Raw genomic sequence first — 72,089 nt, 5'->3', positions numbered from 1 at the left:
TTGAATATTAACTTCTTATCAGATTTATCATTTGCAATATCTTCTCCCATTCAGTAGGTTACCGTTTTGTTTTGTTGATGATTTCCTTCACTGTACAAAAGCTTTTTATTTTGATGTAATCCCAATAGTTTATTTTTGCTTTTGTTTCCACTTGCTGAGAAAACGTATCTAAAATAATGTTGCTAAGGCTGATGATGTCAAAGAAATTATTGCCTATGTTTTCTTCTAAGATTTTATAGTCTCAGGCCTCACATTTAGGTCTTGGATGTGCTTCTCTTATACCATTAAATAAAGTTTAATTTTTCAAAGGTAGCCTTAAAGCCCTGACTCCTACTTCTTTTCTAACTATGACAACTATAGTTTTTTAAAAAGAAGTGATGAGCACACGGGAATCACAAAAGCAGCTGTCATTTTGGGAAAGACTCTCTCAAGATAATACTTACTCCCCAAAATAGTTGTTAATAGGTTGGGGAAGCCTTAGCTACCTAGATCATCAGAACAAATTTTAGAAACATTTAATATATATAGAGTGTGTGTATATATATATACACATATATATATATATACACATATATATATATGTGTGTATATATATAATATATATAATAAACATTTTTATATTATATTTAGAACATATTTCAGAAACGTTTTATATATTTTTTATTTCCAGTTTTACCAAATCAAGTATCCTTGGATGAGAATGCTCCTTTACTAAGATCTGAAGCTGTGATTTGGTCTCCAGAACACCCAACATCTTTGTACAATAGGACTGGACAGCATTCCTCAGGCATCCACACATACATACACCCAAGAATACATAATCCCACCAAACACCCCAATATTTAAAGCCAGTGAAACTCTTATATGGTGACCTCCAATACTACTCAAGTCTGGATGGAAAAACACCAAGCTTTTCTCAAATAACTGCACAATTGTCTTGGGTCCAAAATGGAAAATGCTTTCTCCCTCTTCCTGCCTTTGCCTCCCACCAAGGCTGCTGCATGGATCTCTGCTGATGCAGACTTTCCCCTCCTTTGGGTGGGATGCTTCCTCACACATTCAGTAAGAGGAAGAGGTGGACAGAAAGTGGAGGCGGCCACTGAGCAGTGGGGCCCCTCCAGGCGGGAGACTCTGTGAGCTGAAGCCAGAAGTCCCTGGAGGGAGGAGTGAGCAGGGGGAAAAGAATGGAGGGGGGCCTGTGAGGCCTGCGCAGATAAGAATCTTGCATTCTCCCTCCTTTTCCTTGTTCCTCAGTGCTGGCCGCTGGGCTCGCCCACCCTGTGCCTTTTAACTGTCAGGGAGCCAATGCCAAGCGCTGGGCCAAGTCATCGTCGATGACATGTGAGTTGTGTGTGTTCCAAATTGGCCTTCCTGCCTTTCTGCAAGAAAAACAAACTTGAGCTGGACCCCAACAAACATGACAGGAAAAATAACAACTCTTGTCGAGGGCTGATACTGAAAACGGCTGGTCTCTCCACCCCCAAGCCCGCCCTTGCTGCTTGAGGGGCGGACAGCAGTGGGTCCCCATCTCTGGCTATGAGGGAGGGGTCGGGAATTCTGAAGCTCAGGAGCCTCCATGGCTAGTGTGTGGAGGCCACCAAGTTGTTCCTTTTAAGGTGGCCTGGGCAGGGCACTGTGAGAAGCCCTCTCCAGATCCCACAGGGACATAACAAAGCATAAACACTAGCATTGACCCCTTCTACGGAGAGGTCAGTAAATTGCTCCAGGTAGCACAGCGATTAAATAACACAACCACATTCATTCTCAACAGTATCAACTCTATATAGTTTCTATTTTTATTTTTGACTACTTTAAAAAAATGAGAATTCAGAATGTATTCTATTGTTGGGCCCTTTCCCTAGGTCATATGCTATATATGCACATGTGTATATACACATACATATATGTATATGTACATACATGTATATGCACATATATGTACATATGTATATATGGTCAGTAGTTTTCATTAATGACTTGCATATATATACACACACACATATATATGAAATGGTATTTTATTTTAAATATAGATATACATATATATAAAATAGTATAGATATACATATCTATGAAATAGTATTTTTATTTTGAATAATGCTCCTTCATCCAAGTTGTAAGCTCTCTACAGCCAGAATTTGTGCCATTTTTCATTGGTATTTTCCACATGACTGGACATGGTACACTTACAAAAGTGTTCAATTAAATAGTGAGTTGAACTAAACTGAAAACAACTTTTTCTAAACTCAAACAACAATACTTATATATACCCAAAAGAATTGAAAGCAGGGACTCAATCAGATATTCATACACCTATGTTCACAGCAGTATTATTCACCATAACCAAAGGTGGAAGCAATCCAAACATCTGTGGATGGATGAATGGATAAACAAAATGTGCACACACATAATGGAATATTATTCAGCCTTTAAGAGGAAGGAAATTCTGACACAGGCTGCAACATGGCTGAACCTTGAGGACTTTGTGCTAAGTGAAAGATTTTTTTATTTATTTTTATTTTTATCTTCGTAACAATGTGGATGGAGCTAGAGTGTACTACAGCAAATGAAATAAGTCAATCAGAGAAAGACAAATACCTACCATATGATTTCATTCATGTGGAATTTAAGAAAGAAAACAAGTCAACATATGGGAAAAAGTAAAAGAAAAAAAGGAGAGAGGGAAACAAACCATAAGAGACTCTATTTTTTTTTTAAGATTTTATTTGTTTATTTGACAGACAGAGATCACAAGTAGGCAGAGAGGCAGGCAGAGAGAGAGAGAGGGAAGCAGGCTCCCTGCTGAGCAGAGAGCCCGATGCAGGACTCGATCCCAGGACCCTGAGATCATGACCTGAGCCGAAGGCAGCGGCTTAACCCACTGAGCCACCCAGGCGCCCTTTAATGAGACTCTTAATGATAAACAAACTGAGGGTTGGCGGAGGGACAAGGATGGGGGATGGGCTAGAAGGGTGATGGGTATTAAGGAGGGCACTTCTTTGCTGAGCACTGGGGAATGTATGGAAGTGATGAATCATTGAATTCTACTCCTGAAACCAATATTGACTGTATGTTAATTAACTAGAATTTAAATAAAATTTTGAAGAAAAAATAAAAGTAAAAAATAAGAATTTCAGGGCGCCTGGGTGGCTCAGTTGTTAATTGTCGCCTTCAGCTCAGGTCATGATCCCAGAGTCCTGGGATCGAGCCCCACATCAGGCTCCATGCTCAGCAGGAAGCCTGCTTCTCCCTCTCCCACTCCCCCTGCTTGTGTTCCCTCTTGTTGTGTCTCTCTCTGTCAAATAAATAAATAAGATCTTAAAAAAAAAAAAAAAGAAGAATTTATACTTATCAAAAGACACCAACTAGTGAATGAAAATGTAAGCCAGAGAGTAGAAAAAGATACTTACCACATAAATAAACAATAGAATGTAAGAATTCCAAATCAGTAAGAAAAATAAAGATAACTTGATAGGAAAATAGGCAACGTATGCCATAGGCACTTGCGAATCAGATGGCCAATTAGATGAAAATGTACTTAATCTCAAAGTAATTAAGGAAGTATAAATTAAAATGATAATGGTTTAAATTAAAAAGACTGACGATATCAATTTTTTTGTTCAAGATTTAGACAATGGGAATATTTGAATACTATTGGTGGGAGTGTAAATTGGCACAACATTTTAGAGAACAACTTAGCAGTCTGTCACAGTGGTTCTCAAATATTTTGCTCTTGGGACCCCTTCACACTGTTAAGAATCTTTAACAACTCAAAAGAATATGTTTTATGTGGTGTATTAGTTCACTAGAGCTGCTGTAACAAAATACCACAGACTGGTGAGCTTAAACAACAGAAATTTGTTTTCTCACAGTTCTGGAGGCTGGAAGTCTGAGATCAAGGTGTCAGCAGGGTTGGTTTCTTTGACGTTTGACTTGCAGATGATCACCTGTCACTGTGTCCTCACATGTCTTTCTTTTTTTCACATGTGCCCCTGGTGGCTTGGATCCAAATTTCTTCTGAGAAGGACACCAGTCATGTAGGATTAGGATTTAGTCTAATGGATTCATTTTATTTTCATCACCTCTTTAAAGGTTCTGTCTCCAAATACAGTCAGATCCTGATATAGTGGGTGTTAGGGCTTCAACATAATCATTTTGAGGGGACACAATTCAGCCCATAACATGTGGGTTAGACCAATTCCTATTTGCCATATTAGAAATTAAAACAGAGATGTCTCTAAGTATTAATTAATTAAGGATCTCTTCTAAGCTCATGTGGCTGTTGTCAACATTCAGTTTCTTGTGGGGCTACAGGATGCAGCTTCAGTTTTACCGGCTGTTGGTCAGAGACCATCCTCAGCTCCTGGAAGATGCCTACAATTCCTAGCCTTGTGGGATTCCCCAACATGGCTGCTTATTCTGCATGGGAATAACACTTGGGGAGAGAGATTGCAGCAAGACAGCACTACAGTTTTGGTCATTCAATGTAATCATGTATATAGTCATGTAATCTGGTATATAATCATGTGCATTCCTTCACCTTGCCACATTCTGTTGGTTAAAAGCAAGCCATGGGTCCTGCCCACACTTGAGATGAGGGATTATACAAGGGCTTGAATACCGGGAGAGGAAGATCTCGGGGCCAACTTCAGCATCTGTCCTCCACATATAACAGGAAACTGTTTTGGTTTTTGTTTTTGAAGATTTATTTGACAGGAAGAGACAGGGGGAGAAGGAATACAAGCAGGCGGAGTGGGAGAGGGAGAAGTAGGGTTCCTGCTGAGCAGGGAGTCTGATGTGGGACTCCATTCCAGGACCCTAGGATCACGACCTGAGCTGAAGGCAGATGCTTAACAACTGACCCACCCAAGTACCTCAACAGCAAGCTGTTTTGATTGAAGTTAATGAAGAAAAATCCAACCATGGACATGCAGTTAAACAAGTTAAGATTATTTTCTTAGTTCTTTCTGATAACTGGGGTATTCTTCTTTGATACTACACCACGACTCAGGAAGTGGTAGTTTCTTAAAGGTTATTAATGTTACCCTTCAAAATAAAACTGTCAGTTATTTTACCAGCAAATATGGCTTTATTCAGGAATAGCAGGGAAGAAGATGTCAGGACAAGCAAGCTATGACAAAAACCACAAGCAAGTCCAGAAAATAAAGGAGGGGAAAGCTCTTTTACAGAGTAAAAGTGGGAGTGGGAGTGATTATAAACAAAAAGTCCACTGTAAACTGGGAGTTGGAATTGTAGTTTCTCATTGGCTGGGTCCTGCAGTCTCTCATTGGCTGAGCTGTTGGTGGAGGAGGAGAGATTCTTCTTTCTCTTGCCTGTGTAGGGTGGGTGGGGGTAAACCATAGCCTTCTTCCTTTTGGGAAGGTAGGGGAGTGTCTTCCTGTTGGGGTCTGCAATGGTCTATTTGTGGTAGGGCATGATATCTCCCCCTTCTGACTTCCCAGTTCTATTCTAAATGAAGTTTCCTTTATTCAGCTTTACAGTTGCAGTGTGGAATCTGAAATCATATCAATGAAAACATTTTTACTGTTCCATTAAAATCCACTCCTCTGGTTTGCATTTTGATGAATTGTTTAACTGTACATGATTGCGTAATACCATACATTGGTCATTAGAAAATTTTTGGCTGACTTAATACAGATCTTCCGAATATTAACACATCCTATGTTGTGTTATAAAAAAATCACATTTGTGGGTGCCTGGGTGGCTCAGTGGGCTAAGCCGCTGCCTTCGGCTCAGGTCATGATCTCAGGGTCCTGGGATCGAGTCCCGCATCGGGCTCTCTGCTCAGCAGGGAGTCTGCTTCCTCCTCTCTCTCTCTCTGCCTGCCTCTCCAACTACTTGTGATCTCTCTCTGTCAAATAAATAAATAAAATCTTTAAAAAAAAAAATCACATTTGTTATAGTCATTGCAGGATCTCACCTAAATAAAGTCTTTAATCACTGGAAACTGACTAAACTCACAGTGATGGACACAAGTTTCCAAAATTTTAACAAACTCTTCTTCAAAAGAACCACCATACTTTGGTATATAGCTTTCTGTATAATGCTCATTTCATCACACAGAATGTAAAAAAAATATGTACTCAAGGATTGAGATTTTTAAATTTTTTTAAAGATATTTTTTATTTATTTGACAGAGAGAGAGAGAGAGAGATCACAAGTAGTCAGAGAGGCAGGCAGAGAGAGAGGAGGAAGCAGGCTCCCTGCTGAGCAGAGAGCCCCATGCGGGGCTCGATTCCAGGACCCTGGGATTATAACCTGAGCTGAAGGCAGAGGCCTTAACCCACTGAGACACCCAGGCACCCCCAAGGATTGAGATTTAATCAAATTTATAGTTTTTACTGCTTCCTCACAAACTTTTTTTTTTTTTTTTTTTTAAATTTGAGAGAGAGAGAGAGAGAACATGTGAGCAGGAATGGGGGACAGAGGGAGAGGGAGAAGCAGGCTCCCTGCTCAGCAGTGAGCCCCACACAGGGTTCAATCCCAGGACCCTAATAAGAACATGACCCCAGCTAAAGGCAGACACTTAACCAACTGAGCCACCCAGGTGTCCCCTCACAGACATTCTTAAGTGAAACTGACGGGGTTTTTTCTGCTAGTGTATAGCAGTAAAGTGGTGGTCAGTGACTGCCACTAAAATTTGGTGTTATTGCCTTGAGCCAGGCTAAGTAACTAGTACTTTTACCAACCATGACTTTTGTAACATTAGTGCAAATGTCACCACCATGAAAAACAGCAAATAGTATTATTATGAAAATAATAATAGTTTTTAAATCACAGACTCCCTGAAAGTGCTTCAGGGGCCCCCAGGATCTATGGGCCACTCTTTGAGAACCACCAATCAACCCAATTTGAGCAAAACCTTTGACCCACCTAGTATATTCCTAGGTATTCACTCAGCAATACACCTTGATACAAGAAAAGTGCATCAAAAAATATGCAAAATGTTTATAGAAGCACCATTCACAATAGTCAAAACTGGAAATAATTTAAATGTAAATTTAATAGCATAGATAAATAAACTGTGGAATATCTATACAAAGGAATACTGTAAAACAATGAAAATGAATCAGTGTTCCAGGGCTATATACAAAAATGTGGATAAACTCAAAAGCATAATATTGAAAGAAAAAAATTCAGTCACACAAGAATAGGTAATGTGTGATTCCATGAACATAAAGTTTTCAAAATAACAAAATTAACCTAAAAGGCAATGCAAACATAAAAATGAAATTTCAAAATCTTAGTAGAATATACAAGAGAAAAATAAAAAGAATATATAGGAGAATTCTTTTGGCCCTTGAGATTGTTACAGATTTCTTAACACACAAAAAAAGCTAACTTTATGAGGAAATATTAATAAATTTAACTATATTACAATTAAAATTTTTATCAAAATATATCTTAGAATAAAAAGATACATGCACCAGAAAGAATTAATATCAGTAGTACATTAATAATTCCTACCAATGAAAAAAAAACAGATATAACTGATAGGCAAGAGACAGAAATGAGTATTTCACAGAAGAGTGAAAAGAGTGAAATTGTATGTTTATTTGACCAATAAATAATTGGTCCAATTATTTATTGGTCAAATAAACATACAAAAAGATGCTCACTGTCATGGAGATAAGGGAAATACAAATCAAGACCAGGATACAACATCATTATAAATCCATTTGATTAGCAAAAAAATTAAATAGGTAATTAAACTAAGATTTATTTATTTATTTTAGAGAGAGAGAAAGAGAGAGAGTGCATGAATCTGAAGCAGACTCTCTGCTGAGTGTGGCACAGGGCTCTGTGCCACAACCCTGAGATCTTGACCTGAGCCAAAACCAAGAGCCAGACAGTTAACTGACTGAGCCACATCGGTGCCTCTATTTAGCAAAAATTGTAAAGGTGTAGCAATAACAAGTGTTGGAGAGTGAATCCACGGATTTTTTATCTATTGCTCAAGAGAGTGCATCTTGGAGTAGGCACACTGGAAAATGGTTTAATATTGTCTTTAGAAGCAGACATTCACATATGTGGATGTATGTTGGAAGACAGATTCACCCAGGTCTATCAGAGCAGAAATGTTCACAGTAGCATTGTTCACAATAGCAGAAATTTGGAAATAACCCAGATGTCCACCAGAGAGAGAATGCATGAAAAATAATGTAGCATAGTCCCATACAGGAATACTACACTGAAGCCCAAACAAATGAACTACAACAGGATACCCCAACAGGAGAAAATCTCAGCAATCTAATAATACATAGAGAAAATAAGCTTCTAGGACTTACATAAAGCTTGATACCCTTTTTCAAAAGTTAATGAAAAATAAGATTAAAAGATACATTTTTAGGAATTATGTGAATACAATGAAAAAGTAAGGAATGATGAGCACGGAATTCAGGATTCTTATGGCAGAGGGAAAAGAGGCCCAAGAAGGTGGCACCCACTGTCAGATGTCAGCTGTTTTCGAAATCCCAGCTCCTGCGTGGGTGGGTTCATAGAGGCTTGACATATCGTTGTCCATAAATAAATAGGTGATGCTTAGGCAAAATTTGAGGCTGTACAATGAACAAGAATTATGAATAATCCAAATCTGTGCCCCTGGTGTCAATCCTTCATTAGAAATAATTTAAGAGGTGCCTGGATGGTTCAATTGCTTAAGCATCTCACTCTTGGTTTCAGCTCAGGTCATGATCTCAGAGTCATGAGATTGAGTCTTGAGTTGGGCTCTGTGCTAGCCGTGCAGCCCTGCTTAAGATTCTCTCCCTCTCTGTCTACCCACTCCCTCACTCACACTCTCTCTCTGTCTCTCAACAAGACATTTTAGGTATAAGAAATGTAATACTTGTGTATACACACACAAACATAAAATTGATTGATGAAAAGTAAAATGGATGCAAATGAGGATCAAACTGGATTTGAAGATAAAATTGGGGAACTTCTTCAGGAGGAAAAAAAAAAAAAAAGGATCCAGAAAGAGAAGATACATTTAAAATTAAGAATTACTGGGGCCCCTGGGTTGCTCAGTCACTGAAGCCTCTGCCTTCAGCTCAGATCATGATCCCAGGGTCCTGGGATTGAGCCCCACATCAGGCTCCTTGCTCAGCAGGAAGCCCGCTTCTCTCTCTTCCACTCCCCCTCCTTGAATTCCCTCTCTTGCTGTTTCTTTCTGTGACAAATAAATAAATTAAATCTTAAAAATAAATTAATTAATTAATTAAGAATTATCATAAATAATTAGTGCCAAAATCTAGATAAGAACCACCAAAAAAAAAAAAAAAAGTATGTAAATGGGGAGGTAAAAATAATGATTAAAGAATCCAGTTAAGAACCCATTATTTAGGGCACCTGGGTGGCTCAGTGAGTTAAAGCCTCTGCCTTCCGCTCAGGTCATGATCCAAGGGTCCTGGGATCAAGCCCCGCATCAGGCTCTCTGCTCATCGGGGGGCCTGCTTCCCTTCCTCTCTCTCTGCCTGCCTCTTTGCCTCCTTGTGATTTCTTGTCTGTCAAATAAATAAATAAATCTTTAAAAAAAAAAAAAAGAACCCATTATTTGTCAAAGAGGAAATGTAAAATAGCACAGATCTAGAAACACTATAATAATATTTAAGAACACCAGAGGAAATTTTCTAAATTTTCTAAAATTCATATGGAAAGATTATCAAAGAGCCAAAAACATACTTTAAAAAATACAGACGTGGACATGTGGTCGTCCTACTTGATGTTAAAGCACATCATAACACAGCTGTACCCGAGACAGTTACCTGTGTCTGAAGAGACAATGGCACAGACTAGAATTTACAGAAGTCAAACTGTATGCATACAGGAAATTTAGAATATTGCAAAAGTGTATTTATAAATCAATGCCCTCTGATGGTTGTTGACGTTGGGATAACCGAATTACCGAGTGGGAAGAAATTCATATGTATTCCATATTGGTTTGTTAAGGCTGCTATAATAAAATAACACAAACTGAGTGGCTTAAACAACAAAAATTTATTTTTCATGTTTCAGAGGCCAGAAGTCCAAAATCAAAGCATTGGCAGGGCAGTGCTCCTTCTCAAGGTACTAGGGAAGGATCTGTTCCAGCCCTCTCTCTTGGTTTCTGGTAGTTCCTTGGCTTGTGGCTGCATAGTTCCAATCTTCACATGACATTCTCCCTGTGTGTATCTGTGTCTATATTTTCCCTCGTTGTAAGGACAGTATCATATTGGATTAGGAGTCCACTTTACCCCAGTATGGCCTCATCTTATCTCCTTACATCTGCAACAACCTTATTTCCAAATAAGGTCAGATTCTGATGTTCTGGGGTTAGGATGTCAGTATGAATTTTAGGGGGACACAATTCCACCCTTACCATGTCTCTACCTTAGTTTGTACACAAAAATAAGTTCCAAAAAGATTACAATTCTAAAGAAAGAGAAAGGAAGCTATAAAATACAAGAAGAGCACATGGAATAATTGTTTTAAAAAATCCAAGAATGAGGGCTCCTGGGTGGCTCAGTGGGTTAAAGCCTCTGCCTTTGGCTCAGGTCATGGTCTCAGGGTCTGGTATCGAGCCCCGCCTTGGGCTCTCTGCTCCATGGGGAGCCTGCTTCCTCCTCTCTCTCTGCCTGCCTCCCTGCCTACTTGTGATCTCTGTCAGATAAATAAATGAAATCTTAAAAAAAAAAAAAATCCCAGAATGAGGATGATCATTTTAAATACAACAAATCAATTAAATTTAATTATCACAAAGCCAGAGCCATTAAAACAAGAAGAAGCTTATTAAAATGATCATTTGACACTACTAATGAAGAAGCAGAAAGAGAAATTAAGAAAACAACCCCATTTACAATTGTATAAAAAATAATAAAATACAAAGGAATAAACTTAACCAAGAGGTAAAAAGCCTGTGCTCACTCTGAACATTATAAAACATTGATGAAAGAAATTGAAGATAACACAAATGAAAAGACATTCCATGTTCATGAGTTAAAAGAACAAATATTATTAAAATGTTCATACTCCCAAAGCAATCTACATATTTATGCAATCCCTATCAAAATACCAACAGCATTTTTTTTCACAGAACTAGAACAAACAATCCTGAAATTAGTATGGAACCACAAAAAACCCTGAATAACCAAAACAATCTTTAAAAAGGAAAAAAAAAACTGGAGGTATCACATTTTCAGATTTCAAGTTATATTACATAGCTGTAGTAATCAAAATAATATGGTACTGACACAAAAATAGAAACACAAGTCAATGAAAAGAATAGAAAACACAGAAATAAACCCACAATTAAATAGTTAATTAATCTCTCACAAAAAAGACAAGAATATGCAATGGGAAAAAGTCGTGTCAACAAATAGGGCTGGGAAAACTGGACAGCAACATGCAAAAGAAAGAAATAACCCACTTTCTTACACCATACACAAAAATAAACTCAAAAGAGATTAAAGACCTAAATGTGAGACCTGAAACCATAAACATTCTAGAAGAGAGCCTAGACAGTAATCTCTGTGACATTAGTCATAATAACATCTTTCTAGGTATGTCTTCTCAGGCAAGAAAACAGAAGTAAAAATAAACTACTGGTACTACATTAAAATAAAAAGCTTCCTGGGACACCTGGGTGGCTGGTATGAATGCAAAATGGTACAGTTACTGTGGAAAACAGTATAGAGGCACCTCAAAAAACTAAAAATAGAAATACTCTATGATCCAGTAATCACATTACTGGGTGTTTAACCAAAGAATACAAAAACACTAATTTCAAAGGATATATGCAACCCTATGTTTATTGCAACATTATTTACAAGAGCCAATATATGGAAGCAGTGCAAATGTCAATTGATTGATGAATAGATGAAGAAGATGTGGCTGGCGTGCACACACACACACACAGACACACATACACAATGGAATATTATTCATCCATAAAAAAGAATGAAATCTTCCCATTTGCATTAACATGAATGGATCTAGAGAGTATGATGCTAAGTGAAATAAGTCAGAAAGAAACAAATATCATATGACTTTACTCATATGTAGAATTTAAGAAACAAAACAAATGAACAACAACAAAAAAAAACCCAGAGAGACAAACCAAAAAACAGACTCTTCACTATAGAGAACAGATGGTCACCAGAGGGAAGGTGGGTGGGGATGGATAAAAGAGGTGGAGAGGATTAACAGTACACTTATCTTGATGAGCAACGAGTGATATATGGACTTGTTGAATCACTCTATTGTGCACCTGAAACTAATATAACACTGTATGTTAACTCTACTGGAATTAAAATAAAACCATTTTTAAAATAAAAAATAAAATTTAGGGCGCCTGGGTGGCTCAGTGGGTTAAGCCGCTGCCTTCGGCTCAGGTCATGATCTCAGGGTCCTGGGATCGAGTCCCGCATCGGGCTCTCTGCTCAGCAGGGAGCCTGCTTCCCTTCCTCTCTCTCTGCCTGCCTCTCTGCCTACTTGTGATCTCTCTCTGTTAAATAAATAAATAAAATCTTTAAAAAAAAAAAAATAAAATAAAATAAAATTTAAATTAATAAAAAGAGTTCTGGGGTGCCCGGGTGGCTCAATTGCTTAAGCGTCTGCCTTCAGCTCGGTTCATGATCTTGAGATCATGAGTCTTCAGATCAGGTCTTCAGATCGAGTCCCACATTGGGCTCCCTGCTCAGCAGGGAGTCTGCTTCTCTCTCTACACTTCCCCCTGCTCATGCTATCTCTCTCACTCTCTCTCTCTCTCTCTCAAATAAATAAATAAATAATCTTTTAAAAATCAAAAAGAGAGTTGGAGATGGGTGGTGGTGATGGTTGTACAGCATCAAGAGTGCATTTAATATCACTAAACTGTACACTTACAAATGGTTAAAATGGTAAATTTTATGCTATATGTATTTAGCCACAATTTTTTAAATGGGTGGGAAAAAAGTTCACCCAATTTTTTTAAATTCTGCATGGCAAAAAACTTGAGAATAAGATAAATTTTTAAAAAGTGATAAACATAGAAAAAGACATTTTTGAATTTATATAATAGAAAGAAAGCATATTCCTTCTAATGCAAAGAGGAAAAGGAATAGCTGTAAAATGGAAAAATGACCAAAGATACAAATAACAACAAAACTGTCAATAGCACAAAGAAACTTATTTTTCTATGATCAACTGACTCCTAAGACAAATCTCAAATATTAAATTACCAAAATGTTTTGAGCTAAGGACCCACAGAACAATGACCAAGGGGACCAAACCAAAGAAGACAATGGTCTTGCTGAAATAGAAACATTGAAAATGAAGCTCAAAAGAAAAACACTCTAAGTGTTTGGTACATAGAGATATTTAACCTCCAGAGAATTACTTAAATTCTCTAAATGAGCTAAATGTCTTAACACATGAGATACAGATTTCAATGCCTGCTTTGCTGGACCTTTTTTTTCTCATCAAAGGTGATAACACAAAGATCCAGGCTAAGAAATCACACACACAGTAATTTTACAGTAAGTGCTCTTTTTCTATTTTCTCTTTTAATTTCCAAAGTAAGGATGAACTTTTCAAGTCTAAACCTCAGTCATATCACATTTTAATAGTCTTTTATGGTATGGTCACTCTCAGATTAGGGTTACTCTTGACTCACAGATGATATTTATGCCAAAACTTTCTGCACTTCTTTCTGGTATTGTGATGCTTTGTCACCACTGCTCTATAATGCTCCCAAAAAATGACTCTTGGCAGCAAGTGGCTGATGGCAACAGAGAGGGAGGTGAGAACCTTTGTAGCTCTTTCTCGGTAGATTTAATCGGCGTAGGTGAAGAGCAAACGCATGCCTGTGTTCTGAACAAGATGAAACAAACTGAACCAGCTGACCAACCAAGGGCATGGGCCACCGCAAGTGGTAAAGAAAGGATAAAAATGAAAATCCTCCTGCTTAACTCTTACTGGCCCAACTTAAGGCACTACTCCATGTTTTTCACCTTCTTCCTTGAAAAAGAAAAAGGTTGCTGATATGAAAAAGAATTTTACATTGCAGAATGATTTAAAATAACTCATAATAGAGCTCGCCATCTTCAAATAGATTAAATACCATAGCTAAAGTAAAATGAGAAGTCTGACAATTATAGAATGTCCAGGTGAGCAAATGTTACTAAAACAGAGTCTCTCTGCTGATGAAGTCCCACCGCTGCCTTCTCTTGACTACGGAATCCATGAGTAATTCAAATTAATGTAGTCTGTATGGCTATTTTATTTAGGTCAACTGACTTGTAAGAGTTATTTGATGTCCAGAAAGCCTTTTGGATCTTTTTTCAAACCTTTTAATGTCTTTTTTAAATTTTTCATTTTGTAAAACTATGTTCAGCTCTGACTTCAAAACAGTTAGTTTTTCACATGAATGAGATCATCTTCCTGCCTGAGGTGATAAAGCTCTCTTCAGCCCTATGCAGGAGTAATAATTAAAATTAAGCCATATCTTTTTTTTTTTAAGATTTTATTTATTTACTTGACAGAGACAGAGAGATCACAAGTAGTCAGAGAAGCAGCAGAGAGAGAGGGGGAAGCAGGCTCCCCGCTGAGCAGAGAGCCCCTTGTGGGGCTCGATCCCAGGACCCTGAGATCATGACCTGAGCCAAAGGCAGAGGCCTAAACCACTGAGCCACCCAGGCGCCCCAAAATTAAGCCATTTCTAACACAAAACCACATGCATTTTTCCCAAGCATACTGAAGGCCTTTTTTTAACTAATTAAAAACAATGTTCATAGCAATAGTCAAATTCTTTTTTTTTCTTTTTTTTTTTTAAGATTTTATTTATTTATTTGACAGACAGAGATCACAAGTAGGCAGAGAGGCAGGCAGAGAGAGAGGAGGAAGCAGGCTCCCTGCTGAGCAGAGAGCCCGATGTGGGGCTCGATCTCAGGACCCTGGGATCATGACCCAAGCTGAAGGCAGAGGCTTTAACCCACTGAGCCACCCAGGCACCCCGCAATAGTCAAATTCTTAAAGAAATTAAAAATTTTCATAAGAATTGGCAATAAAAGCTATGCATTGCCAATGTACAATACTCTAAGGATTTTTATTTGTGAATATCATAAATCATTCAATTCTGTTCCATTTCTATCAAGCTTTAAGTCATTTATCAAGAATTACCAACCTAAGGACTCCTAGGTGCCTCAGTCAGTTAAGCATCTGCCTTTGGCTCAGGTCATGATCCCAGGGTCCTGGATTGAGCCCTACATTGGGCTCCCTGCTCAGTAGGAAACCTGCTTCTCCCTTTCCCTTTGCCTCCACGCTTTTGCCCATTCTCTCTCTCTCAAATAAAGAAATAAAATCTTTAAAAACAAAAAACAAAAAAAGAATTACCAGCCTAGAAGATAAGAAGTATTAATAAGGATGTGGAGACATTGGAACCCTGTGTGTTGCCAACAGGAATGTAAAATGGAATGCAGCTAATATGGAAAACAGAACAGTGATTCCTCAAAAAGTTAAACATAGCATTACCATATAACAAAAATTCCACTCCTGAGATTATATCCAAGAGAAATGAAAACAAGAACTCAAAGAGATATTTGTACACCCTTGTCTATAACAGCATCATACACAAAGCCAGAAAGTAAAAAACAAAACAAAAAACAACCCAAGTGTCTAGACAGATAAATAAAATGTGGATGCAGCAAAGTTATTAAGCTTAGAAAGGAATAAAGTTCTGTCACAGGCTACAGAACACAGATGAACCTTGAGGACATTATCCTGGGTAAAACAAGCCAGACACAAAAGAACAAATACTGTAAGAGTCCTCTTACATGAGGTGCCTAGACTAGTCAGATTCATAGAGATGGAGGATAGAGTGGTGGCTGTCAGGGGCTGTGGGAGGGGAAATGAGGAGTCAGTGTTCAGTGGGGACAGAGTTTCAGTTTGGGGATATAAAACAGTTTGGGCCATCGATGGTGATGATGGTGGCACAACACTGTAAATGTGCTTAATGCGACTGAACTGTACACTTAAAAATGGTTAAAATGGGGCGCTTGGGTGGCTCAGTAGGTTAGGCATCTGCCTTTAGCTCAGGTCATGATCTTGTCCTGGGATCGAGTCCCACAAAGGGTCCCTGCTCAGCAGGGAGCCTGCTTCTCCCTCTCCCTCTGCCTGCCACTCCCCCTACTTGTGCTCTCTCTGTCAAATAAATAAGTCAAATGTTCTTTTAATAACGGTTAAAATGGCAAACTTTGTATTATGCATATTTTACCACAATAAAAAAGAAGCATAAGCCAAGATGACTAGAATAGTGTTGTTTTAATGAAGCCAGTGTAAGAATTAAGAATTAAATGTATATAAAGTCCTTGGAACAGTGTCTGATAACAAAGTTAGCATACACACAAAAATAGTCATTACCATCACAGTCTTTGTTATTAATATTATTCTCTCCTACCAACATGTTTTATCCTACAGTTTTGTTATCGTTTTTTAAGACTTTATTAATTTATTTTAAATATTTTGTTTATTTATTTATTTGACAGAGAGAGGTCACAAGTAGGCAGAGAGGTAGGCAGAGAGAGAGGGGGAAGCAGGCTTCCCACTGAGCAGAGAGCCGGATTCAGGGCTTGATCCCAGGACCCTGAGATCATGACCTGAGCTGAAGATAGAGGCTTAACCCACTGAGCCAGCCAGGTGCCCCTTATTTATTTATTTTTAAAGATTTTATTTATTTATTTGTCAAAGAGGGAGAAAGAGAAGGAGGGAGAGAGAGTACAAGTAGGGGGAGTGGCAGGCAGAAGGGAAGCAGGCTCCAGGCTGAGCAGAGAGCCCTTGTGGAACTCCATCCCAGGACCCTGGGATCATGACCTGAGCCGAAGGCAGACTCTTAACTGTCTGAGCCCCAAGGCATCCCTAAGATTTTATTTTTAAACAATCTCTACCCCCAGTGTGGGGCTCAAACTCATGACCCCAAGACCAAAAGTCACAGGCTCCACTGGCTAAGCCAGTCAGGCATCCCTAGTATTGTTGTTTTAAATACAAAATTTTCCTGGTGTAATGAAAAGCAATCTCAGTAGATGGCTCTCTCTGGCACTTTTACCTTTCTCAACAGAAAATTGATTGCTTTGTCAGAGGGCAGACTCCAGGATTTATTCCAAGCCCTGAACCTTGAACAAAAGGGCCTGAACTAAAGCAAGTTCTACATGAACCTTCATCTCCCGGACATCTGGAGCCACGCCAACTTTCTTGGGATCATTTATAACAACTCACTTTAAAAGATAACAGAAAATGCAAGTGAAAATAATACTTCATTTTCAGGCCATGCAGCATTTATTCAATGCCTATAGATAAATGCTTTCAAGTAGTTCTGTTTTTTAATCTTAGGAATAATTTCTTCATTTTCACAGTGTTATCGCCATTTTACAGTGAGGAAACTAAACTTCAGAGCAGGTAAACACTTTGTCCAGTGGGATACAGCATGTCCCACAAGGAAATAGAGAACACCCAATACCCCTGACTCACCAGTCTATTATTTGCAACATGTACCTCAAAAATTAGAAATAAATTACTTTTTTTAACTTCAAAGCTAAGTAGAGCACCTGGGTGGCTCAGTCAGTTAAGCATTTGCCTTCAACTCAGATTATGATCTCAGGGTCCTGGGATCGAGTCCCACATTGGGTTTCCTGCTCAGTGGGGAGTCTGCTTCTCCCTCTCCCTCTGCTGCTCCCCCGTTCATGCTCACTTGCTCTTTCTCTGTCAAATAAATAAATAAATAAAATCTTTAAAAAAACAAAAAAAACTTCAAAGCTCAATAACATTTCATCAAACTAAAATGCAGTGCTTGTAAGACAAATTTGAGACCCTAGAGTTTGATGAATTATACATCATACATGGCCCAGCCAAAGAAGCCTTGTGAATTCTACTCATTGCAGTGGATGAGTCAAAACTCCAGTTATTTGTCTAAGAAATCTGGGCAAACCTACAGACTGGGGAAATAAACAAACTTCAGAAGAATTGTTCCTAAGACAACTCTGTCCGACCTCAAAGAAACACAGAAGCAAACAGATTTAGAATCTCCAGACTGCAAGTGTGATAAAATAGACCACTAGAAACATGCATCCCTGGGGGAGGAGCCAACAAGTAAGCCAGCGTCAGGTGAGTCCTGGAATGGGGAAGCCAGCACATGGTCTGAGCCCTCCTCTTCAGGTCAAGTCTCCCAACAGTCCAACTTAATATACCTTTGTGGTGATCAACTCATCATGCCTAATATTTTAATACTGCCATCAACAGCTTACTAGGTAATCTCTTACTATTGCGGGTTTCAACAAATAAAGCAAAGACCCCAAGAGATCAAGGAAAATGAGAACATAAAGTCATTATTCCCTGACCAGGAAAGAAACACACACCAATAAAAAAATTCACTGAGTAGTTCACTCAGGGGGAGATGATGGGACTAAAAATGGTGGGGTATGGGTGTGGTGGAAGGAATGAAAACTAGCACTCTGATTTAGGGCAGAGTCCTGGTTAAAACAAATTCCATTGCTGCTCAAGAAAATTCTTCAGTGAGGCCTAAGCAGGGTCTGACATACAAGGATCCCTCAAAATCCGCCATGTTTTATCAATTATCAGTCGGTTGGAATCAGTTCTGATGAAACACAGTCTTCAGTTTTGGTGCCTTTTAGAAATAGAAATTTTTCCTTATAATTAACAACCACACATATAATGTATGACATCTGCTTGGATACTTACTTGCAAAACCAGCAGTAAAGATATTTGGGGAAAATCTGAACATAATCATGGCTTAGATAGTACGTGAGAAGAAAATTTATTAAAATGGAGAGGGTTGGCTGACAAAACAGGTCACAAAACTATACAGTATGATATCATTTTTATAATAATGGACATATATGTACATATAGAAACATAACTAGAAGGGTATGCACAAGTGTGACCACAGTGAGTTTAGGCAGAAGGAATGTGATAGGATTTCATTTTCATTTTTGCTCTACTTTCTAATTTTCTACAATGATCACGAGCTGTTTCTGTATTATTGTGGATTGATGCAGCGTAAATGAGCTCACGTGTCTCTCTCCCGAATACTTAAAGCTAAACATGCTCTGAGGTTATGTTGGCTTCCAGACAGACAGAAATGACAACCTGACTTCTGAAAAATGATAAATATTTGCCTCAAATCCACAGCTCAAACCTCACTGCGTGGCAGCCCTGCCTAAGTCAGATCCCAAAGTAGGCATGGAACACAAAGAAAATTTGGGGAAAGTGCCCAGTGCTTCACCCGCATGAACGCCTGGAAGCACAGCATTACTGTGGTGATGTTCTGGGCCAAGGCTACTGGTCACTCAAACGGACTGATGGTGCCCTGACACAAAACCAGGAATTAAAGACCAAGTACAAACCAGTATGTGACCGTCAGGCTTTCTAACTCTCCGTGCCAAAGACTAGACTTCATGACGGGGAGACACAATCCCCACTGATTTATCCTTCCTTTATCCTGTAACTGAACTGGTGATTTCAAGTCTGTTCTGTGATTATATCAGGAACTACTTGGGTGGAGGTTTTAAAATGCACAGGAATGTCTTTTCTAAACCAAATCAGATCTGTAATTTGCAAATCCCAAGAGCCCAAGCAGGATGGTAAGGGCAGATCCCAGGTTATCAAGAATAAAGAGAGGGCAAAGTTCAAAGTTTCGGGAAAATCAAAATAGGCAACTACCGGATAGTATTAACTTAAATAAACCAAATGTAGGGTTAAATAGGCCCTCTGATGTTAAAGGTTACATCATTACTCAACTTCAGCCTTGTAAAACAATGAAGAAATGTGAATAAAATTACCTACTAGCATAAATCATTCTTACCCAACCCAAATCCCAGGGAGGACTAAGGAATTACCTACTTGTACAAAGATAGATGAGTTCTCTGGGCTCTTTGCAGGAGCAGCAAAAGATTAACCTGGCCTCACCACAGAAATTCAAGCAATGATAAAGGCCAAAGACCACAGGAGTTCATAGCCATCCAGAATGTCCCACAGAAAGACTTTTTTTTTTTTTTAAGATTTTATTTATTTATTTGACAGAGAGAAATCACAAGTAGATGGAGAGGCAGGCAGAGAGAGAGAGAGAGAAAGGGAAGCAGGCTCCCTGCTGAGCAGAGAGCCCGATGTGGGACTCGATCCCAGGACCCTGAGATCATGACCTGAGCCGAAGGCAGTGGCTTAACCCACTGAGCCACCCAGGCGCCCCAGAAAGACGGTTTTTGGTGAATTTAATATTCTGTTATATTAAGGCTGCAAAACGGAATATAAAAAATAATCTTCTTTTAAGCCAATTACATTTTTGAAAAGGTAATACATGGTTAAATTTTAAAAAGCAACCACATGGTTCAATAAGACCTAAATTTCTAACAAGAACAAATCTTCTCAATCAGCTTTACCTAAAATCATTATTTTGAGGTTCTTTCCACTTACAGTGAAAATGATATGTACACCTATTAAATTACAAACTTGGATGACGAGAGTTTGTGTAGTATTACTTTCTATCCATTGCCACAGAAAGTGTCCAGTAAATAGGAATTCCATCACTGCGATTGCATCTTGAATTCTTTAGAATTTTCGGATCATAAAGAAACTATACACCAACTAAAAAAACTTATAGTATAAACATTTGAGGGTGCCTGGGTGGCTCAGTTTGTTAAGCAACTGCCTTCCAGTTCAGGTCACGATCCTGGAGTCCCTGGATCGAGTCCCACATCAGGCTCCCTGCTCAGCAAGGAGTCTGCTTCTCCCGTGGCCTCTCTCTTCTCATGCTCTCTCTCTCATTCTCTCTCTCTCTCTCAAATAAATAAAGTCTTAAAAAAGATGATTTAAACATTTGACTCACCAAAGCATATATGCTGACATAACAGTTAAATTCTTATTTTAGGGGTGCCTGGGTGGTTCAGTGGGTTAAAGCCTCTGCCTTCGGCTCAGATCATGATCCCAGGGTCCTGGGTATGAGCCCTGTATCGGGCTCTCTGCTCACCGGGGAGCCTGTTTCCTCCTCTCTCTCTACCTGCCTCTCTGCCTACTTGTGATCTCTGTCTGTCAAATAAAAAATAAAAAATCTTTAAAAAAAATTCTTATTTTAGAACACAACCAACATAACTCTTCAAAAACTCTAACAAAAGGGCAGATATATATCAGCATTCAACTCACTCCATGAAGTAATTTAGTTATCCACTCAAGGAGAAATTAAAGTAGAAGATCCACGATAATGAGTGACACGACATAGTTATGAGAATGGCTAAAAGCCCCCAACATGACAACACCAATTGCTGGCCAGGGCGGGAAGCAAACCACTTACTGACTGCTGGGGGAAATGCAAAATACTATAGCAATTGAGAAGACAAAATTTTATCGTATGACTCTATAATCATGTTCCTAATTACTTATCCAACTTATTTGAAAATTTATGTCTACATTAAACACTTGCATGTGAAAGTTTGCAACATCTTTATCCATAAATGCCAGATACTGGAAGCATCCCAAAATATGCTTCAATAGGTGAATGAGTAAACAAACTGGTACACCCACACAATGGAATATTATTCAGAGATAAAAAAGAAATGAGCTCTTAAGTCACAAAAAGACATGGATGAATCTTAACCCACATTACTAACTGAAAGAATACAATCTGAAAATGTTACTTACTGTATGCTTCCAGGTATATGACCTCCTGGAAAAGGCAAAACTGTATCAATGATAAGAATGAGCGCTTACCGAGGTGGGGGTGAGGTTTTGAATGGTTGAGGCACAGGGCATTTTCTTTAGGGTGCTGAAACTACTCTATATGATACCATGGTTGTGTGTATACAACACTGTGCATCTGTTGAAACCCACAGACCTTCACAGCATAGAGTGATCCTTAAGACATGCAAAATTTTTAAAAATCACTTAGGAGGCAGGGTATCCCAGAGTGGAATTCAGACTGTGACAAGACTGTAGTACAGACTCTAACTGTACTACAAATGTATGAAATACCCTTACCGAAGGTTCAGGGATGGGGCGAGGTGCTGACCTAAGTAACCTTGGAAATGACTGAAGTCTGTAAGATTAAAGGCAAATAAAACTGTACCTGAGCCACTGTCCTCTGATTGGTAAGGTGTTCCCCGTGGGGTTAATGTTAACAATTTTGGTCCCACACTGCGTGTGCACTGGAATGGAAGAACTAAGCAAATGGATGGCTGATGACGGGAGTCCTATTTCTCCCTGCGGGAAGAGAAGCTGAAAGAGAAGTGGAAGGATGATGCGTGTGATCCATGGGGTAATGTGTGCAGTTGGAAGCTTCAGCACGGACCCATGTTTAGTTTAGTTTAGTTTTGTTTTTAAAGATTTTATTTATTTATTAGACAGCTAGAGATCACAAGTGGGCAGAGAGGCAGGCAGAGAGAGAGGAGGAAGCAGGCTCCCCACTGAGCAGAGAGACCGATGTGGGGATCAATCCCAGGTCGAGCGAAGGCAGAGGCTTTAACCCTCTGAGCCACCCAGGCACCCCTCATGTTTAGTTTAATTACAGGTACGGATGGCTACATATGGAAATGCTTATAGATATGTGTATATACATAGGCGAGATATATATATATCTACATATATATATAGATATATATAAATATAGATATAGATATAGATATAGATATCTATCTATCTATCTATATATATATATTCCTTGCCTGTCTGCTAAAAGGGCCTAGAAACAATGACACCCCAGCAGCAACAAGTGCACCTAGTTCCCAGATCTTGGTTTCTTTTTCTTCTTTTATAAAGATTTATTTATGGGGGCACCTGGGTGGCTCAGTGGGTTAAAGCCTCTGCCTTGGGCTCAGGTCATGATCTCAGGTCCTAGGATGGAGCCTCACATAGGGCCCTCTGCTCATCAGAGCCTGCTACCCACCCCCACGCCTGCTTCTCTGCCTACTTGTGACCTCTGTCTGACAAACAAATAAATAAATCTTTTTTTTTTTAGTTTTTTTATGTATTTGACAAAGAAAGAGAAAGCACATGCACATCTATGCCTTGTGTATGAGTAGGGGGATGGGGAGGGGGAGAGAATCCTCAAGAAGATTCTCTGCTGAACGCAGAGCTGGAACCAGTCCCTACCTTATAACCAAAGAGATCATGATCTGAGCCCCAACTAAGAGTCAGCCACTTAACAGGCTGAGCCACCCAGGTGCCCCACGACCTTGGTTTCTAATATCTTCCACCAATAAAAGGAACCAGAGCTTTTTGGAGAAATGGCTGATTCTAGGACTGGGGCAGGGAATATACAAGATAAGCCTGGAGCATTTTGTAGTACCAGGAAATAAGGAAATGATCAAAACAAAACAAAAACTTACATTGATGAGAATATGCCAAGGGAGCTGATGAAAGAGCTCTTCATAGCAAAAGCTAGAACAATTTGAGCTACAAAGTAAATAAATTAGTATTAGGCTATAACTCCGGATATAAAATAAATATCCATGAGTCCATACTGATACAAACAAATGATTGAATAAATAAGTGAATGGGGGAGAAAAGCCAATTTCCTGTGCAGAAGAATTCCAAATAATTTATGTCGATACTCTACCTTTAGGGAGGTAATGCATGGTAATGCACTTTCCATTCCTGAAGTGTTCACTGCACACAGTAACTTAATTCCAAAGACGACCATGTGGAAAGTGGGGGAAAGTAATCTTGCAGTGGAGAAATCTGACCAGCAGTACCTGAGTCAGGTGGTGAAGGTCAGTACTCAGAGTGATGTCATGTTGACATCATATAGCCTTGATACAATGTGATGAAAATAGCACTTTCCCTCTGTGGTCTTCCTGTAAACCCATAACCCCATGCTAAACTAATCATGAGAAAAGCAGCAAGAAAAAAAAAAAAAACCAACTGAGGAGTATTTTACAAAATACCTGACTAGTATTCCTCAAAACTATGGAGGTCATCAAAAACAGGAAAAGTCTGAGAAACTGTTTTAGCCAAGAGGAGTCTAAGGAGACAGGATCACCAAATGTACCGTGGTGTCCTGAATGGGATCCTGGAACTGAAAAAAGACATTGCGGAAAAACTAAGGAAATTTGTATAAAGTACAAGCTTTAGTTAATACTAATATATTGGTTCATTAATTGTAGCAAATGTGCCATGCCAGCATGAGATGTCCATCACAGGGCAACCTGGATGCAGGGTATGTGGGAACTCTACTATTGCCACAATTCTTCTGGAAATCGAAAACAGTTAAAAAAAAAAAAAAAAAGAAAATTTATTTTTAAAAAGTCAAGCCATGTTAGACAATACAAAACAAAAACCAAGTGAATTAACATCTCTATTATCCAAAAGAAAAAAAAATAGAAGACTTGAGGGCAAGTTGTCACTCCCATCAGAATCTAACCCCAGGCTAACTTAAATACCTCTGCCTCTCCTTTAAAGTGAAGAGACAGAAAGAATATTCAAATTTTCAATGAGAGTTATTAGTTATTATTGTAATCTAATACTAACTCTAACAAAAATTAAAAATCAAGAGATAATAGGAGATGTTGTTTGTTTACTGAAATAACTAATATGTCTTTTTTTTTTTCACAAACTTTGTTACTGGCCAAACACAAAACAAAATAAATCATTTATTTATAAATGATTTTTAATTTATAAATGATTTATAAATTCATAAATGATTTATAAATTTATAAACATTTAAAATACAACTTCGTTAGCTGTATTTTAAAATACTGACCCAGTGTCCAGGCGAGGATGACATGATAGATATAGGGACATAACTCTCTGAAGAAGGTCTCCCCTCCAGGAGAGGGTGTTTTAATGAACCTCCCAAAGGAGACTCCGAAAGTGGTGTGAAACTGTTTGCATATATTTAAAAAAAAATACAAACTAAAAGGAATCTTGGAGGAACATTTTAATTCACTTAAGGGGAACAGCCTAGAGACACTACAGAGAAAGGGGCTATAGAAGTGGGCAGCAGACCCAGGTGACCAGGGTCTGTCATCTAAGCACAGAGACATCCAGTTCTCTCACTCTGCCTTACCCTTCCCATATTTACATCTCTTCTGTGTGTGTGTGAATCCAGAATGACAGTATTTTAAAGATTTTATTTATTTATTTGTTTGCTTATTTGTTGATCTGAGAGAGAGGAAAAGAGAGAGCATGAGCAGGTGGAGGGGCAGAGGGAAAGGGAGAAGCAGACTCCCCCTCACTCACCAGGGAGCCCCATGTGGGGCTCAATCCCAGGACCCTGAGATCATGACCTAAGGCAATGGCAGATGCTTCAACAACTGAGCCACCCAGATGCCCTTATCACTACATTTTTAAAAACATACTAATTTCATAATTTGTGGCTCCATTTACATGAAAGTTTTCTAAGAGTCTTAATTTTGCTTTTTAAATTTTTTTAAGGATTTTATTTTTTAAGTAATGTCTACACCCAATCAATGTGGGGCCCAAACTCACAACCCCAAGATCAAAAATTGCACACTCCACTCACAGAGCCAGCCGGGTGCCCCTTAACTTTGATTTCTTTTTTTTTTTTTTTTTAAAGACAGTTACCTAGCATCCTATCAGAGTTCCCTGACTGTTTTCCAACAAGAGAGAAGAATCTCCCAAGAGAAAAACTCAAACATGAGAATAATTTATTCAAAAGTGGGTGGGATATTTCAAAAATTTGCTGTCTATAAAAATTTTCTTTCTCTTCTTACTAAATAATAGAAAAAAGAAAGTTCTATCATGCAGCATTCAGTAATTCCCCAGATCTTACTTGCCAGACTAAAACTTGCATTTCTTGTCCACTTAACACAGACCTATCTACATTTGTGGTAAATAGGAAAAACGTGTTTGAGAGCAATTTCAGGGCTTACCCAGTTTCAGAATATGAAGTTTTGCTTTACAGTTGAGCTTGGGAGGTTGATCAGTTCGGGGGTAATGGACTGGACCTTAAATTAGCAAAACAACAGCAAACAAACCGCAGCTGTGAGTGAGGACAAGAGGCAGTTGGTGAGGACTCCACGTGTTGTGGAAACTAAAACTTGTTCACCCAACGTGACAGCAGTTCTGTTATCACAATTGTCCAAATCCCTACCCGGCTAAGAAACATCTCAGTAAGGCAAAGTCAAGTCTGGTCGTAAGTCAACAAGCTACTCCCAAGATCCTGGACGTGTGCTCTGTGTGCCAGAGAGCCCCCCGTGTGGCCAGTGGTGGTGCCGGAACTAGGCCAGAGCAGAAAAATCACTGTAGCTGGGACAGGTGTAACAGGTTTCTCCAGGAGCAACCACTGAAATAATCCTACAGAGTGAGTCGCATTGCCTGGGACCATTTCTCCAGCTGTGTGTGTGTGTTTTTTTTAATAGCTTACATTTCCTAACATGTTAAGGAGTTAACGAATTTGCTGGGCATTGAGGAGTGGCAGGGAGAGAACCCAGTGCCAAAATTCCCAAGAATGATGAATACGGGCTTCTTGAAAACTGGGGTCAGATCAACCACGAGATTTTTTAAAAATCTTAGCTCTCACCATGTTGTCAAGCACTTTCTGCAGTGAAACCAGGCTGAGAATTGAGCCTTCTTTAGAACTGAGCAAAGTGAACTCGTGGGCTTGGAACAGAAGCCCTAAGTTATTAGCATTAGTCTGGATCAGCCAAGTACAGTGAGCCTGGCTAGAGGCATCCTGGCCGAGGACTAGGGTCTCCTCCTTAGGCGTTCCAAATTTGTCTGGGACCAAGGAAAACTGTGTGTCCTCCAGACAGCCCCTTCCATCCCCCATTCCCAAATCCTAACCCTCCTTGTGAAACTTCATTAGCAGGATTTAAGAAGTCTACCACCCTTTATTGGGAGCAGACTGCTCTTTGCAATTGCTTTATACAAAATAAGGGGTCCATAAATGTTTGTTCTAATGGTCTGTCACATAATATCTGATTCTGAGAGGGCCTCTTATCCTGCCTCCTCACTAGTCTGCAGGTGTGAAAATAAAGTGCCTTGTTTTTGGAGGTGTAGAGTTTCTCCTGATAGTTCAAGGCTAGGTGATAGATAATGCAAAAAAAAAAAAAAAATCTTAACTTGGAACCAGAAATTTGCATCCGATTGGACCCTCACTGGGAGCACCTGCCTGGTGCTGGGGATGCTTTTCAAATGGGGGAAAGGGAAATTTGTGGGGGGAGCAGGACTCAGAGCTTGCAGATTTGCAGGAGCCTCAGGCTAACTTCTGAAGCCTTCCACTTTTTTTTCATCCGGCACTTGGTCAACTTAGTGCATTTCCAGTTTGAGTTCTGAGAGAATGACAATAAACAAGGGTTAAAAAATCATTCAGTCACTAGGAGAGCAAAGAGGACAAGCATTGCTTGAATCCAGAGTGCTCTGAATGCACGCACCACTGCAGCCTGGGGACCTCATCCCCTCCAGTGTGGTTGATGTTGCCCAAATCGTGAAGCCACACAGAAACTTGAAAATGATTAGAAGAGAATTATCCGAGGTCTTGGAGATTTTGTAAGACCCAAAGTTTTCCCTTCCAGAGAAGCACAAGCATGTGGTGGTTGAGAGCAGCTCATGGACTAACCCAGTTCAAGTCCAGTGTGCAGCTTTTGGGCTATGTGGTGACACGTCACTTTGTCACTCTGAGAACAGTGATAGCACCTACCCCCATAGGTTTTTTGGGAGGATTAGTGTATATATACTGAGCACTTAAAACTGCCTGGTGTTATTATTCCCAGTGCCTCAGCTTTGTGAGTTTTGACTCCTTAAGCAGTCAGTCTGTGACAGGTCCGCATTCCACTTTATGCATGCATCCAAAACAGCCCAGGCCCGAGACTGATGCATACCAGGCCAGGTATCTGCATCCAGTGAACTGGCATGAAGCATATATCCTTCCCCAGTTCCCTATTCAAAAGTATATGTGGTTACATATGACTCATTTATAAAGTTCTGTCTGTTGTTTTGCCTTTTTTAAATATTTTATTTTTTAAAAAATGGGGTACCTGGGTGGCTCAGTCGGTTAAGCATATTACTCTTCATTTCAACTCAGGTCACGATCTCCGAGTTTTGAGGTCGAGCCCCGCGACTGCCTATGTACTCAGCTGGGAGTCTGCTTGAGATTCTCTCTCTCCCTCTGCCTCTGCCCCTCCCTACCCCCCCATAAATAAAGAAATAAATCTTAAAAAAAGAAAAGAAAAACCTGGAGATCTAAAAAACCTTTTGCATTTACATATTGGTAATGATAAATGGCAAGTCAGAAGTCGGTTTTGAAAACAGTGGAAAATTTTAACAGTTACAGTAAATCATGGAAGAAAATATGTTAATAAAGTAAATGTATATAGTTGAAATCTAAACAGAACATTGAGGTGAGGGAAGTTCATTCCAGATAAAATTCTCGGAACTTCAACATTTGTACATCCTATTCACAGCTAACGGGTTTTGTTCTCCATAGTCAAGAGTAGGTAGCGGTAGAACTCAGCCCTCCTGATAGATACCATCCTCCTCACCCACTTCTCTCCACACCTGGAATAACTTTCAACAGTATTCTGTGTCCTGAAATCTCTTTAAAAAAATACATCTCAAATCTACTAAGTTGATCCATGACCAACACGGGGGTAAAAGCTTCAGACCCTCATGTAGCCAAAAATACACATATAATTTTTGACTCCCTAAAAACTTAACTAGTAATAGCCTAGCGTTGACCAGAAGCTTTACCAACAACATAAACAATCGATTAAACACGTATTTTGTATGTTATATGTATTGTATACTGTATTGTTACAGTAAAGCAAGCTAGAGAAAAGAAAACCATAACAAAGAAAAACACATTTACAGTACTGCACTTATATTTATCCACAATATCTGGGTATAAGTGGACCCACACAGTTCAAACCCATGTTGTTCAACCCACACGGCTCAAACCCATGTTGTCCAAGGGTCAACTGTACTTAGCTTATGAGATTAAAAATCCAAGATACCATATCATCATTTCAACCTATTTCTAGCTACCATTTTTCCTGCCTGAACAAAGAAAAGATCAGGACACCATGTAACATCTCTTTAGAAACCTTACATTATTGGAGAATAAAAATGTGGACTTAACAATACCATACCTGTTGTTCCTTCTCCTGAGAGTTCTCTTGTCCCCTCCATTCATAAGCTTCTATCCCTCATTTCAGTCAGATGTCTGCTCAAAGAACAGCCCTATCATTCTCCAATTGCTCACTCTTTCGCTTTTTGCACTGTTGTCAGTTACACACCTGTCTAGCTGTTACCGGTCTATTTTCGTCGCTGATGGTTGGCTGTACAGAGCACACCTTTGATTTATTCATTGTCAGATCCCCAGCACTGAGAAGAGGGCACAACATAGAACAGCTACTCGATAAATACGCATTGGTCTTCTGCCCTGATTTAACAGCGCTATTCACTGGTAAAATCTTTGTTCTATCATCATCAAGTTAGGTATTGTTAGAACTCTGCCTTCCTAATGTGTATTGTCTTCCTCACCTTATACCTTCTACACAGGTGGTGCTCAGCAAATGTTTTGTTTGTTTTTTTGTTGTTGTTTAGTAAGTAGGCTCCACCCCCAGCACAGAGCCCAACACGGGGCTTGAACTCAAGACCTCGAGATCAAGACCTGAGCGGAGATCAAGAGTCGGACGCTTAACAGACAGAGCCACCCAGGCGCTCCTCAGAAAATGTTTTATTAATGCGTTTTTCTTCATCAAAAAGTACTCCTTCCATTAAATATTATATAAAAAAGCAAGACATAATGATATATTACAAGACTAGCAAATGTGCTTTTGAAAAAGACTGTAAGGAGGCCAGACAAACAGGATTATGATAACTGGGTGTTAGTCTTTCTCTTTTTCCATATTCTTCTATTCGGTGTCATTACCTTTGGGAGAAGGGATGGGTAGGAAGCATCCACTCTTGTTCCCTCTTTTCCTGAAACATAGCACAAAACTTTATGAGAAAGGGGTAATATCTTCTACTTATTACTAAAGGTTATAAAACAAAATGAGAAAAAATTACTCTAAAGCTCTTAATTCTTATAGGCAAAGTGCTCTCAACAATATTGACAAGGTGTTTCATATAGATTTTTATTTTAGGTTTTTAAATGTATATCAGGTATATGTATGTGTATATATATGTATATGTGGCCTGTGTACACACACACACACACACACACACACACACACACACAAATTATACATAATATTATGTACAGCTTTGGTTTTATTTGCATTTCTTTGATTGTTGGTGAGTGGACGTATGTAAAATATTCTTCTTTGTGAATTTCATTTGTGTGTGTATCTTCTTTATTCATGCTTTTTATCAATTTACTTTTGGAGTACAGAAACATGTTTACATATTTTGATACAGGAATTTATTCTAAGAATGTGCTATTATAGGGGCACCCTATTATAGGGGCTCCTGGGATGGAGTCCCCCATCGGGATCTCTGCTCCTCCATGGGGAGCCTGCTTCTCCCTCTCCCACTCCCTCTGCTCTGTTCCCTCTCTTGCTGTGTCTCTCTCTGTCAAATAAATAAATAAAATCTTAAAAATATATATATATATATATATGTATACAAATAAATTCACTGAGTTCTATAATATAACCAGTACATTAAAGAAGTAATGGGGAGTATGGTTATAATTTAACCATTGCTTCTGCCCTCAAAATGAGTGCAGTCTGCTTTGAGGGAAAAGGCAGAAAACACCAGAAAGAATACGATAATATTCCATGGCACCACCGAATGGAAATCCCCACTGTTGGCCAGATCATACCCATGACGGTTTTAATGACCGGGCAGGAATGCAAGGTGTTGCATTTAGCCAAAGCTCTATGAGAAGAGGGAGCCCTTGAGCTGGGACTTTAGGAACTGGGACAATTTGTTCATGGTCGAACATGGACTGGATTGCAGTGGATTATACTCTGGGGAGTCAGATTCTAAGATATGCGACAGTGACAGATGACCTGATTGAAGCACAGGAACTGGTGGGGAGGAGCAGGGACAACGTGGTTTCCTAGCCCAGGAATAGGGAGAGGCTTCTACTTGCTGGCTGCTGACAAAGCCACCGGCACTTTTGCTTCAGAGGGGCAGGGCGATGAAAGCGCTGCTCTGTTAAAAGTTGACCTGACAGTAATAATTGACCCAAATCTTATAAACTTGAAGGACAGAAAGAAAACTTTAAAGGCGAGCTTCCTGTATGTACAAACACATCGGTTTTTAAAATGGGGACAGTTTTCTTCTTTGAATTCTAATCATAGTCTGAATTTCATTTTTAAAAAAGAACCTCTTTCTGGGGCACCTGGGTGGCTCAGTGAGTTAAAGCCTCTGCCTTTGGTTTGGGTCATGATCCCAGGGAACCTGCTTCCCTCCCCCTCTCTCTCCGCCTGCCTCTCTGCCTACTTGTGATCTCTGTCAAATAAATAAATAAAATCTCTATATCCTTTGCTCATCATTTCCTTTTTGTCATCCAGTCTATTGGGTTTTTAAAGCATTTGTAAATCTCTTTTATTACAAATATAACACAAGCATCTAAAATATAAATGTACAACTTAACCATTTTATATAACGTAAACAAAACACTGCACCCCATGCCCAAAGCTCTTTGTCTGTCTTCCTCTTCCCACTCACAAACTCTTCCCCCACAAGACAAAGAACCAATATTTTGACTTACTAGTCCTTACTTCCCAGCTTTTCCTTATAATTTCAGCAGCCAAGTATTCGACCTAAATATTATATATATAAATATAACTAATATATTTAGCTATGACTATTTTGAAACTTTATATAAATGAAATGTTCTCTTGCCTCTGATCTCTTTCACTCACCGTTATATTTGCCAGGCTCCTTCAAGTAGTTGCACATGTCCCTATTCATTTCAGCTACTATAACATATTCCTTTTTATGAATATGCCACAATTAATTGATCCATTCTACTGTTGAAGAAGTCCGGTTTAAAGCTATTATAAAAGTAAAGGTGCCATGAAAATACACACATCAACTAGGAAAATGTTCACTCAATTCTTTGAATTACATGTCTAATGGTGGAATTGCTGGGTCATAGAGAAAGTACATCCTTAAGTGTAATAATTCCTGCCAAGGGGTCTTCCAAAGTGGTTCTCAGCAGGGCACACCCTTAGCTCGTGTGCATGTTTGTTCATCCCCTGCAAACTCAGCGTTGTCAGGCTCCCATCTGCCCACCTCTCTTGGGTGTGTAGAAGCAATCTCATCACTGTGGTTTTAATTCACAAGTACCTTTCCACATAGGACCTGGATTCTCTCTTGCATGAAATGTTTTTTCAACGGCTCTTGCCCATTTTCATGCTAGTTGTCTTCCTGATTTTGTTAATTTGTTTTCCTTTATACATTCTCTACATGAGTGCTTCGTCAAATGAGAAGTTCACTTTAAAATCAGCTTTTTTTAGGGGCAGCTGGGTGGCTCAGTGGGATAAGCCTCTGCCTTCAGCTCAGGTCATGAACTCAGGGTCCTGGGATTGAGCCCTGGGTCTGACTCTCTTTTCAGCAGGGAGCCTGCTTCCTCCTCTCGCTCTGCCTGCATCTCTGCCTACTTGTGATCTCTCTGTGTCAAATAAATAAATAAGAATCTTAAAAATAAATAAATAAATTAAATCAGATTTTTTTAGATAGCAATATAGTACAATTTTAATTGGAAATTAAATTTTGTTAGTTCGAGCACCAAAATAAACAACCAAATGGGTAAGAAATCAAAATCTAGAAAATAAAAGTGTTCAAATACTAGAAGATAATTATGTAGATTCCTAAAGTAATCATAGGGATACCCCCAAGGAAATGAAAGGGAAAGAGAGAGAGCTCTTCTGTGTAGAAGAATTCTGTTAACAAATGTAGAAGTAATGACAATTAGAAAATCCCCATTTGGACCCCCCCATTGTAATCACTAATTCAGGCAATGATTATTAATGGATGCAAAAACCACCAGGTCAATGTTATAGGGATACAGGTTATTCCAAAGTCTAAAAGGCCCCTACAGATTATCTTTGTGATCGGGGACTGGCAGTGACAAGTTTAAGGGAACAAACTCAGCCTTAGCAGGAGAGGGTAACATTGGTGTCACCTGGTGTGATACATCTATCAAGAATTCTTGCCAGAAATGTTTAATCTTGAATTTAGTCATGAAGAAGCAATCAAACAAATAAAAAATCCAGAATACAGGATATTCTACAGGATAACCAGTCTAGGCTCTTCAAAAAAATTCAACATAACTGTTAGGGTACGGAGTCAACCACCCCTCAGTTAGACAGAGAACACTCTCGATAATGCAAGTCACACAGCGAGGTGTATTTCCAGCTAGCTGGGGTCCAAGTATCTGCCTGGCGCAGCGGGTTTCAGCAAGGACCCCGAGTACTCAAAGCCAAGGGTTTATATAGCATTTTTTTAAAACATCCAACTCACAGTAACTTTCCATCATTCCAGAGACCATACGTACTTTTGGCTTGCACCCCCCTGGTGGTTGAGTAAGATAAGCTCTCTTCAACATCTGGTCCTCTTGGCGCATCCCTGGTGGTTTAAGCTGATTAGCTGCTGCTGGGGTGTTGCAGTGCAGGGTACTTTCTTGGAACTAAAGCAGGGTGGGGGTCCCTGGAACTAAAGTAAAGTAGGGGAAAGTTCAGCCCTTGGGCCTGAGATGGCTACCCAAGCTAAGATGGCTGTACTTATGCTAACCCACTCTTACATTCCCCTCTTTCAGTTGTTCATAATGAGGAATCTTGCTCATTTGTAGGGCAGTCGTAGGGGTCCTCAGGAGCGGGCAACTTCTCATACTCTGTCTTAAGACCATGAGCTGGACGGTATTAACATGATCTTTTACAAAATTAATAAGCTTATTCAGAATGCAAGTTAGAATGAGCACAAACAAAACAAATGGGCCAACTAAGGTAGAAACTAGGGTGGTGAACCAGGGAGTCCTTTTAAACCAAGCCTCAAACCAGTCTCCTGTGCCTCCCTCTCCTTCTTCCTCTTGGCTAATCCTTCTCTCACCTTAGCCATGGATTCTTTCACTACCCCAGTATGGTTGGCATAAAAGCAGCATTCTTCTCCTAACACCGCACATAGTCCCCCTTGTTGGAGGAACAACAATTAAGCCCTCTTCTATTCCGGAGTACTACTTCGGACAGGGAGGCAAGAGATAAAGGAATTGTTAAAGTAGACTAACAGGATCCTGGTCGGACCTGTTGGGGTAGGGGGTTGGTCAGGCTAGGATTGTCCTTAGCAAAACCTCAAGGTGAGGGCAGTTGAGTCCCCAGGGGAGAGCCACTCTGTGTGTGTCAAGGGCTTGTCAGTAGGTAAGGAATTTTAATGATTTTCTTCTGCCTCTGTTTCCCAGATCAGCTAAACTTGAGGTGGGATGGCCTTAATTTTCTCGGCCTCCATATTTCCCCCTGAAAAATTTTGACCCTTAAATTTTTAAGGTTGTTGAAGGTGGAAGATCTCATCTTCTGCAATTTCTTCCTGCTGAATAGTGGCATTAGAGTTGCTCCTACCTACTCAGGTCAACACTGGTCAGTTGAGGAATGTGTAGGGGAGTTATGAAAGACAGAGACAGCTGAGTCCAGGGGTTTAAATCAATCATTAAAGGAGAGAGGGACTGTTTAAAGTGCTAACCTGAGTAGGTCAGAACCCAAGAAATCAAGATGGCTGCACTTATGTCAGGGCTAGACTCGAGATGGGTACCTAACCTGAGTAGGTCAGAACCCAAAAAATCAAGATGGCTGCACTTATGTCAGGGCTAGACTCGAGATGGGTACCTAACCTGAGTAGGTCAGAACCCAAAAAATCAAGATGGCTGCACTTATGTCAGGGCTAGACTCGAGATGGGTACCTAACCTGAGTAGGTCAGAACCCAAGAAATCAAGATGGCTGCACTTATGTCAGGGCTAGACTCGAGATGGGTACAGCCTTGTTTTTCTTGGCCTCCACAGTAACAAAAAATCAAAAGAGAGTAAACTGCTCTAATTAAAAGATACTTGTCATGTGTGTATGTCACATTATTTGAGAATGTTAAAAACTGTATTAGAGATGAGAAAGCAAATAAGGTAGGTAAAGAAATTAAGCATAGAAGCAAGTGATTTGAGACATGGTCAGAATTCATAAGGTGTTTTAAGTATAGTCCAACCAGATAAAATACAACCTAAATGTGCCAAACGTAGAAAGAAAGATATGGAAAAATCCAGAAGGTACTAGATATTCATGCTTTATAAAACATACAGATGTATATTGGCGTTCCATATTCACGAAGTCTTAAAACCAGCTACTCATTGATGATATTCACCTTGTAGTCACTCATCAGGTAAATTGGAGAGTTTTAGTTAGCTCTAGCTATCTGTGCCTCTCCCACAGAGCAAGCGTATGTCTACATCCTCAAAATCTCCCACTGCTGGGCCCACTAGCTCAGACCCTGTCTCTGGCCCATAGAACCACAACATCAGCCAGGAAGGCCAAGCCACAGAGAGAGAGAATTATGTGCGTTCTGTTTACCCTTGCTGTTAAGATAGATAGATAGATATTTTTTTAAGGTTTTATTTATTTCTTATTTATTTGTCAGAGAGAGAGAGAGAGAGAGAGAGAATGCATGCCCACAACCAGGAGGACGAAGCAGGAGAATCAGCAGGCAGAGGGAGAAGCAGACAGCAGACTCCCTGCTGAACAGAGAGCTCGATGGGGGCTCGATCCCAGAACCCTGAGATCATGACCTGAGCTGAAGGCAGAGGTTTAACCCACTGAACCATCCAGGTGCCCCTCTCAAAACTAATTTTTTAAAAACTGTCATAAATTGGGGTGCCTGGGTAGCTCAGAGGGTTAAAGCCTCTGCTTTCGGCTCAGGTCATGATCTCAGGGTCCTGGGATTAAGCCCCACGCATCTGGGCTCTCTGCTCAGCAGGGAGCCTGCTTCCCCCTCTCTCTCTGCCTGCCTCTCTCTGCCTACTTGTGATCTCTGTCTGTCAAATGAATAAATAAAATCTTAAAAAAAAAAAAAAAACTGTCATAAATTAAGCTCAAGGTTTATTCCTGTATTTCCAGCATTCTATCCATTGGTTCGGTCCAGTTAGGTGGACAGCACACATTTCTCTCGCTTCCTACTTTCTTGTCCCTCATGGAAAGTCAAAGTAAGACAATATTTGTCGTTGAGATTAATCTGAATATAGTTTTTATGTATAAATTCATAGCTTTGGTTTCTTACTAATTCTTCATCAGAAATTTCCTATAGTTTGGGATAAAAATTTCTTTGCCAAAGTTAAACCTTAATATTTTGATGTTACTTGGTCGTCATCATGTCTATTGAAGTGATTGCCTTCTTTACAAAAGCATCAAATCTTGCATTCCTTCACTGAATATGGCTAGCTAACTTTTAGTTAGTAAATGTGAAGTGAAAAATTGTCCACAGACTACTTGAAGTATTCATGTAACACACATAGAGACTAGAGTACTGTCCAAATTCTTTTATTTTATCACAATATTGTTGCATTAACTACGGTATCAGTAAATTAAAATTTTAAAAACTAGGAACTTAGTATTTAGTCCCGAGACTTGGTTGGTACGGTGGTAGTTACAGTTAAGGAACACCTGATAAGTGTCCTACTGTAAGATTCACCATACACTTCCAGGCAAACCAAGCCAAAGGTTGTTAAACACCGGCAGGAGGACATTGTATGAAAATGCAATGCTAACAGCTCAGGGCACACCCTTTGTTCCACCCCAGCTGTACCTCAGCTGAGAAACCCACAGAGGAATCAGATAGCCATGGAAATGAGATCAAGTGCACAATAGCTGTGAAGATAAGAAAAGTTCACAGGAGGCAGACATCAGAGAGAAGGAGTGGTGAGTCTTCTCCTGGCTTTTTCCAGCTTTTAAGAGACACAAGAGAGGACCATAGGGGAGGCTGCTTACAGGTTAAAACAGATATTCACTACAGGAAGACAGTTTTTACTAACCTCAGGTAATTCAGGAGATGCTAACAATGGGATAGCTTTTCACGTTTTCATCTGGTTTAAATCGAATGACTTTAATTATTTTTTAAAAAGGTGCTACTTGCAAGGGCTCCTGGGTGGCTCAGCCCCTTAAGCATCCGACTCTTGATTTCGGCTGGTGGGACTGAGCCCCATGAGCCTCAGGGTGATGGGACTGAGCCCCCTGTCTGGGCTTTGCTTTGCGCTCAGTGCGGCGTCTGCTTGAGATTCTCTCTCCTCCTCCTTCTCTTCCTCCCCTCACTCGCGTGTGCACGCACATGCACTCTCTCTCTCTAATAAATAGAACAAAAGTCAAATGGAAGAGCAAGATAAGCTGTGAAAAGCCGTTTTCTTTTCTTCTCCCGCCTGCCCAACTAAACAGTTCTTCCCAGAGGAATGCCTACATCTAAGCGGTAGAAAGATAAAAGTATGTATATATTCTTGTGAGTCCTTTTCAAAGTTGAAGAAATCGTCCATATAAATCCTGCCCTCCTCTTCTCCCTAAGACTCCCTCACCTGCCCTAGGACTCTCCTGAAGGCCACTTCTTCCTCCTCTCCCCCTCTCCTGACACCTGCTCTAGACAGTGTGTCTTACCCAAAAGGAAGTGCTTCCCGCTCTCCAATGTACTAGAGCTAAAAATAAGGTTGAGGCGGTGTGCCTGGGTGGCTCAGTCGATTAAACATCTGCCTTCTGCCTTTGGCTCAGGTCATGATCCCAGCCAGGCTCCTGGGATTGAGCCCCACACTGGGCTCCCTATTCAGTAGGGAGTCTGATTCTCCCTTTCCCTCTGCCCGTGCTAAGGTACGCTCTCTCTCTCTCTCCCAAATAAATAAATAAAATATTTTTTAAAAAATGTTGAGGCCCACTGAGTTAAATTCATGACGGTACCATTGTTTGCTGAAGAAAGGAAGGGGTTCTGAATAATGTACACAATACATAATGACATACAAAACTACTCATTTCTTCACCTGAGCCCAAATCAACTTGTTCGTGTAAAGAGAATAAGACTGAAAACTGTAAACCCTATAAAAAGGCCTGGAAGAGCTGAGAACAGTTTCTGTCTTGTTAAGAGAGAGACTCCTGAACCCCTTAAGCCATTAAAAAGTAAGTATTCCTGGTATTTTCCCAATTCCTATTCAGGATGCATTTGCTGCTGCCATTCACAAATGTTAGTTGGACGTTGCTAATCCGTGTCTACGTTTTAAAATTGCAACCCGATCAAATGGAGGTCAAGCAGCATGGGTGATAAAGAATTCACCGGAGGCAGAATAAAGGAGATGGTTTACTGAATGTCCTGCAAGGGCATCGCGGGAAGGAGAGCAAAGGAGAGACTGTCTGCCATGAGGCAGTGGTAGAGGGCTGCAGTTGAGGGGGGAAGTTAAGGGGTAAGGGAACATAAGGAATTTTCCTTTTTTGGTAGCTGTGCTGGCTGTAAAGTAACCCATTGGCCAGCTAGAGTTTATGGTTGTTTTGGCGTGGGTCGCCTAAGGGGTCTGTTTGCACTCCACTCAGGGTCACTGGGGCCTTCCACCTTACTCAGGTGTCCATTGCTCAAGTGCTGGTTGCCTAAAAGCGGCCTCCATGTTAACAAGTTGTAAACCTCTTGTTATTGGAACAGCTTTTGTACAGATGGATAATCAAAACTGTCCACCTCTTTCTGCCATCTTCCTGGGCCACCATAATGGTGTGCATAAATGTCCTGGCTGAGGCTCTAAGGAGCATAAAGAATGCCCCAAAATTCTTATGAGGTCGTGCTCCAAAGTCACCCTCCAGATTCCAGCTGTGATGATGAAGCATGGTTACATGGACGAATTTGAAACCACTGATGATCGCAGAGCTGGAAAAATTGTTGTGAACATTATAGGCAGGTTAAATAAGTGTGGAATGATCACCCCCAGGTTTGATGTACAACGGAAAATTCTAGAAAAATGGCAGAATAATCTGTTCCTGTCCCATTACTTTGGTTTTAGGTATTGACCATCTCAGCTAATATCATGGACTGTGAAGACTACAAAAATACACAGGAAGGAAAATCCTGGGATTCTTTTTCTAAGGATCTGAAAATACACATGTGAAAATAAAATGCCTCAATGGAAAACAAACAAAATTGTTCAGTATAAACAATGCCTCCCACACTGATCACCACACTTGCTCACAGAACATCTTCTACATAACTGCCCATGCAAAGAGAAGTCAACCAATGTGCCATATTCCAGGCACTTGGGAAAAATGTCTTGAAGAATACAAAAATTAATATTTTCCCAGGCTCATACTCCCCTTGATATTAACAACATTCAATATTTCTTTTTTTCTTTTTTCTTTTTTTTTTTTTTTTTAGATTTTATTTATTTATTTGACAGAGAAAGACACAACAAGAGAGGGAACACAAGCAGGGAAAGAGGGAGAAGGAGAAGCAGGATTCCCACTGAGCAGGGCTTGATCCCAAGAACCTGGGATCAGGACCTGAGCCAAAGGCAGACATTTAACAACTCAGACACCCAGGCTTCCAAAAAACTTCAATATTTCAAGGAAATTATATCTCATCTCTTCTTCATCTATTTTCCCTCTGAATTCTTGTTAAACTGTGATGCCCAGTGGATCTTTGTTAGTGTTCTAATGCTAACTGGTTTATCTTATAGGTGGCTATTTAAATTTAAACTAATTAAAGTTATTTATTTATTATTAGTTAAATAATAAATAATTAAAAATCGATTATGTGGCTATTTACATTTTAAATTGACAAAAATTTCACGAAATTTAAAATTCCGTACCTCAATCACACTGGTCAGATTAAAAGTGCCCAGGAGTCATATGTACCTATGTCTGTATACTCCACAACACAGCTGTCCATCATCCCAGAAAGCTCTATGAAACAGCACTACTTAAAAGTCACTCTTTATTTTTCTTTCTTCTTCTTTTTTTTAATCAGAAAGTTACATTTTGGCATAAATTAAGTGAATTTTCAAAAACCTAGAGGTTACCAGCGAGTTTGAAACACATATTCAATCCCAAAATCTAAAAGAACATAATTCCAAATACCCATAACCAGAGCAAATGAAAACAATAAGCCGAAACAGGACGTATGAATCCTTTTCTACTGATTGAACACCAAGTCATTTTTTAAGATTCAGATGTCCTAGGTGCACCTGGCTGGCTTAGTCAGTAGAGCATGCAATTCTTGAGCTTGGGGCTGTGAGCTCAAACCACACATTGGATGTAGAGATTACTTAAAGTCTTAAAAAAAAAAAAAAAAAAAAAATTTCATCTGCCCTAGTAAGGCTTTCCTGACTCAGTCCAATCCCCCAGGATCTTCAAGGAAATAAACACTATCTCTCTCACTGACTTCTGTGTATGGGTCCAGCAAGGCTCCCAAATTTAAAAAAGAAAAATTTATTCTACGTAACTGTCTCTACCTCTGTCTCTAAGAGCTTTAAGAACAGGCACCTGATCCCATGGGTCATTATAACCCCAGCCCACTTTACCTAGTAGGGGCATAATTTAAAAAAAAAAAAAAAATTTGATAACATCAGGGACACCTGGGTGGCACAGTTGGTTAATCGTCTGACTCTTGGTTTCAGCTCAGGTCATGATCTCAGAGTCATGAGATGGAGCCCCATGTGGGGCTCCACACTCAGCACAGAGTCTGCTTCAGATTCTCTCTCCCTGTCCCTCTGCCCTTTCTGCTCTTGCTCTCTTCCTCTCTCTAAAGTAAAGAAATAAATATTTTTCTAAAATTAATAATAAATAAATTAATTTAATGTATAAACTGACTACATCAGCTACTGAGCAACTGCATGTGCCAGGACAGGAGCAGTGCTAGATCCCTGAGCTCTGGCTTGATTACAATCCAGTCCCACCCTCCACAAGCTCATAATCAGGCATTGATTTCCTTAAATCAGATTTAAAATGTTATACGAACTCATTTAGTCTGGCTCTGCTCTGTCAGCTGAAGAAAGTGTCCCACTTCAGGCTCCTTGCTTGGCAGAGAACCTCTTCTCCCTCTCCCTCTGTGGGGTCTCTCTTTCGACCCTCCTCAAATAAATAAATCTAAAAAAGATTTTTTTTTAAGATTTTATTTATTTATTTGACAGAGAGAGACACAGCAAGAGAGGAAACACAAGCAGAGAGAGAGGGAGAAGCAGGCCTCCCGCTGAGCAGAGAGCCCAATGCGGGGCTCAATCCCAGGACCCTGAGATCATGACCCGAGCCAAAGGCAGACACTTAATGACTGAGCCACCCAGGTGCCCCTAAAAAAGTTTTGATAGAGAAGAACAGTCTTTACTCTATGAAAGGAAATTATTTTCTCAGGTATTTTTTTCAACCTTTTCTCTTTTTCAACAATTTGCAAGAGGAATGGAAAATTCAATATATAAAAGTATTAGGAGTGTTGAAGTAAGCAGCCATCAGACATGATTTACAGTAAGGTTGGTGGGGTTGGGGAGGTCTTGGCATCATCTGGGACATGAGTCTTACACTTAAAGTTTCAAGCAAGTCCCCTGAGGAGCTTGGGAAAAGGCCACTGGGATCCAGTGGGGCCCAGGTGGGGCCTGTGACAAACTGCCTGGTGATGTTGCTGCTGCTGGTTCTCAAACCACAGATCGAGGCAAAGAAGAATTTTCAAACCATAGACTACCACCTTCATCCGCAGGCTGGAACTTGCTTTCCCTACCCACTGTCCACTCTCTGCCCCTGGGAACCCATGCCAGCTTACTGGCTGCTCCCCCCAGGTACAAAGCTGAACATGCCTTGCCACACACATGAGGCACACACACACACATCCACACACATCCACACACATTTTCCTTTTGTTGTTCTCCTTGCCTAGTATGCCCTCAACATGAATCTGTGTCAGGTACCAGTGCCGGAATGACAGCTGTCAAAGAGACCCACCACAAACAGCCCACTGTCTAGCAAGAGATCCAGTGTTTAAATGTCCAATTATAATATACTGTGCTAAGTAATGCAACTGATAAGCAGGGGTGCTAGAGGAATATGTAAAAAACACAAAAACAAAAACAAACAAGCAAGCAAAAGGCCCTTACATTTAGGAAACAGACTGTTAATCTATGTTGGACATCACTGGCACTATTCATAGTTTACTAATAGTTGGGTAATCAGCACATCTAGAATCATCTTACACTGCCTAAGTCCTGTGTATATAGTGAATGTTACACAGTATATCATGCAGGTCTGTTTTAATTGAATTCAATAAAGATATGAGTACTTTGTTTGGCTGGCATATATTAAATTATGATACAAAGGGGGACAATGTCCCTTCTCAAGTCACGGGTGGTCAGAGGGGTCCCCAGAGAAGTCGGCGTCAAAGCTGAGACTTCATTGGTTGGGGAGCTCCCTGACCCTGGCCACGGGAAGAAGAGCACTGCAAAGAAAAGGATCAGCTGCTTTAAGGTCTGGAGTCAGACATGGGGTGACTTGCAGGAACACATGTGTTTCGGCGCTGCTTTGGAGCAGCTTGACTGGAGGGTGAGTCAGTGGCCAGGACTCAAAGCAGAGAGGGAAAAACCCCAGGTCTTATCCCATTGGTCCCACATTCTTACTGATCAGCTCAGTTTATAGTTATTTCTTCTTCCACTGAATTTTATCACATCAATGAACTTTACTGCTCATCAATATGTTACCTTGATTCAGGGACTTATGCTAATGTCTCTTTTAGACGAAAACCCCTTAGAGAAAAGGACAGCTGGATCTTTCCTTTTAACATCATTACACTGTCTTTCATGGATATGGTGCTCAGTTAATATTTCGTGGATGAATCAGTAAGACCATTAGAGAGGCAGTATTTTCACAATTAAACCAGGCCATGTTCACAATATGCACCTATTGCTCTGAGCATTTGAAATCAGACTAAGTTGATCTTGTTTTTTATTCTTTAAAACATGTCACACTTATTTCCAATGCTCAGCACAGCCTACACATGTACTGATTGATTTTCTCAAATCGTTTCTGTATTTTCAGCAATACTGCTTTAAGCAGTAGGTCTTTCAAGTGCATAGTTATTTCCTGTTCCGACAGGTGGTCTCTTGATGAGTTCTACCAGAGCATTCTGGGCAGGATACTATCGGTCCAGGTTGCAGTGTTGTCCAAGCTGCATCTTCCAGCCTGGGCGTCACCCAAAAGGATAAGAGCACCCGCGGAGCCCAGAGAAGGTTACACGTTCCCATTGCTCCCCTTCCCTCTCCTGCAGACTTGCCTCAGCCTCTCTCCTTCATGCCTGTTCCGTGAAAGGGCAGCAGAATTTATCTGCCCACCTTCCTCGTCCTGTTCCCCCCAACTGTGACCCCAGATAATCTGTCTCTGGATTGTTCCAACCCCAGTTCCTGGTAGAACCAGCTTCCCAGGGACTGTGTAAAAGCGTCTCAAAACCCTGCACCAGAGTCTTTTTGTTCACAAATGCTCTATTAACAGAATATTTTGAAGTCAAATGTGTTGTGCTGTTTTTTATAAGTAGTGCTTACTATGTACCATATACTGTTTTAAGCACTCTGTCATAGTAACTAATTTAACTTTCTGTAAAGAAGATGCTGTTTGGGGTGCTTAGGTGACTCCGTCAGGTAAGCGTCCTACTCCTGATTTCTGCTCAGGTCATGATCTCAGAGTTATGGGATGGAGCTGCACCTGGGACCCTGCACTCAGCAGGGAGCCTGCTTCAGATTCTGCCTCTCCCCTTCCCTATGCCCCTCCACACCCTGCACACTCTCTCACATGCACATGCACACACACTCTCTCTCTCTCCCCAAAATAAAGAAATAAATCTTTTTTTTTTAACCTTACATTCCTCTCCTTTTTACAGGGAAGAAATAAAGTCACAGAGCTGGATCTATTTTTGAACCATACTGTCTCTTGCTTTTGCTTACAAAATGGTTTTTTGTTTTTGATTTTTTTTTCAAAACAGTGGCTTTTATAAACATCCATTTCTTCTCTTTTTTTTAATTTTAAAGAAAACCAATTTTTTCTTTTTTTCTTTCTTTTAAGAATTTTTATTTATTTATTTGACAGAGAGAGAGAGAGAGAGAGAACACAAGCAGGCAGAGTAGCTGGTTGAGGGAGAGGGAGAAGCAGGCTCCCTGCTGAGCAAGGAGCCAGATGTGGGGCTTAATCCCAGGACCCTGGAAACATGACATGAGCTGAAGACAGTTGCTTAACCAACTTAGCCACCTAGGTGCCCATCTTCTCTTTTCTAAAATCCTGCCAAATGACAGGAGAGAAAATACATATACTCCAAATTATAAAAAGAACGAAGAGGAGACAAGAAATTTCAGACAAGAAATGTCAGAAAATTGTTTAGATACGATGTGGGAGAAGGTAACTGACTTAGAAGGCCAGTCCATCCCAGGGAACTTCTCACAGAAGGCAAGGAGATGGTGCTGTTCAAAACAGGAAACTGTGTGAAATTCTGGACACAGAAGACCCAGACCCTAGGTCTGCCTCCCATTCTCCCATAGCAGGAGTAGCTCCTTCCCACCGTCCCCTCCAAGACCAGAGCCAGGACCAGGCTGGAAGGGGATGTCCCCACATGGCGCATCTGGTGCAGGTCCACCTGTGGGCCTTTGTGTTCGAGCCCTCTGCTGTTTCTCCTCTTATCCATGCTTAGGGCCACCTCTCCCTCCATCCCCTCATCAGTGGGAGATTAGAGTATTATTATTCTCTGATGAAAGTCCAAGAGAAAATATATCCAGATGGTGACATTTGGGAGTACACCAAGGAAATGATTGTCCCCAGGGAGCCTGGGTGGCTCAGTCATTAAACGTCTGCCTTCAGCTCATGTCAGGACATGATTCCAGGGTAGTGGGATCAAGCCCCGCATCAGGCTTCCTATTCAGCAGGAAGCCTGCTCTCCCTCTCCCATTCTCCCTGCTGTGTTCCCTCCCTCACTATGTCTCTCTCTCTCTCTGTCAAATAAATAAATAAATAAAATCTTTTTTTAAAAAAAGAAAGAAAGAAAGAAAAAGAAATGATAGTCCCCTATTTCTTTATAGTGAGGCTCATCAGGCAACAAGCCCCTACAATATGGCAGGACTTCCCACCAGCTCTTAGCTATGAAGGGACAGCTGAAGATCACCATGCCTTTGAAGAAATCCTTATATACAAAAATGACAACAGCAGTTAGAAATCTGAAAGAAAACAGATGGCACACCCAAATCTGGAAATTTAAGGATAACTTAACAAAGGGACAGTTGGCAAAAATAAACAGGGCTCAGGGTGAGTAAGTAGGAAGGAGGAGCTACCAAAATCTGGAGAATGTAGTTGTATGGAGAGTCTAATCACCCAGAACTGTGGCTTTTGGTAGGAGAATCTTGGCGGTAGGTTGTCTGTGGGAGCCAAGACCCCAAATTCATTCTCTTCTGTCCAGCTTTCCCACAGGCCCAGCCCACAGAGATTCCAAAGGGCATAGGAGCCTGTTGTTGATACAGCCTCCTTGACAAAAAGCAGAGGGATGAATCTGAGTGACTTTGAGTATAGATTTGTGGGGCCAAGGGAAAATATTTATCACCAAGACTGAAACAAACAGAAGAGAGAGAGGAGAATAGAAAAGAAGCAAAAATAATACAGAGAAAAGAAGTCATAATAACCTCAAAGAAAGAAGAGAATATATACATACACTTTTTTTTTAAAGATTTATTTATTTATTCCAGTGAGAGAAAGTGCATGAGCAGGGGGAGGGGCAGAGGGAGAAGGGAAGCAGACTCCCTGCTGAGCATGGAGCCAGATGGATGAGAGGCTCAATCCCACAAGTCTAAGATCATGACCCAAACCAAAACCAAGAGTCAGACATGCAATCAACTGAGCCAGCCAGGTGCCCCAAGATTATATATTAAGAGATAATATATATATTTTAAAAGATTAAAGAAGAGACCATGGATAATAGCACAATATCAGAACTGAAATTTTAAAAATCCAATGGAATACTGAAAGTTCAAATCCAATAAATATCCAGAAAGTAGAATAAGAATGTAAATATATAGAAAGTAGGAAATAAATAAGATAATTAGTGGATCAATTCAGACATTATAACATCTGATAAGTAGTACTCTGGGGAAAAACATAAAACAGAGAAAGGGGGGGTAAATAAAAAAAAATAATGCCAGAACAATTTCTCCAATGAGTTAGTGGCTTGAAAGGACCCAACACATACCCACCACAATTAATTTTTTTAATTTTGAAAACTTTGTTCCTTACATGTAAAGGGAAGATAGAGAGGTAAAGCAGGTAACAGTCCAAGGAAAAAACATTCAAATGTCATCAGATTCTCAAATACAAAGCTGGGTGTTACTCAACTTCAAAATTCCAATGGAACTCTACACCCAGTCAAATTATAAGTCAAGTATGAAGATAGAATAAAAACATTTACAGACATGAAAAGACCAAAACATTAGAGTTCTCAGAAAACCTAGATGAATTTGAGTCTGATGATGCTCTTCAGATAAAAGACCAAAGGTGCAATCCATGAAGGAATAAATGGATAAGCTGCATTTCGTTCAGATTATAAACTTGTGCTGTGCCAAAGACAATGTCAAGAGATGAAGAGACAACTCAGAAACTGGGAGAAAATATTTGCAAAAGATACATTTGATAAAGAACTATTACTCAAAACACACAAGTAACTCCTAAAACACAACAACACAAAATTTGTTTTTAAAAACGGGCCAAAGAGGGGCGCCTGGGTGGCTTAGTGGGTTAAAGCCTCTGCCTTCTGCTCAGGTCATGATCCCAGGGTCCTGGGATTGAGCCCTGCATCGGGCTCTCTGCTCAGCAGGGAGCCTGCTTCCTCCTCTCTCTGTGCCTGCCTCTCTGCCTGCTTGTGATCTCTCTCTGTCAAATAAATAAATAAAATCTTAAAAAAAAAAAAAATGGACCAAAGACCCGAATAGACACCTCACCAAAGAATATGGCAAATAAGCAAAGAAAAGGTGCTCCATGTCATATGCTATCAGAGAAATGCAAACTAAATGGGATGCCACACACAACCTATTACAATGACTAAAATTCAGAACACTGATGAGGATGTAGAGCAATGGGGATTCTCATTCATTGTTAGTGGGAATGCAAAATAGTACAGTCACTTTGGAAGATTTCTTACAAAAAATCTGGCAATTTGTTAATTTCTTACAAAACTAAACATACTCTTTGCATATGATCCAGCAATCATGTTCGTTGATATTTACCCAAAGGGGATGAAAACAACTGTCCATGCATGCGGGTACTTGTAGCAGCTGTATTCGTAATTGCCACAACTTGGCAGCAACCGCAATGTCCTTCCATAAGTGAATGAATAAATAAATGGTGATACATCCAGACAGTGAAATAGTATTCAGCACTGTAAAGAAATTAGCTATTAAGTCATGAAAAGACATGGAAGAAGCTTAAGTGCACATTACTAAGTGAAATAAGCCAATCTGAAAAAGGGACATACTGTATGATTCCAAATATATCACATCCTTAAAAAGGCAAAATTATGAGGACAGTAAAAAAGATCACTGTTGCTAGAGGTTTGGGGGTGGATGGGAAGGGGTGAATGGGCAGAGCACAGAGAATTTTTAGGACAGTGAAAGCGGTCTATATGATATTTGTCCAAATCCACAGAATTTTTTTTTAAGATTTTATTTATTTATTTGACAGAGAGAGATCACAAGTAGGCAGAGAGGCAGGCAGAGAGAGAGAGAGGAGGAAGCAGACTCCCTGCTGAGCAGAGAGCCCGATGCGGGAATCGATCCCAGAACCCTGAGATCGTGACCTGAGCCGAAGGCAGCGGCTTAACCCACTGAGCCACCCAGGAGCCCCAAATCCACAGAATTTATAACACCAAAAATAAACTCTAATATAACAGACTGCAGACTGGGTAATTATGATGGGTCAGTGTGGGCTCATCAGCTGCAACAAATTTGCCACTCTAGTGATAGAGATGGGTAATGGAGAGGTTGTGTATGTGTGGAGGCAGGGGAATGCAAGAAATCTCAGTCCTTTCCTCTGAGTTTTGCTGTAAACTTAAAACAGCTCAAAAAAAAAAAAAAATCTTAATAAAAGAAAGCCAGAGAGAGAGAGAGTTCTGATATATACCTTCTCAGATTGCTACTGGATGGGGTGCTTCAGTAAACAAGGGAATCAACAAGAATAAAAGGAACATGGGATCCTACTACAGTAGAAACCTATGCAGAAAACTGATTCATGAAAAAAATTACCTAGTAGCGTGTTATTTAGAAATTTGGAGTTTCTAATGTAAAAAAAATATCTGGAAGAGTTGAAAGAAGTTGTCCCTGGGGAGTAAAACTGGGATGACTATTTTTCAATATAACCCTCCAGGTACCATTTTAAAGCTATGTAGATATTTACTGATATAAAAACTAAAATCAATAGATGATGTTTGATTTACTACCTTGCCTGTTTCTTCTATATTATCTCACTTCGAATGTCTCAGGAGCACTTCCCTTCTTCCCTCCCAGGAGCTTGCCATCCACTCTTTTGTTCTCCAGGCTATTTCCAAATATCTTCTGTCATGTGCTGTGTTTGGGCAAAAGTATATAAAGATGTTAGAAAATTCTCACTCATGAGAATTTCCCACATGATTAAGGAGATGAGAAATGAATGATTAAAGCATAATAAAAGAGACATACTAAGTTAGATGGCACAAGTTACAACTGTTACAGGAGGTAAGACATAAATTTGTGAACTGAGACAGTAAAGAAAACTTCAGGATAAACTGGGATCCACAGGGGGTATTAGTGTGCACTTATGATCTGGTGAGAGAAAACAAGTAAATATTCAAGACTGAGCTGATAACCAAGCAAATATGAAATCAAGAATGACTCAAAGAATTGTGAGTAAATAATGATGGAGAGAAGTCATCAGAAGTGAGTTTAGAGGAGCACGTGGCTGGCTCAGTAGGTTAAGCTTCTGCCTTCGGCTCAGATCATGATCCCGGGGTCCTGGGATCAAGTCCTCCATCAGGCTCCCACTGAGCAGGGAGCCTGCTTCTTCCTCCCCCTTGGTCTGCTCATCCTCTCTCTCTCGTACTCTCTCTTAAATAAATAAATAAAATCTTTTAAAAAGTGAGTTTAGAAAGATGAGCCAGAACTAGACAGGTAAGAGTCAGTAAACACAGGACTTGTCTTAGTGGGTGACAAGGATGCCCCCTAAAAGATTTTGACCCTGGTAAAATTATAGCACTAGTTTGGGCAGATTGATCCAAGAGTTAAGCTCAAAATGGTCAGAAGGAGCAAAAAATCTTGAGGCATGCTCTCTTAAAATCACTGAAGCATGAAGTTCTTTTTTTCTTTTAAGATTTTTATTTATTCATCTGATACACAGAGAGAGAGAGATCACAAATAGGCAGAGAGGCAGACAGAGAGAAAAGGGAAAGCAGGCTCCCTGCTAAGCAGAGAGCTTGATGTAGGGCTCGATCCCAGGACCCTGAGATCATGACCTGAGCCAAAGGCAGACGCTTAACCCCTGAGCCACGCAGGCGTCCCTAAAGCATAAAGTTCTAAGCATCTGGACCAGGATGAGTTACTGGACCTCAACTACAAGAGGAAAGTCCTTCAATGTGTTCATTCATCCTCACAACAAACATTTATTGTGCTCAGTGTGTCAGGTGATGCACCAGCTACCGAGGAAGCAATGGTGCTCTGCCAAGGAGCCAACCGTCAACTGGACAAGAGACAACAAACAACATAAGAGATCTGGTCAGATTTTTATCCAACTGAGCCAGGCACATGGATGTTTGTCCATGAAGCTTATGCTATCAGGATAACGGGATGCCTATAACAAGACTAAGCACACCAATTGCTAGAAAACACTCAGAGGAGTATCTAACATAATCTTAGGAATGCAAGAGAACGTTCTAGAACAGATATCTTAAACTATTCTCATAAGCACAATTTCTGACATATCTGCGATTGGGATGTGTCTTCAAATTCAGAACAGGCCATAGTTTGATTGGGAACATTTTTTTCTTTGTCAGTGGCACATAAAATCATGGTGTATCCTGCAATCACATCTTAGGCTTATTGAAATGCGGTGTCCAAGCCAGGGTCTCTTCTTTCCAGAGATCTGCCTAGCCATAATGGTCACCCAATCTGGTAAATTCCACTTCTAGAAGGACTTGCATCCACCCACTCCTTAGCATCACTCACCACCACCATTCCCTACTGTAAACTATATCAACATCCTTGTTCTGTTTCCTCTGCTCCAAACCTTGATCTCTCCCATCTACTACTCACCCCTCAAACCAGGCAATCTCTCCAAAAACCAAATTTGCTTATGTTACTTTCCTTCAAGGCAAGGTCTAAACTCAATAGAATGGTGGTCTACAAGGCCTTTTGAGTTCTAGTCTCCACCAGTCTGCTTCTCCACCTCCTCCACTCTTCAACTTGTTTAACTCCTAGTTTACTTTATAGACTCTAAGCACCATTAATGTTCAGTCACAGTTTTATTTCATGGAACATTAAGAAAGAAAAAGAGATTCTCAATCAAAAGGTGACAAGCCATCAGGCCAGGTTCTCTTGGAAAAAACCTCCAAGGAGATCTGAGTATAGAAGGTTGATTGAGGAAGGCTCTCAGAAAAATATAGCAAACAAATGAGGACAGCAGGACCCAGGATTGGGAGAAGTTAAGCTGCAATAGAGTTAGGGAACTCAGCATGAGTTGCCCTTCATGAAGGGAGCCAGAACTCTGAACTCCCGTGTAGACTAGTCACTGAATGTGGAGTGTAGCCTTGGGTGAGGGAGAACCTCCCAACAGCAGGGAAATCACAGAAAAGGACACCCAGCTGAGAGCTGTCCTCTATCACCACTCCAAGAAGATAGACTCGAAGGGAAGATCTGGGCAGCATCTACTTTACCCACTACAAATGACTATCAGATGTGAGATTGTGTGATGGTTTCTGATACCAGACATGCTAAGATAGGGAAAAAGTCAAATCAGTTAAACAGTGTATGTGTAATCCATTCCTTTTCTGCTTACATCATTTAGTTAGTTTGGTGACTTACAATAAATAATCTTCATGGTACAGAGAAGAAAGAGGTCACAATGATACACCTAGTTGGTTTTTTTTAACATTTTAATATTTTAAGTGTACAGCTCTGTAGTACTAAGTATGTTCACCTTGTTGTGCAACCATCACCATCCATCACCAGAACTTTTTCATCTTGCAAAACTGAAACTCTGTACACATTAAAAAATAACTTCCCATTTCCCCCTTCCTCCATCACTTGGCAGCCACCATTCTACTTGCTTTCTCTACCAATCTGACTACTCTATGTTTCTCATATACATAGAATCATGTTGTATTTTTCTTCTTACAACCAACTTATTTGGCTTAGCATAATGTTCTCAAGTTTCATCCATGATAGAGCATGTGACAGAATTTCCTTCCTTGTTAAAATCAAATAATATTCCATTGTATGCATGTATCACATTTTTTTTATCCATTCAGCCACCAAAGGACATCGGGATTGCTTCCACCCCTCAGTTATTGTAAATAGTGCCGCTATGAACATGGGTGTGAAAATATCTCCTCCTGACTATATTTTCTATTATTTTGGATATATACCCAGAAATAAGATTGCTGAATCAAATGGTAGTTCTTTTTTTTTTCAATCTTTGGAAGAACAGCCATCCTGTTTTCCATAGTGGTGGCACCATTTTACAATGTCACCATTAGCACATAAAGGTTCCAATTTATCTGCATCCTTTCCAATGTTTGTTATTTTCTGTTTGTTTGTTTTTTTTAATAGAAGTCATCCTAATCAGTGCAGGGTGATATCTCCTCATAGTTTTATTTGCATTTCTCTAATAATTAGTGATGTTGAGTAACATTTTATATGTCTTTTGGCCACTTGTATATTCTTTGGAGAAATAACTATTCAAGTCCTTTGCCTTTTTGATGGGTTATTTGATTTTTTTGGTTGCTGAGTTGTAAGAGTTCTTTGTATGTTCTGGATATTAACCCTTTATCAGATATATGATTTCCAAATTGTACTGTAAACTTTTCAACTTCATACTTTCTTGCTGCCTCAACAACCTCACAAAGAGGCTGTGAACACTTTGCCCAGGTGACCAGTTGCACCACTGTGATAAGGCTGGTCCCTGCCACAAGTTACTTTCTTATCCTCCCCTAACTGTGACCTAATGAGCTTCAAATGCACCAATGAAATCCCCTCATGCCTTTTGTTTGTCTTTTGTTTGTGTACTCCATCTTGATTCCCCAGTAAAGGCATTAGTGTCCTCAGCACCCCCATCTGCTAGGTTGAACTGGCTCCCTTGACACTCCCCCCATGCGGCCTTGCATGGCAAAGCATGCCTCTTGTCTCTAGGACCTGTGAATATATAAATCTTATTATCCTGCCTTCTCCTTGTCCCTTTTTGGTTGAACCTGGCTGACCATCTCATAAAAGACTGCAAAACACAATTACTTCCTTCCATTCCATAGGCAGTCTTTCACTCTGCTAATAGTGTCCTTTGACACACAAAAGTAAATTTGGCATGGTCCTATTTGTCTATTCTTTGCTTTTGTTGCCTGTATTTTCAATGTCATATCTAAGAAATCATTGACAAATCCAATGTCATGAAGATTTTCCCCTGTTTTCTTCTAGGAGTTTTATAGTTTGCGGTCTTACATTTAGGTCTTTAATCTGCTTTGAGTTAATTTTTTAATATAATGTAAGAAAATGATCCAGCTGCATTTTTTCACAAATGGATATCCCAACACTATTTCTTTCCCAACACTATTTGTTGAAGAGTCTGCTCTTCTCCCACTGAATGATCTTGGCACCTTCTTAAAGATCATTTGAGCATATATGCAAGGGTTTATTTCTAGCTGTCTATTCTATTCCATTGTTCTATGTGGCTTTATGCCATACTATACCATATTGTACTATACTGTACCTTGATTTTGTACTCTGTTTTTGAAATCAGAAAGTATTACTCTCCCAACTATTACTCTCCCAACTTTGTTCTCCTTTTTCAAAATTACTTTAGGTATTCAGGGTCATCTGAGATTCCATATGAATTTTAGAATTTTTTTTCTATTTCTGCAAAAGATGTCACTGGGATTTCAATAGCACACCTACTTTTGAGCACATTGTGCTTACGGTTTCTATGAGGTGTCCACGTCAAGTAAGCAATTGATTTAGGACTCAGAAGACACTGAGGATGGAATCAGTCATCTTATATAGCATCCGCACTTTTCCAAGAAGCTTGAAATGACTGTTGCCTTCCAAAATAGCAGCAGGAAAAACAAATCCCAACAGAAAAGAAGCATCTATATTGTTGACATTTTTTTTTTTTTTTTGCCTTTCTCTCCATCCATAGAAGTAAGATCATTTGGCCTGATTCTCCTCAAAGAGAAATGATAAGATTTTTCATAAATTTGAGGAAAGACACATTCTGTGAAAAATGGAGTTGGCTAACAATCATCTTTCTCCTCTTTCACCTGAGTGCAGCAATCCAGCACCCACACAGAGTTCCATGAGGTGACTCAGAGCCCAGCAGCCAGCTTGCCCAGATATTTCCCCAGTCCTACCTGAGCAGGACCATAGCCCCACCACCGATGCTCCTGCCCCACCATTTTCAGGCAGGATAACAAAGACTGTGGGCTAACCAATGAAGCTCTCCACACCAGACACATTCAAGCTGGGATGCAGAATCCTAGGGCATTTATCATAGACGTGTTCCCAGCATATTCCAGGCAGGATTTTTTTTTATAGGACATATTTCTAAACCATATACCAAGCTCTACAGAAAAGTCTTATGCCAGGGCTCTATTCTTTTCTTTTCAAGCTGTACATCTCTCTAGAACACCAGATGGAGTAAAAGAGTTCAAGAGCATCTTTTTTTCAGGGCAGTATACTCATAAAGCTTACTTGCCATCAGCAATTAATTAATCCTTATTTTTCTATCAGCATCCAGAGGGTGGTTAAGTGTTGGCTAAAAAGTCTCCATCTGAACTCTTGCACTGGGGTCAGCAAGAGTGCTTACTTAAATTCTCGGAGACCACTTCATATCTACTGAGGTCTCAGGATAAGGCCCAGGAATCTGCATTATAAACAAACTCCCCAGGAGATTCTTATGCATATGAACGTCTGAGAGACACTGAACTAGAGCAAATAAAAGTTTTACCCAAAGGAATTCAACTAAGAAAATAATTATCATAATCATAGGATTATAATGATTCTGACATAGTTTCCAACATAAAATCAGATATCCATTCACACAGTAGGGCATTTTATAAGTTTAGGGTATGCTGATTCTCCATTGGACTCTTATATCATATTCCTGTTTAATTCTTTTAAAATGCAAAGCTTATTTTTTAAGGAATACAATCATAAAATAAACCTTGAGCTCTGTTACTTACTTTCTCTTTAAGATTGAATAAAATTCCCAACCCTATTTTATTTTATGATTCTCACACTTGGGAAATCCTTTACACTAGCTGTTAAAATCATTAAGCCAATGTCCTCGATTTAATCTTTAAGGTTGACCAGCCAACATTGAGTCACTGTAATCTTCTAGGTCAGACAGGAAAAGAATTGACGTCGTTACCAAATACCACTGCGTAAGTGTCTTTGAGAAAATGGCAGCCAAGTGTACACAGTTGGGTAATGAGATATGATGGGTAACAGTCCCTGAGCAGGTGAGCTGGAAGGCCTGGCACCTGGCATTCCATCCCTAACGATGCCCTTCTGTGAGCTGTCAAGGATCCATGACACACTTTCTCTGACATAACATATCTCAGGGAGTTATCAAGATGTTTCCTCTCTCCAGAAGATCAACCAGCCTATTAGGAATGATAATTTGGCACATGCTATGCTCAAGGGACAGAAGCAATAAGGGACATTTCATACAAAGGGGCTTCCACCGTGAGCCAGCAATGTTGATCTGCAGCTAAAAACGGAGATGCATAAAAATAAACCTTCAACCTCTCACCCCGAACAATGAAGATGTTTTCCAGAAAACTGCACAGAATCTAAACAGCCTCAGAGGTCACAGTTCCTTTCTCCAGCTTTTACTTTTTAAAGAAGGAAAAGTTAAAAGGAGGATCAGCTGACCTAGTTGGTTTACCTCACTAATCTGTAACACTGACTGCCCAAGAGACAAGTATAATACAAACTTGGCCAAACGTCTTGTTGGCTTATTTCTAGCTTTCAGAAACAAACAAAAAAGTTATAATTAGCTATAATTTAATACGCTAAATTATTATGAATACTTCCCTGTCAGAAGTTAAAGTTAGTCTTCAACTCCTTTAAAGAGAGACACCAGGATAACTCAGCTCCAGTCACACATTCATTCTCTCTCTCTCTCCCCCTCCCTCTCTCTCCCAGCCCTCCCCAACTCAAGTCAAAGGGAGGGAAAACTGAGATGATTACCTGGGCATGAAGAGGGAGATGATCACTTTAGCCTAAATGACCCAGGGTCTGTGCCCATCAATGCAAGCAAACCCAGGAACCAGCTATAGCCCAGAAGGGTCAAACATTGAAGACAAGGCAAGCTTTAAGTTAATTCATGTCAAAATTAATTTTTAAAAAAATATTTCCCTCTTACCCCAGGGTTTTGGATCAGTAAGACAGGAATATGTGAACCGATGCCTACACAGTGAATTATTGCACAAGGAGGGCTAAAGTACAGAGGGTACTGCCCCTCAACCTGCAAGGCCCCTGTCACAGAAGGAAGGGCAGGAGGTCAGGCACAGAATATCCAAGGCAGTGGGGCCCTTTGCTGATCTGTGTTTATATATCATGTCCCTGTCACTATTATTTTCCTATCACTGTCCCCAGATCAGCCCATTCCCATAAATGTCCCCAGTCCCTTCCAACTTCTAACATCCTTATTCAAACGTCTGTGGTAGAAGGTGGCAGTGGACACATCAGAGCCACAGGTGGTCAGCAGGATTTGACCTTCTGGAGCATGAACACCAAACTCTTCAGCTCTGGGTTGTGTTAGCAGATCCCTCAAGGGAAGCGCAGTCACCACTGCAGCAGCAGCAGCAGCAGCTTCTCACCTGAACCTGGACGCCGCCAGGGACGTGCTGAAGCACCCGATCTGTGCGGAGTCTTTCACAGAGGAGCAGCGGCCCAACTGCCCGCACAGTGGCCAAGCATCTCCCGCCAGTGCTTGGAGAAGCTCCTGGCCAGTAGCATCAGTGGTGGCTGCTGTCCCTTGTGCAGCAACCCTACCCGCATAACCAGCCTCACCCAGCTGACAGACAGCCTGAAAGTGCTGAAGATCGTTGGTGCTGTTGGGTCAATAGGGCTGCGGGGCCGCTCCTGGGCGGGTGTCGTGGGCGGCGGCTGCCGGAATTGTGCTGTAGTGTTGTGCGAGCCTGGCCCGGAGACGGACCCCTACCCTCTGGCCCCCTGGCCACTCCCTGCCCAAAATGCAGGTGAGGGGCGGTGTCAAGACTTTGGAGAGAAGTCGGCAGGAGTTTAGGGGGTAGCTGCAGCTGAGGGAGGTCGCCTTGGAAGGGGTCTCCAACGACCTTCAGGCAAGGCATAAGGCAGTTCTCCAGGAAGAGGGCCGGAGGAGCACTGGGTCCAGGAAGAGCTGACTCGCTCTCAAAAGTTCTTCACAGGCTCTTAGGCTGAGATTGAGAAATCCAGTAGTCAAGTGGTAGAGGAGCAGACTTACCTGCTTACCATGGCAGAGGTGCAGGCTGTGTCTCGCTGTGACCACTTCCTGGCCAAGATCAAGCAGGCAGATGGAGGGTTACCGGAGGAGAGAGCGGATGAGGAGGACCCAGAGCTCACTGCCAGCCTGCCTTGGGAGCTTACTCTACAGACCTTGGAGCTTCCTCAGGTTGGCTATGTGCCCCTCCCCCGCCCAAATCAGGCAGGCTGTTAAAAAGCCCTTGAAAGGGGCTCCTGGGTGGCTCAGTCTGTTAAGCATCTACCTTGGGCTCAGGTCATGATTCCAGAGTCCTGGGATCGAACCCGGAGTCAGGTTCCCTGCTCGGTGGGCGCCTCCTTCTCACTCTCTCCCTCTGCCTGCTACTCTGCCTACTTGTGCTCGCTCTCTGTGTGTCAAATAAATTAAATTTAAAAATAAGTAAATTAAATTAAAATAAATAAATTTTTTTTTTTAAAGCTCCAGACAGTCAACATGGAAGATTCCTGGGCTTTGGAGCCTGCAACATCTGCTGCCTCCAACTCAGTTACACTTAGAGAGATGGATGAGTCTCGAGAAAGTGGTGGCCAGCCCTGGGCCCTCAACCTGCTCAGCACTGGGCTTGGAGACTGTTGCCAGTATCCCACAGTGCCTCCTTCTCAGAAAGATAGGGACTAAGGCAGCGTTCCAGGAATGTTCAATCCTCAGTCAGTCTCTGTGTGGCCAGTCAAGGTGAAGAGCTGGTTGCTGACCGAGGCAACTACCGTATACAAATCTTCACTCAGAAAGGCTTTTTGAAAAAGATCCACAGCAACCCTAGCGGCCTGGTTGTTTTGTGCTGAGCGTCCTTGGGGCTGATCTGGCCAATCTCATTCCTCTCTCAGTGGTCATGAACTGCCATGGGCACCCTGGTGTGACTGGCAGCTACGACAGCTCCCTCAAGGTATACACCTTGGATGGCCATTGCATGCCAACCCAGGGGTATCACAGCCCCTCCACCTGGCCAGTTTGTGGTAACTGATTGGGAAGGTGGAGAGCTCTGGTGCTTCACTGTTGACTGAGAAGCAGGGGTGATCAAACGCTGCTGCCACTGTCTTGCCGTGTGGCCAGAGTTTGTCACCTGTGATGCTGAGGGCTCATCTGCTTCACCGGCTTGAGCCTAAAATCTGGAGAATTGGCAGAGTGAGCACCGCCTGGAAGGTGGCTTCTCCATTGGCTCCATGGGCCCCAATAGGCAGCTGGGTTGCTTTGATAACCCTAATTCCATATTTCCCTCTTATTATAATGGGCTTCATATGTGACAAACTTTCTCTTCAATTCTGCTGCATTTAGTGGGCATGCTCCAATGGGATCTGCTCCCCCTTTCATTTCAGACATTATATCCTGGGGCACCTGGGTGGTTCAGTTAGTTAAGTGTCTATCTTTGCTTGATCCCAGGGTCCTGAGATCAATCGTCAGGGTCCTGGGATCCAGCATCTCATCAGGCTCTGTACTTAGCAGGGAGCCTGCTTCTCCCTCTCCCTCTGCCTGCTGTTCCCCCTGCCTGTGCTCTCCTGCTCTCTGTCAAATAAAAGAATAAAATCTTACAAAACAAACAAACATCGTATCCCTGTGGCATGATGATTCTGGTCTCTTCACCTTCACCAGCATGAAAGCTCATTCACTTAGTGCCATCAAGGGAGGTACACAGTCCTTTTGCGAAGCAGCACCTCTTGCTTCTAGGCGCTTTGTGCCATCTTGGATTGATCTTCAATTGCAGATGTGATAGAGAATGGATTGACTCTAGTTTGTTGGTGTTGAAGACTTTTGCCTGGAAATCAATTGCCTTTTACAGGGATGTATAGATTGGAATTACGTCAAAACACAGAAAGGTGGCAGTAAGCAAACACAAATGCAATACAGTCAGCAAACGTGCTTGAATACTCTCTAGAGCTCATCATTTTTCAGCTTACCTCACTCCACCGACCTATGCTAAGAGCTGTCTGCAGAATTGTACAACGCAGGCCAGGGTCAGCCAAGTGGGGAGGTGGACACATCTTGTTTTCATTAGCCAAAACTGTTGGGTCTTTATTCTATAGTTTCCTCAAGTGACTGAACGATATTTGGTTTTGAGATTTATTTCCATTCCTCTATCAATAATTAAATAATTGATAACCGTTTCTTAAAATAAATAAATAAATAAATAAATAAATAAATAACATCTGTGGTAGAAGCTACATTCCACCTAGGTCCTTTTTTTTTTTTTTTAAAGATTTTATTTATTTATTTGACAGAGAGACACAGCAAGAGAGGGAGCACAAGCAGGGGGAGTGTCAGGCAGAGGGAGAAGCAGGCTTCCCACCAAGCAGGGAGCCTCATGGGGGGCTCAATTCCAGGACCCAGGGATCATGACCTGAGCCAAAGGCAGACACTTAATGACTGAGCCACCCAGGAACCGCCCCACCCTTTTTTTTTTTTTTTTTTTTTTAACAACAGTCAACCGGGCAAAAGAAATTCAACATTCTAGTTGAGGATGTAGAAATGAGGCTTGTCAGGGCTCTGCCTCTAGGACATATGTGATCAGCCACCTTGGCCTGCCTCCCCATGCCACTTAGTCTTCCTGGCCTCAGTCTCTATCTGCCCAGTGGTAGTGCCCTTCTGGTTGTTTTTAAGGCTTCTTCCAGCCACTAGTTCCCTAGGGTGGAAACCAAGGTGGTTCCTATTTCCAATCCTCACCTCTAAATCCACACTCCCATATTCCCCTACAGTGTGAAAACACACACCCGGTTCTGCCACCTCTATAGTGAGTCTCTGACCAGATTTGGGAGAAGGGAATGGGAGAGAGAGGAACCAGTCAGGCTCATCTTAAATTCCACTGGAGTGCAAATCCTGACAATTTCTCAGTGGCATACCTGTGCAGGAGAACCTGAGAAGTCTCCCACATTTTGAATCAGGATAGAACTCCAGCCCCCTGCACCAGGCAGTTCTTGTGGAAATCTGAACATACCCAGGTCAAGGAAGCTGGGGTGGGAAAGAGAGATGTGCAGGGACACATGTGAAGGCTAGAAAAGCAGGACTTTGGGACACCCCTTGATAATGTCTAGTTCAAAACAACTGTTCTTATCAATGTTGGAAGAATTATTAAAACAATCATGTTCCTGAAGGAGAATCAGAAAACGGAAGTGTGAGATTCTTGAAAATGTGACCAATGAAAGCCAAAATCTGAAAGACAATTTCTTTACCCTTGCTTTCAGAATAGATTCATTCATTTTTGTCCTTATTTTCTGCCCAGGAAATATTTACGGAGCACCTCCTAAGCCTCCAAAACCATGCTTCATGCGGGTTATAGTGATTTACTTTAAATTGCTTCAGTATTATCAGTGTGCAGGTGTGTGAGTGCCAGCTGATTTCAGCTTGAATCCGACCACATGCTCTCAAGAATATACACTCTGGGAGCAGTTGGTTAGCTGCCCAGCCTGGACACAGCAAAGAGGCAGCTTCCTCTGCCTTCTGCCACACAGATCCCGTTGACACAGAGGATTTGCTCTTTGGCAGGCAATCAAAAATGGATATTCTTTGCTGACATTAGTGACTCATGAATTATCATGGTGAATGAGAGAAATGGGCTCTTAACCACTGAAAACGTCAAGATAGGAGAAATGGTTAAAGGTTTAGGCATTCAGTTTGAGACGATGAAAAAGTTCTGGAGATGGACTGGTTGTCCAGAAATGTGAATGCATTTAATGCTACTGAACTTAAAAATGGTTAAAATGGGGAGTGGGGTGCTGAGTGGCTCAGTCAGTTGAGCATCCAACTCTTGGTCTTGGCTCAGGTCATGATCTCAGGGCTCCATTTTTAACCCAGAGTCTGCTCCAGATTCTCTCTCTCTTCCTCTCCCTCTACCCCTCCCCCGCTCATTCTCGCTCTCTAAAAATAAATAAATAAATAAAATCTTTAAGAAAATGATTGAAATGGTAAATTTTATGTTCTGTATATGTTATTTCAATTTTTAAAAACTTTAAGGTGGAGCCCCTGGCTGGCTCAGTTGGCAGAACATGTGACTCTTAATCTCAGGGTTATGAGTTCAAGCTCCACATTGGGCGTGGAGCCTACTTAATTAAAAAAAATAAATAAAATAATTAAAAATTTATAAAAAATTTTAAGCTGTAGACACTGCCCATCCTTGCATGAATAGGGACAAACAACCATGACACTGGTCACCAAAATGTCCCCTGAGGCCTGGTCCCTGCTGGGGCTGTGCCTCACCATTGCTTTAGGAGGATTTCTGATTGCTGAGTGCCAACTAGAGGGTTCCAAATTAGGCCTCTAGAGCACAGGTCTGCAAACCCTTATAGTCAAGGGCCAGAAAGGTAAATATTCTAGTCTTTGTGGGCCATGAACTGTCTGTTGAAACTGCTCCCCTCTGTCATTCTAACAGGAAAGCAGCCACAGGCTATACCTACCTGAATGAGCATGGCTGTGTTCCAATAAAAATTCATCTACAAAAATCTGACCTAGAGCTTCATGTGCTGTCCCATGCTCTCCATCATTGGAATATTGTGTCTCCCTTGAGTGTCTTTTCATGCAAGGTGAGGTGGGAGCACTTCTACTTGCTTTGCCAAAGCCACATGTATTCGCTGTCTGTGGGGAAGCCCTCGGGGTAAGGCCTCCTTCCCTCCTGGCCCAAAAGTGCGGTGGCTGGGTTGTCAGACTTCTCACACCTCAGACAATCTGGGCGGTCTGGTCACCTGCCTCAGAGAGCCCTGGAGTTGTAGGGAGCCCGCTGGCCAGCACCTGTTCACAAACAAAGGCTCTGCCTGGAGCGTGGAGTACAATAGATAATATAAACAAAAGATTTTAAAAATTGCTCAAGGCATTATAAAATAAGAACTCTGACAGAGCAACAAAGAAAAGCCATTTGAGGCTGGAAAACAACAGCAAAAAAAAACCCCTACAGATTAGCCCCTCAGTGAAGAAAAGATGGGTCTGGCCCATTCAACCAGCACTAAGAACAGTGGGCGAGCTCCCAAAGCCGGGGAGACTTTAGGAAGGAACTGGATTTTCAACTAAAAACTGCAGGTTCCCTGAGGAACATCTGGATTTCAGGGTTCATTCGTTTTACCAGCTTTGCAGAAGACCGACTAAATCTGCAGGACAATTCAATTGACTTCTGCCACTGATTATCACAGGTCTATGGCAGAGGGTTGTTACGGGCGGTGCTTCTACGGAGCCGCTACCATACTCAGATCAGATTTCAGCGGCACCTGGGTGGCTCAGCTGGGTAAGCATCTGCCTTCGGCTCAGGTCATGATCTCAGGGTCCTGGGGTTGAGTCCTGCATCGTGCTCCTTGATCAGTGGGGAATCTGCTTCTCCCTCTCCCTCTGTTCTCCCCAAATTGTGCGCGCTCGCTCTCTCTCTCTCTCGAATAAATAGATAAAATCTTTTTTTAAAAAGTAAAAAACAGATTTCCGACTATATATTCTCGCTTCCCCCAGCATCCTTGTCTCCTCTCCACTGGATCTGCTTACAAACCAGTCAGCATGCACCCTGAATGGCTGCATGGTGTGTAGGGACAAGATCCAGTTTAAAACACAGAGGGAACAAGCTTCAAACATGAACTACACAGTGGACTCGATTTCCTCAAGTACAAGAATTTCTTCTTGGGGAGGGGGTGGGAGAGATGCAGTAACAGGGGGATGGACATGACGGAGGGCAAGCGATGGAATGAGCACTGGGTGTTCTATAAGACTGATGAGCCACTGAACTCTACCTCGGAAACTAAGAATACACTATATGTTCATTAATTGAATTTAAATTTTAAAAAATCTTTCTTTACAATGTTACCATAAGAAGTAAATAGCTTATTTGTTAAATAACATGGGGGTTTTTTTCCTGTCATTTTCTTGAGCTCTTACTCCATGAAAGACTCTATAAGGAGTTGTTGTTGTTCCTAATTAATTGATTTATTTATTGAATACAATTGAAGTGCAGTTGTCATACAGTATCATATTAGTTTTAGGTGTACAGCATAGTGGTTCAACGATTCTATACATTATGCAATGCTCACGATGATAAGTGTAGTTACCATCTGTCACCATACAAAGTTACGATGCTATTACAGACTATGTTCCCTATGCTGTACTTTTCCTCCCGTGACTTACTCTATTTCATAACTGGGAAGTTTGTACCATAACTGTTGTTTTAATGTATTTGCCTCTTTAAGTCACAATTATCTCTCTGTATTACAGACAAGAAAACTGAGGCTTAAGAGAGTTTAACTGAAATAAAATTGTAAACGTTTTGGCACAGAGTGGGCATTGAATAAATGTCAACTACTACCCCTTCCAGAAAAAGCCTAATTTCAAATATGCTGTGTTCTTCCCTCTCAAAGAGATGATATGCTGAGGGTGGGGGCAGGTACTGCTTCGGGCCAGACACGCGTCGCGGTGTTTCTCTCCACATGCTTAAGTCTTCTTTTCCTTCCTCCAGAAAGGCTGTATTCATTCTTCACACAAACTGAGGCACCCGTTAGCTTTATTCTGAGCTGTTTGATGAGTTTGTGGCCATTTTTTAAAAAATTTTATTTGTTATTTGAGAGAGAGAGAGAAAGATAGAGAGAGAGGTAGCAGAGCTACCTCAAGGGGGAGGGTAGGGAGTAGAAGGGGGAAGCAGGCTCCCGGCTGAGCAGGCACCTGACGCAAGGCTCCATTCCAGGACCCTGGGATCTGGACCTGAACTGAAAGCAGACACTTAAATAACTGAGCCCTCCCAGGGGCCCCGAGTTTGCAGCTATTATTAATGGAACTTTTCAGTGATGTTTTCTATTGGCCATTGCTGCTATAGCACAGAGATAGAATGTGGATCTGGAGTCGACCTGTCTTACGGAACTCTTACTAGTTCTATTGGTCTCATAATGGAGATCTTTAAAAAACAAAACAAAACAAAACAATTCTTGTATCTCATTTCTTTCCCTCGTCTTATTGTATTGTCCAGAAACTCCAGAAGAAATACTGAATTGTAGCTCTGACAGTGGGCATCCTTTTTGTTTTCCTGTCTTTACCTTAATAATTCTTTGGCAGATGCCCTTTGTCCAGGTCACTCAGGTCTCCTGACTTTGTTGCTGTTTGCTGTTTGTTTCCACCAGGAGTGCATGTTGAATTTTGTCAAATGCTTTTTCAGCACCTGTTGACAGGATCAGGACTTTTTTCTTTAAACCCCGTTAACTAGATCCCTTTGCATTGCCTCAGCCTTGTGCACTCGGCTTGGCCATAGCTTTTTACTTTATTAACCCATTGCTTGGTTGGATTTATTGTTGGTGGGTTTTTTTATTTTAGAAATTTACTAATTACGTGCATAAATAAGATATTCCTACTGGTTTATTTTTGCACACCCCCCCTTCTCTGTCTTTATTAGCAGGATATGTTAACCTTCTAGAAATATTTTATAAGCATTCCACTTTCTCTATGCACTGAATACAGTATGTAACATGGGGATATCTACTTTTCTGAAGATTAGGTAGATTCTTTGGATAAAACTGTACAGTCTCCAACTTTTTGGTGGGCTGACTGTGGATCACAATTTCAAGGTTGGTTTTTTGTTTTGTTTTGTTTGTTTTGTTTTTGTTTTTTGCCTTTTTATGAGGATTTTACATTTCCCAGGTGATCACCCACCTCATCCAGGATTTCAAATGTATATAACAAAATGTAATATAAAATTCCACATAGTATGTTTGCTAGGACTGGCATAACTACTACAAACCCGGTGCCTTAAACAATAGAAATTTACTCTCTCACAATTCTGGAGACTAGAGTCCAAAATCAAGGTGTTCCTTGGAACCTCTTAGAACGTCTCTAAGGAGTTCCTTCCCAACCCTTCCAAATTCCTCTGATATCTGGTCAAGATCTGCAGATCTGGCATTGGGGAGGTGGCTACCTTATTTGGGATCAAGACAAACACCTACTGCTCCTTGTCTTTCCTTCAGGACCCCACCTATGGCTATAGAAGAGCCCTGAAGAAAGCCTGAGGAAGAATCTGTTCTACTTCTCTATCTGGCCCCCAGTGCTTGCAGGCAATCCTTTGTGTTCTTTGGCTCATACACACATCACTGCCATCTCCATGTCCATCTTTTACATGGTGTTGTGGGTGGGGGGAGGGCCAAGTTTCTTCTTTTAAAGGTACCTCAGATTGCTGCTTAGTGTGGATTTGAATATGTAAAGCACCTGTTATTTTGAAAAGTTTTTGTTTGTTTTTAAAGATTTATTTATTTATTTATTTATCTATTTGAGGCAGTGGGGGCAGGGAGAGGGAGGGGGTATCTCCAGCAGACTCTCCAGCTGAGCGAGCTTGACCAGGGCTTGAGATCATGACTCAAGTTGAAAACAAGAGTTGTAGGGGCGCCTGGGGGCTCAGTGCCTTAAAGCCTCTGCCTTCAGCTCAGGTCATGATCTCAGGGTCCTGGGATCGAGCCCTGCATCAGGCTTTCTGCTCAGTAGGGAGCCTGCTTCCTCCTCTCTCTCTGCCTACTTGTGATCTCTGTCTGTCAAATAAATAAATAAAATCTTTTAAAAAAATAAATAAATAAACAAGAGTTGTATGGCCCATCACCCATCCGGGCGCCTTTCATTTGCAAAACTTTTAAATTGCAATTCTGATGTTTTCCTTAACCCAGGAATAATTTTGTTAAATTTATCTTATATTTAATTTTATATTGTTAAATTTCCCAACATTTTGGTTTTTCCTTCTGTTCCCTCATTTGCTTTTATTGCTCATTTCTAACTTTACTATACTCATTTATTGATTGTGGCCTGCGTGATTTCCACTTTGGGGGTAAAAGGAGTTCCATATCTGTCTGTCAGTCCAAGCACGTTAATTATGATAGTCTAGACATCTGTAGTCTTGCTTGTTTAACTAATTTACCTAGTAAGAAATATGTCAGTAATGGAGCAAAAGAGTAGCTATGTAAAAAATACCATATGATTTTGCCTATATGTGGAATTTTAAAAACAAAAAAAGGAAACAATGAAAAAAAAACAGAAATAAACAAAAACATGGACTCTTAACCATAGACAACAGATAGTTCCCAAAGGGGAGAGGAAGGGGACAAATAGGTAAAGGGAATTAAGAGTACATTTATAATGAGCACTCCGTATTGTATAGAATTGTTGAATCAGTATTTGGACACCTGAAATTAATATGACACTGTATGTTAACTAACCGGAAATAAGAGGAAGAAAGAGAGAGAGAGAGAAAGGAAGAAAGAAAACAAAAGAAGAAAAGAAAGAGATAGCAGTTGAATACAGTAACAATAACTACAAAAGAAATATAAAAGAATAGAAGATTGCCTTCAAAATAACATTAAAACCTACAGATATTAGCGTTCTACTTAACAAAATATGGATGAGGAGAGTATAAAGTTGCAACTTCCCTCAAATTCATCTATAAATTCAATGTGATTACAGCCAAAACTCTAACACATCTTAAAGGGATTTGACATAGTTCTAAAAATTTACTTGGAAAATTAAAGGGCCAGGCATAGCTAGGACAGTTCTGAAGATGAGCATCAAATAGAGATTTGTCATATCAGATAGAACTTCCTAAATAAAAAAAAAAAAAAGATTATTTAAAAAAGAGAAAAGAAAAGAAAGAAAGATGTTGGTTTCTCAAAATAATTAGGGTTTTATCCATTTTCTTCATATTCTTACTTATTTTAGCTTTTTATTTCCAAATTTGTGTGACTAGGCATATATAGATCCATGACATTAAACATGTTCCTGATCAATTGTGCCTTATATGAGCATTATAGGAGGCCTGATGGCCCACAGGACCTAAGCACTAACTGTAAACAGGTGTGTGGGTCCATGGTCAGTTCGGTCACCAACACTGTGCTGGAGGCCATTCCATCACCTCTGTAGGCATCAGTACCTCATTTATGAAATGGAGATCATGAGCTTTGTCACTACCTGGTGGGGGGGTGGGGCAGCTAGCTTCTGGCTTGTGGTAAGTTCTCAAAGAACCGTTTTCTAAAATGGTAACAATGACAATGATGACCCACAACCTAAGAAAGGTCCCTACATTTTCTAAGGGTTAAAAAATATTAAGTAATATTTTTTGATGCATGAAAATTCTATGAAACCAAAATTTCAGTGTCCATAAACAAAGTTGTACTAGAACAGCCAGCCGCTCATCCTCTTAGGCATTGCCTATGGTTATTTTCACACTACCATGCAGAATGGAGTACAAGAGAGAGTACTTAACCCCCAAAGCCTACAGTATTTACTCTCTGGTCCTTTGTGAAAGAAGCTTGCCAACCTCTGCTTCAGGCCATTCACCCTACCCCACAAATCTTTAAGATTTTATGATCATATTACCCTTCTCCTTACTAGTGAAGGAATATGATCTGGTTCCATGCTACTACTTTGACCTCCTTTAACCCTTTATTTTCAATTCTATAAGTCATATGATATAACAACACAAAATTTTTCAGCATGTCCAGAAAATAAAGTGTCAATCACATTTATTAGTCTTTGTTTAATAATAGTCCCTTCCACCTAGAATTTTCTTCTTCCTTCTGAATATGAAAATCTCTACTCAAGAACCCAATTTGCTTTTATTTTACATACAATAAAGTGAACATATTTAACTATACAGATTGAAGAGGTTTGCAAATATACACGGTGTGTAACCAACATCCAAATTAAGACATGGATCATTCTTCACCAATGCAGAAAGTTCCCTCTGCAACCACTCTTCTGATAACAATCTCTTTTGATTAGATTTTTTTAAATCTCTTCTTAAACTTTCCATAAATGAAATCAGACAATATGTACTATTTTTTTTACCTGGCTTCTTTAGTTCAGCATAATATTTGTGAGACTCACCCATGTTGTGTTTATCACTTTGCCCTGCTGTCTAGTATTCCACTGTATGAGTAAACTACTATTTGCTTATTCCATTCTTGTTAATGGCCACTTGGGTTGTTTCTGTCTTGAGGCTATTATGAATGAAGTGTCTATGAACATTTTTCTACAAGTCTTTTTGTGGACATAGTCTTCGTAGTTCTTAGGAATGGGTGGATCCTCAGCTCTGTGTTTGTTTAACCTTGTAAAGAACTGCCAAGTAGGGGCACCTGAATGGCTCAGTGGGTTAAAGTCTCTGCCTTCCGGGCACCTGGGTGGCTCAGTGGTTAAGCCTCTGCCTTCGGCTCAGGTCATGATCCCAGGGTCCTGGGATCAAGCCCTGTGTGGGGCTCACTGCTCAGCAGGGAGCCTGCTTCCTCCTCTCTCTGCCTGTCTCTCTGCTTACTTGTGATCTCTGTCTGTCAAACAAATAAATAAAAATCTTCAAAAAAAAAAAAAAAACTTCCAAGTAATTTTCCATGGTAGCACACCATCTTACACCCTCTCCAGCAATGCAGGAGAGGTCTGGTTGCTTTACATCCTTATCAACATTTGGTATTTTCACTCTTAATAAGTGTAAGATATACCTCATTGTGGTTTTTTTAATTTGCATTTCCCTGATGACTAGTGATGTTTGGCACCTTTTCCTGAGCCTATTGGCTATGTGTATATATTTTTGTGTGACATATTCATTCAAGTCTTTTGCTCATTTTTTCAATTGGGTCATTCATCATATTGTTGATCTACAAGGTTACATATTCTCAATCAAGTCCTGCAAATATTTTCCCTGCAAAATTTTTCTCAGATGCAGTTTCTCTTTACATTTTCTTAGCAATGTCTTTTGATGAGCAGAAGATTTTAGAAGTTATTATTCTTTTCCATTGATCTATTTGTTCTATTTACACCATGCTATACTGTCTTACACCATTGCTATAGCTTTACATCTTTTGTTCTTTTTTTCAAGACTATCATAAATCATTTGCATTTTCATAAACATTTTTACAATCATCTTATCGATTTCTTAAAAAAAGATAAATTAAATTAAAAGAAGCTCCCGCCAACGTGCTATTCTGATGGCAGAGTGGAGGATTACCCTGTGCCCCACAAAATGGAGCTTGAGGCTATGAGCAGATCCACTGGCCCAGGAAAGCCAGCTGTCTTCCCACATCTGACCACGGTGCAGTTGGCCACTGGCATGTGCTTCACGACCTGATCCTTTTTTTATGAGGTTACCTCCACCAGGTACACCTGGTGTACCACCTGATCTTGGTGACCTTGTTCTTCTTGGACTTTGGAACGCTCTTCCTGCCGCTCTGGATTGGCATTTATAGTTCCAAATGGGTGGCTTTGCCGAACCCCTGCTTTTTTAAAATGACTCTTTAGAGATTCTTCTATTTACTTATTTGAGATAGAGAGAACACAAGCAGGGGGAGGGGCCAAGGGAGAGGGAACGGCAGACTCCCAGCCAAGCAAGGATTTTGACACAGGGCTCTATCCTAGGACCCTGAGACCATGACCTGAGTGGAAGGCAGATGCTTAACTGACTGAGCCACCCAGGCAACTCTTAAATTAATTTTATAACTGTTGTTGGAGATGTCGCACCTGCTGCTCACAATAAAGGCAGATGTGTGACTATCAAAAAATTAAAACTAACACTAAAAAATAAGAAAACTAAAAATCCTGGTGGATTTTGGTTAGATTTCACTGAATCAATAAATCAATGTGGAGATAATTGATATCTTTTTTAAGAAAATTGAGTCTTCTGGTCAAAAATATGGTTATCCTTCCCCTCATTTATGTCCTCATTAATGTCTCTCTGCCATGCTCATTTAGGTCTTAGTATGGAGTAAAGAGTATAATTTAATTTTATTGTTTTATTTTTGTTACTGTCAGTATATAGAAATACATTTCTCAGGGGTGCCTGTGTGCCGCAGTCTGTTAAGTGTCTGCCTTCAGCTCAGATCATGATCCCAGGGTCCCAGAATAGAGCCCAGGGTCAGGCTCCTACTCAACAGGCAATCTACTTGTCCCTCTGCCCCTCCCCCTCACTTGTGCTCTCTTGCTCTCTCTCAAATAAATACATAAAATCTTTTTAAAAATTTAAAAAGAATAAATTTTTCATATTGACTTTATATCTTACAACTTTAAATTTACTTCTCAGTTCTAACAGTTATTTTGTAGAGTCTTATGGATTTTCTGTATAATTATGTCAAAGTTTAAATGTCGCCTTTTTTTGAACCTTCCTATGACTTTCCTGGACAGAATTTGTTATCCACCCTTCCATGAAATCCCACAATGCTTTGTTGGTATCCATACCTCCATCATGACCACTACTATCAATGTTGTAATCCCCTGTTTACCTATTGTGCTCTCAGTAAGAAATGTATCATTTTTTCATTTCATGTTTCCACTCCCTGGGTAATAAGTGAATGAATGAACATATATTTGAGTTTTCTGGAATTACTTATTCCAAATAAATACTCCAAATATTGCTTACTCCAAATACTATTTCTGGCCCTATTGGTATGCCTTCTACATGTCTCATTTTAAAACCAAACAGCGGCAGACAACTGGGTGGCTCAGTCAGTTAAGCATGTGCCTTTGACTCAGGTCATGACCCAGGGTCCTGGGATCGAGTCTCACACGGGGCTACCCACTCAGCGGGAAGTCTGATTCTCCCTCTGCCCCTACCCCGCACTCGTGCACTTGCTCACTCTCTTCGTGCACATGCAAACATAAATAAATAAAAGCTAAAATTAAAAAAAAAAAATCAACAATGAACCACAGAGTTGAAATTTCTGTCCAGTAACAGCACAGAAGTAAACATGATTGATTCTACCTGAAAGGTAGGAGCTTGGAAAGCTTCATACTGTATATATTGTTAACTTAATACTGTTACAAGTATGTGACCCCCTACTGAAATATCACACCTCCCCTTTCCTTCTTTTCTCAAAAATAGCTAGAACAATGTAACAGTATATTTTAAAGAGAATCTGGCACTCTTCCTGTTACAATGTTGTATCCTTAGGGGGATAAAGTGCAGAATCAGGAGAGGAAGAAAATCCAGGGAGTACAGAACACATTAGCAAAGTGAAAGAACCCCCAGTCTCCCCACTACAGGACCTTGGAGAGCTTTCTCCCTGAACCTGGCTTCCTCAGATCTACCACACATCTGGGACCAATTGATCTAAAGGACCTCCTGCTCTGAAATTCTCCTAATGCTTATGGCTTGGATAGAAAAGCCTTCCATATTGCTAACCAGTGTTGATAATGCAGTACTATTTGCACTCCTATCTGCATGGTCAACAAATCAACTTATTATTTAACAAATGTTTCGTGTATTCCTACAATGTAAGACTCCTTCCTTAGTGAGCACGTACTCCCTAGTGACAAGGCAAATGAGAGACAATCTGCACACTTATGGGATGTAAAAGCCCCAGTTAAGGTAGTGAAGGCTTCTCATTTCCATCCTAGGAGAACACTTTCAGCTTCCTTCCTTGCAGGAAGCTAAAAGAAGTGAGTGAGCAGCTAACATCAAGTGTGGGCTTGTGTTTTCACACACTCTCCTCCCTTCCCCATTTCCCTGAACATAAGTTTGTACCTATGAACAGCAGAAAGTTTCACCAGGATCCTCGTATCCTATATATAACCAGCTCAAAGGCCAGCTCTTAATTCATCAAGCATTTGATGGAAAGAAAACAGGGAGGAAGAAAGGAAGTACCCTCTGCCCCGACGAAGCTTCTCAGCCAGCCTTTCCAAGTTTTCAAGGCTCACTGAGAAGATGTTTGTTATGGTTGAGCATGGCAGAGTTGAACCCACCTTGACCAGCTGGATAAAGCCAGAAGATTATGACAGCATGGAGGATATTCTAGAGATGCACATTTTGAGGGTGTAGTTCCAGAACTCTCTGGGAGAAGCTGAGGTTAGGATTCCTACCCAGAGTTTTCCAATCTGTGGTTCTGCAGTCAATTTAGAGAGTTGTGATCAGAATTCTTTTAATCAAACACATATTGGAGTGGATAAGAATAAATTATGTTTCATGAAACTTTGTTTCAGTTGAGAGCGTGTGTGTGTGTGTGTGTGTGTGTGTGTGGGTGTGTGTGTATTCTATATCCTAGCTTGTACATAAAATCTATTCCAGCTGTGGGTCTCAGGCAAAAGTCATGCCATTCTCCACCACAGACAACCAGTTCTTTTAATTTAAAAGCAAAGCAGACCATGAAAGGCACAATATCTCCAAGAGGATGGTAATAAGGGAACTGGTTTTTCTCAGGGAGGAGGTGGAGGAAGGGTAACCTTGCCTTTCTAGTAGTTACTGGGAGAGCTGGGGGGTAGGTAAGCTTCAATCATGAGGAAAGCCACAATTAGCTTATCTCTCTGATAAGTCAGGCACTTCCCTCAGAGAATCCACCCTTTAACACCTTCTTTGGTGAACCAGAGTTTAAAAAAAAAAAAAAAACCAAGGACATCATTTCTTTTCTTTTTTTTTTTTTATGTTTCTTGATTATATCTTTATCTTCTGGTTTGCCTTAGATCCAAGAATAGCAGAAAATGTATTTTGTTTTGTTTGTTTGGTTGGTTTTTTAAGGTTTTATTTATTTGTTTGACAGAGAGAGAGTACAGGAGAGCATCGA

At 40.6% G+C, this 72,089-nt stretch overlaps 2 pseudogenes; both read left to right on the top strand.

Moving 5' to 3' along the window:
• Positions 1 to 42,234: 42,234 nt before the first annotated feature.
• On the top strand, positions 42,235 to 57,881 carry LOC116575507 (annotated as a pseudogene).
• Positions 57,882 to 68,563: 10,682 nt separating this feature from the next.
• LOC116575506 lies at positions 68,564 to 68,838 on the top strand (annotated as a pseudogene).
• Positions 68,839 to 72,089: the final 3,251 nt, after the last annotated feature.

The sequence above is a fragment of the Mustela erminea genome, chromosome 16 (assembly GCF_009829155.1).
Source record: "Mustela erminea isolate mMusErm1 chromosome 16, mMusErm1.Pri, whole genome shotgun sequence".
NCBI classification, from domain to species: Eukaryota; Metazoa; Chordata; class Mammalia; order Carnivora; family Mustelidae; genus Mustela; species Mustela erminea.
The sequence above is the reverse complement of the archived record's forward strand: the minus strand, read 5'-3'. Positions and strand labels throughout refer to the sequence as shown.